Source organism: Vicia villosa, unplaced genomic scaffold (genome assembly GCF_029867415.1).
Source record: "Vicia villosa cultivar HV-30 ecotype Madison, WI unplaced genomic scaffold, Vvil1.0 ctg.001245F_1_1, whole genome shotgun sequence".
NCBI classification, from domain to species: Eukaryota; Viridiplantae; Streptophyta; class Magnoliopsida; order Fabales; family Fabaceae; genus Vicia; species Vicia villosa.
In genome coordinates, this window is record NW_026705548.1 from 354671 (window position 1) to 426759 (window position 72089).

The following is a 72089-nucleotide window of genomic DNA, read 5'->3' on the forward strand; positions in this document are numbered from 1 at the left end:
AACGAACCTCTTCGGGATTACCTCGAAAGGTTCAACAAGGAGGCCGTCCAAGTACAGACGGCCGACTACATGAAGAGATACCTCTTGGAACGGGGACTACTCCCCGGTAGTGACTTCAAGAAGGCCATTAAGATTGAGAAGGTGCACTCGATGAATGCCCTCCTCCGCAAAGCAAAGGCGTTCATCGACTTTGAGGAAGGCGAGGCAGCCGCGGTCAAAGCCTCGAGGGGCAGTGATGCCGCTCGCAGCTCAAACCTCGAGGATCCAGGGTCACGCCGAGGACAAGACAAAAGAAGGGACGACAAGTCCCGAGATGTCAAAGAACGGCGAGGACCGGCAGGGCGGTTCAACGACTACACTCCTTTGAACACCTCCCGGGAGAAAATCCTGGCCGACTGCCAGAACACCGAGTTCAAGAAATCCAACATCAGGCCCCCGAAGCCAAATCCTACAAGACCGGGGACGGACAAGTCCAAGTAATGCAAGTACCACAAGAGTCACGGGCATATGACCGACGAATGCATACATCTCAAAGATGCCATAGAGACCCTGATCAAAGAGGGCCACCTGGCAAAATACACCAAGAGGGGAGAACCCTCCAGAAGAGACGTCCCTCGAAACTCTGACGAGGGGAACTCACCAGACAGCAGACCGCTTCAAGTCGCGCTGTCCGTAACCCGACCGGAGGATTTCATCCCTTCAATCGGCGTGACGACCGCCCTCAGCACCTGGGAACATTTCCCCACCGCAATGGTCATCTCCAACGGCGGCGACCCCGACTCTCTCACCGTCAGTTCAGTCAAGAGAAAGTTCGACGAGCTACTCAGCGCCAATGCCGATCTCGGCCCTACTCTGCGGAAATTCCGAGGAAAGTCAGAGCCAATCACTTTCTACCTCGAGGAACTGCCCGGCGGAGCTCCAAACGCCACCATTCCCCTCCTCGTCCGAGCCAGAATGGCAAACTTCGATGTTCGACGGGTCCTGGTAGATGAAGGTAGTTCGGTCGACATCATGTACTCTCACCTCTTCCGAACACTTCAGCTGGACGACTCGCACCTCACTCCCTATGTGGGTTCCGACCTCCAGGGTTTTAACGGAGCCACCACCAAACCGTGGGGCTACGTCGAGCTGATTGTCACCTTCGGGAAAGGGGAAGCGTCCAGACAAGTCAAAACCAGGTTTTTGGTGATCGACTGCAAAACATTGTACAACTGCATCATCGGACGCCCAACACTGGCCGAGCTAACCGCCGTGCCCTCCACGGTCCATCTGAAGATGAAATTCTACACGAGGACAGGGAAAGTGGCCACCATCAACGCCGACATTGAAGCTGCGAGGAGGATCTTCGATGCCTCCGTCAAAGGACTAGAGCTGATCGCCCCTCCGACCAGCTCCAACAAAAAACCAAGAGCCGAAGACAAGCATCCTCGGGAAGACCAGGCTCCAACGACCAACGTCAGCTCAGTCGACCTCGATGCAAGGTTTACACAAGAAGAACTGAAGACCGGGGAAGAGACACAATCAAAGGCCCCTCATCCCGTCCGGCCTGTCCCCGACGGAGATTTCGATCTGATCCCCCTGGGAGACAACCCCGACAGAGCAGTGAAGATCGGCAAAGGCATCCCTGACCTGCCGACGAAGCAACTCGTAGCCTGCCTTCGAGCCAATGCCGACCTGTTCGCCTGGAGCGCCGCAGAGATGCCCGGACTCGACCCTGAGGTCGCCTGCCACCACCTCTCCATCAATCCAACCGCCAAGGCCGTAGTACAACGTAGGCGTCGGCAGTCTCCCGAGAAAGCGGAGGCTGCCGAGAAAGCTGTAAAAGACCTCCTAGAGGCAAATTTTATTTCCGAGGCCAAGTATTCAACTTGGCTCTCAAACGTTGTACTTGTTAAAAAATCTAATGGAAAATGGAGAATGTGTGTTGATTATACTGATGTTAACCGGGCATGTCCAAAAGACGCCTACCCTTTACCTAATATTGATAGACTGGTCGACAACTCGGCCGGCTATAAACTGTTGTCTTTCATGGACGCTTATTCTGGTTACAACCAGATTCCCATGGCGAAATGCGACAAGCAGTGCACGACTTTCATGACCGAATCGGGCAATTATTACTACAACGTAATGCCCTTCGGACTCAAGAACGCCGGGGCAACTTACCAGCGGATGATGAACAAGGTCTTCCGAGGAGAAATCGGCGACACGCTCGAGGTGTATATGGACGACATGATCGTCAAATCCCGAGAAGACTCCGACCACACGCTACATCTCGAGCGGGTCTTCAAGCGGGCCAGGTCCTGCAGGATGCGCTTCAATCCGGAGAAGTGTACCTTCGGAGTACGGGCAGGCAAATTCCTCGGCTTCTACTTAACAGAACGAGGAATAGAAGCCAACCCTGATAAGTGCCTAGCATTCTCAGACTTCCCTACCCCCACCAATAAAAAATCCATCCAAGTACTAAACGGAATGCTCACGGCATTATCCCGCTTCGTCGCGAAATCCGCCCAGCATGCACTTCCATTCTTTAAGCTTCTTCGGAAAGAAGCAGCTTTCGAGTGGTCCGAGGAATGCGAACAAGCATTATCCCACCTCAAACAAGTGCTCTCCAAACCCCCGGTGCTATCCCGACCAGACAACAACGAGGTTCTCTATCTCTACTTGGCCGTTTCAGGCGAGACGGCCAGCGCGGCCCTGATCCGAGAAACGGAAGACGGGCAGAAGCCAGTGTACTTCACTAGCAAAGCCCTACAAGGGCCCGAGGTCCGCTATCAACAGATAGAAAAAATCGCACTGGCCCTAATAACGGCCACCAGAAGACTGAGGTACTACTTCCTCGCCCACACTATCATCGTCCGGACAGACCAACCGATCAAGCAACTTCTCAGCCGACCAGACATGGCCGGGAGAATGCTGAGATGGTCCCTCGAACTGTCCGAGTTCGACATACAATACGAGGGCAGGAAAGCGTTAAAAGCCCAAGCACTCGCCGACTTCGTGGCCGAGATGACGACGATCTCCAACTCCCCAACACCCACCGAGAATAAGTGGACCATCTATGTTGATGGCGCCTCAAGCCACGCGGGCAGCGGAGCCGGTATCATCTTGGAGAACGACGAGGGGCTCGTCATCGAAGTATCCTTAGTCCTATCCTTCACCACATCGAACAACCAGGCCGAGTACGAAGCCCTCCTAGCGGGCCTACGCCTCGCCGAGGACGTGGGCGCTCGGGAAGTCATGATTTATACCGACTCTCAACTGGTCGCGTCCCAAGTTAGCGGCAATTACAAGGCCAAAAACGACACACTAGCCGAGTATCTATCGCTCGTCAAAGAAAAAATGAAAGGATTCACAAAGGCAGACGTCGCACACATCCCTCGGGAACACAACTCGCGGGCCGACCTTTTATCCAAGCTTGCGAGCACGAGAAAGAAGGGAGGGAACAAGTCGGTGATACAAGAAATCTTGTCCGATCCAAGCATAGGCAAAAACACGCAAGCCATACCAGTGTTTGCCATCGGAGACGACCATTGCTGGATGACCCCGGTGTATAAATACCTCACGAACGGCGAGCTCCCCGACGACCCGAAGGAAGCCTCAGCCATTAAGAGGAGAGCCTGCTCGTACACAGTCATCGAAAATAAACTCTATCGACGGGGCTTCTCCGTTCCCCTCCTTAAATGCATCGACGGCTCGCAAGCACTGGAAGTACTGCAAGAGCTTCACGAAGGGATCAACGGCCAGCATCTCGGCGGCCGGTCGCTGGCGAGGAAAGCCCTCAGAGCCGGCTATTATTGGCCGACTATGCAGCAGGACGCCAAAGAGCATGTTCAGAAATGCGACAGATGTCAGCGGCATGCTGACATGCACCTAGCTCCCCCCAACGAGCTTAAATCCCTCTCCTCTCCTTGGCCTTTCTCCACCTGGGGAATGGACCTCCTCGGCCCTTTCCCGGTCGGATCATACCAGAATAAGTACCTGGTGGTCGCCGTGGATTACTTCACGAAGTGGATAGAGGCCGAACCTCTCGCCAAGATCACGTCTCAAAACGTGCTACGCTTCTACAAACGAAACATACTCGCTCGGTTCGGGGTACCACAGGCTATAATCACCGACAATGGCACCCAATTCACTGACAGGAAGTTCCAAGAATTCGTGGCCAAGCTCGGCACAAAACAACACTTCACCTCAGTCGAACACCCTCAAACGAACGGGCAGGCGGAGGCAGCCAACCGAGTCATCCTCCGAGGACTGAAAAGGAGGCTCGGCGAAGCTAAAAAAGCTTGGGTCGAAGAACTACATAGTGTACTTTGGGCGTATAGAACGACGCCCCATTCGAGCACAGGCGAGACTCCTTTCAGATTAACCTACGGCACCGAAGCCGTAATCCCCGTGGAAATCCGAGAGCCTTCTCGGCGCACCGAATCCCCCCTCGAGGAAGAACTTAACGACGAGGCCATGAGGGAAGAGCTCGATATGGTAGAGGAGATCCGAGCAGGATCCTCCCTCCGAGAAGCTAAACTAAAACAGAAAATAGCTCTTCGCCATAACGCCAAAGTTATAAAGCGCGAATTTGAAATCGGCGCCCTAGTGCTCCGCAGAAACATGAAAGACTCGCGCGAGGGCAAACTAGCCCCGAACTGGGAAGGCCCATACCGGGTTTATGACAAAACCGAGAATGGCGCCTACTACCTCGAGAATCTTCTCGGCGAAAAACTTGCTCGACCCTGGAACGCTGAAAAACTCAGACGTTATTACAGTTAAACATAAACTAAAACGCCCGGCACCTGGCCCAAACTCAGGTAACAGACGGGCACGGATCCACGTCGTCGGTACGGACGTGAGTATTCCACGACAGCAACTGTCGATCCCCCTCGTTAGATGGACGGACCGACCCCTCGGCGGATTCTACACCTAGACCCTCCGTGGAAGTACCTGCATGGCAGAACCCCAGCTCGCGATGGGATCGTTCACGCCGCGAACGCTTGGCCACAACCGCGGTCTCGCGCTCGCTAATAGCGCACACCTGCTCTGCGCCCCCAGATCGTTCCCCACACCTCCGGGAAACCAACCAAGGCCGAGCACATTTCAATTGCTATCAATTATATTCCAAGTATTAGAATATACCCCCGGGATGTCCGAGCATAACCAACAGCCCTCAAATATTCTAAATATTGAGGCAGCTCTCCGGTATGCTCGACTGCGGCATATTGCTATCGAAACAATCAACTGTTGGAGCAAGTCCCCGGAAAACTCGAGCACAACCGAACGCCATAAAATACTCTGTATAAAACATACAATCGGAACAGACGATCATGTTCAAAACGCTGTAAAATATTCTAAGTATGGACTATATCCTCGGAGCATACGAGCATAGCCTACAATCAAAGACGATATACGGACATGCAGCAAAAATAATTTAAAGCATACAATGCTAAAACAAACATGGAAAAATTGATGGACATTAACTGCCGACCAAATTGGCCGACGATGTTCTAATATTACAACCAAAAACGGGCACGCAGGCCGCCAATATCCCGGGCTTCAGCCCCAACAAATCACCATAAAATTAATGGCACGCAGGCCGAGAAAACAAGGACGCGCAGGCCCTAAAAACTCAATCGTCTTCAGGTGTGCCGGGGATCAGCTGGCCATCCACAATCCTGCTCGACACTCCAACGTTGTCCATTTTTAGATTCGGATTCAAGAGCTTCAACTGTTGAACGGCGCACTTGAACCCCGCTTCAGCCATATCAGCAAGCTCGATCTTTAGGTCGTCGATCTTCTCGACGAACTCCACCCTTGATTTCAACACCGCCACGTCGGCAGATTCCTCCGGCGTCGGCTCCCAAACCTGCTCGATCTCGGCAACCTTCTTCTTCTCCCTTTCCAACTCCTCATCCTTCTCGGCAACCTTTCTCTTCTCACCCTCCAACTCATCATCCTTCAGCTTCAGCTGATCCTTCATCCTCTTCTTCGTCTTCTCCCGAAGAGCCTTTTGCCTGCCAACTTCTTCTTCGGCGATCCGCTTCTCGTCCTCCACCTTCTTCAAAACATCAGCAGAAACGCCGCCCCCCTGAGCAAACAGTTGGGCCATACCAATGACCCTCATGACGGCAGCGCTGTCGCCGACCAACTGTTTCTGACGAGCAGAAGAGGACATCCCCTCCACTCGACGGACCTCGTCCGGAGAGACAGACAAAGGGAACTTCTCGAAAAACAAGCCCTCGTTGAAGCAAGGGGGAAGAACAAACCCACGCTCAGGCTCCGGAGCCGACATTTCATCTCGTGGCGTCTCCGTTCGACGCAGCCTCTTCGGCGTCCCGCCTTCCGGGATTACCAGGGGAGAGGCTGCAGATCCGGAGTGGTCACCCGAGGTTGCTCCCCGGTTCTTGTTCTTCAACGCCCGGAGTCTTTTTCCATCCTGGGCCGCTTTCAGAACTTTGTCTTCCTTCAAGGGCATAGCATCTGAAACAAAACAAACAGGTTAGCGCCGAGCATCAACCAACAAAACAAAACAAACAGGTTAGCGTCGAGCAGCAATCAACAAACAAAATAAAGACTAAAAGTCCACCTAACAACGCTTTCGTTTCCGCCGTCGTCCGGCACATCAAAAGAGCCCGGGTGTTGATGGCTCTAGCTTCGGCCATCGGGACCCCATCCTCGTCACAAATAGGTTCCCCGGTCCTCGATACCCACGAACTAAGGGTGAAGCTGTCCACCCACTGGCAAAGACGAAGGTACGATGCTGCATCTTGCTCGTCCAAGTCCCCGTCTTCCCGAGCATAATGTTTGGGGGGAAAATTGAAGTGGGCCTTCCACCAGACAAAGGGGAACACACTGCAGAGTCTGGTCTGAACATTCCCTTCCTCGTCCCTCTCCGGGGCCCCGTCCTCGCCACGCACTGTCACCATTTTCGACAACGAGGTGTAGGCTGCCCGGCTGTGCAGACGGATGACATAATACCGGTCTTTGAAGTCCTTAACCGAGTCAACAAACATTTTGAAGAGCTTACGGTCGGCGTTCTTGAAGGAAACCCAGCCATACCGCCCGTCGGCCACCTTCCGTTGGACTCTGAAACACCGGCAGAACAGGTCGGTCGTGGCCCCGATGCCCAGATACTCACAGACAATTTCGAAGGCTCGCATAAAAGCAAAAGCGTTCGGATGTAGTTGAGACGGCGCCAGTGCAAGACGAGCCAGAAGCGAAACCTGGAAGCTGGTGAACGGCAGACGAAATCCGAGCTCCCGAAAAACATGCTCGTACATGGCGAAACTATCTCCATGAAAGTGAGAGCAAATGCGCTCGTCGGCGGACGGGCATACCACCTGAAAGTTCAGTTCATCGCTCGGCCCTCGTTCTTCAACTTCACGGAACGCACCGGACAGCGACTCGGTGTATCGCGATACCTCCAGTTGGGGCTCCTCGGCCACCCAATCTAGGTCCACTTCAAAGTCATACTCAAACAAGGGGGTCACGGGGACATCCTCGTCGGACCCGGCTTCCTCGTCAGACCCAACTTCCTCGTCGGACCCCGGGGACACCCCCTCATCGTCACCCTCTTCTATCACTGAGCTTGACTCCGAGCTTGACCCTGAACCTGATTCACCTGCACGCAGAAGGAAAAAATGAATTCGACCGGTCATCAAATCCACCCTTCCACCGCGAAGCAAGTGAAAGGGTGGAACAGCAAGCAATTAAGCCACCGACCAAACCCCTTCAATGAATCAACCAAGACAGCGGCCAGGACGCTCGGGTCCACCTCAGCAAAACTCAACGGGGCCTCAATAAGGCCGGCAACGTTGTGGAACAAACCGATTGGAAACTTAAACATGCCGTCCGTTCCATGAATACGACAAGTTGAGACATGAAAAAGCCGGGCGGAAAACAAATAGCATCTAACGTTTACATTGGTTCCCCCCGGGCATCGCATGAATAACCCGAGGAAGATACCCTACTCCGCAGCAATATGCCGACTTAGATGGCAAAAAACGGCATAAACTCATAGCTAAACTTATCATAAAAATGCAGGAAATCATTCAAAGTCCAGTAGGAACACAGTCGTACCTGATCCAGACATGATTTTGGGGAAACTCGATTGCTGGAAGAAATTCTTGAATGAGAGATTTGAAGATCGACCACAGACGCCGAGCACTTGAACAGAGGCGAAAAAATGCCCTAATGAGAAGCCTCGTTCCTTTTATAGGAGATTTTGCCCGGAATACGAAACGTCACGTCGGCTGACACAGATTCCCTAGGCGCCGCCTCCTACCCCTAGGCAATCATTACACTGCCACGTTAGCGCGTGCCCTCCACGCGCGACCTTCCGACTTTCTCCTCGAGGTGACGCTGCTCGGGGCTGCCGGTCAATAGAAGTAAAACTCGAAGCTCCTTCCTCGGAACTCCGACTTGGGGGGCTCCTGTTCTGGGCTGGGCCGAGATTCGGCCCACCTAGTTTCAGCCCATTAGGCTTAAAGGCCCAAACCAACCTAAGCTACTGGCGGACGATGCTTCATGTTCGTCTCGGCTTTGCCCGGCACTGCTCTCCGTCTTCTAGCTGGTGTTCGGCACAGTGCTCTCCACGAGCAGGTGGATGCTCGGCACACAGCTCCCCGCGAGCACCTAACTGCCGAGGACCCTGCTCCGCGCAGTGGTCCTTCACACCCAATCCTCCGAATACTACAGAGTCCACGTGGCTTCTATAAGACCGCGTCTCCCTGGGATTCCGGAGCGGTTAACCAGGACAGAGGGCATCACGCACCTCCGATATTTCCGCCTAGGAAACCTGGCAGTCTCCTAGTTGGGCCTGGAAATCCAGTCCACTAGCGTGATCATGGCCCAGCGCTGGGGGCTATAAATACCCTCTCTCAGTAGAGGGTCAGGTACACACTTCTTTCTAACCTTTAGCTAGTACTTGCGCTCCTTTGCTCGTCAACTTACTTTGGCATTGGAGTACCTTGCAGGTACACCCCCCCTCCTCCTTCCTAGAAGATCCAGTCCGAGCAGCCTACGACGATTCTTCTGATCAGGTACGATCAGTAAGTATATTACTTGTAGTTTTTGACATTATATTATTTGTGTGTATTAGTGTTACATAAATAAATCAAAATTATTTGTAGTGGGGAAAATAACCCGATAGCTATTCTTGTGGTTACTATGTTATGATATTTATGCTCCATATTGTCTCCGGATGGATGAAGAATATGGTATTAACTTAATCCATATATACACATATGTTCTTATAAGTTAATGTTGTTTTTTTAGCTTATCATATTTTTAATTTTATTCTAATTATAGGATCTTAGCAACCCTACACCATACTCAAAAGAAGAAATTGATGATATTTGATCACGTTGGGCTAGTGTATTTTTATGTTGTTATGAATCTCTACAACAACAATAGTTTTTTCTTGGTTGCTATAATTTTAATTTGTATATGAACAAATGTTTTGTCATTTTTTATGTGCAAATATGTAAATGTCAAATGTGTGTATTCTGTCTTGATGATGATAACATGTAAATTTGTACATTTTGTTTAAAATGATATGATATATTTCAATTCTGTTACATATTTTATAGTTTCTGTATAAAAAAATGATACATGCAAGTTAATAGACTTATAATGATATGATACAAGCCAGTGAAAATGATCAGGAAAAAAAACACGCCGGTAAAATTGGTACAAATACAGCAAAAAAATGAGATTAAACCCCTTAGTTATCACATAAAACTGAGGTAAAGGAATAACTTATTACCTCGAATTTTAAATAAAAATGAAAGGTTTATGACGTGCACTGTAACACCTGAGGCCGAAGAAGGCGAGGGTTGGTTGCACCGCATGTAACACCCGAGGCCGGAGAAGGCAAGGGTGGTCGCCACATCGGAATGAGAGGGATCCTGAGGCTGTGCTGGTATGGGACTGCATGGGTGAAGGAAAGCTTATAAGGATTGATGGGTACTACCTATACCAACACAATGCATCTTCTTTTCGGGAGCCCGTTCAATAAGAACTCCACAATTAAGTGTGCTTGACTTGGAGTAGTATTGGGATGGGTGACCTTCTGGGAAGTTTCTCAGAAAGCTTGTGAGTGAGGTCAAAGCATGCTGAAAAGACCCGTGTTGGTCTGTGGGGTCAGTCGATCATCCCGAAAGCAGTCTGGGGTGTTACAAATGGTATCAGAGCCTGGTTTCTCCCAGTACGATGTGGTTCGAGGACGAACCATGCGGAAGCTGGTGGGCATGTAACACCCGAGGCCGAAGAAGGCGAGGGTTGGTTGCACCGCATGTAACACCCGAGGCTGGAGAAGGCAAGGGTGGTCGCCACATCGGAATGAGAGGGATCCTGAGGCTGTGCTGGTATGGGACTACATGGGTGAAGGAAAGCTTATAAGGATTGATGGATACTACCTATACCAACAAGATGCATCTTCTTTTCGGGAGCCCGTTCAATAAGAACTCCACAGTTAAGCGTGCTTGACTTGGAGTAGTATTGGGATGGGTGACCTTTTGGGAAGTTTCTCAGAAAGCTTGTGAGTGAGGTCAAAGCATGCTGAAAAGACCCGTGTTGGTCTGTGGGGTCAGTCGATCATCCCGAAAGCAGTCTGGGGTGTTACATGCACAACCAAATTTAGAAAATTAAAATATGCAGATCCTTGGGATAGAACCCATGACCTTTTAACACTTTAACCTCGGTGTTTAAAACACCGAGGTGTTAAGTTATAGCTTTTCTTGACGCCCTTTGTTACCTCGCCTGGGTAGCCGAGATTAATATATTTTGCGATCAACGTTACAAGTGTTATTTGTAGTAGTGATTGTCATATCATTGCAATGCTGTTAATATTACGATAATAGAGGTTAGTTCTCAATCCAATTAGAAAGACTTCAAAGTTATCCATGTATACAATTAAACAAAACCAACAACATGCACCGATTAATATTTCACACGCAACAAAATTCACCTGAAATAAAATTATACAAGAAAAACATAAAAAATGCAACAATGTCCTATTATAGAGAAAACATAATTGAAATTAACAACGTGTAGAAGGATTATAAAGCAACACTAAAAATATAGTATCACAAAAAGAAAAGAAAAAATAAAGAGAAGTGACACACAAAATTAATTAATAAGACAAATATGAATCATACATTTCTTTAATTGGAAACAAAGTATAAAATAATATGCAGTTTGTAACAGAAACACTAACATATTAGTTGGGGTTCATTCAGTTTAAGAAAGCACATGAGTTGTAGAGAGAGGAAAAACAAGAATATTAATTTGTATATCAATTTGATGTTTGGATGACAATATTGAGTAAATATTATTTTTTGTAGAAAATATATTGCTAACATTGTAATATCACAAGGATGCATGTCTTTACTTAACACTCCATGTTTTCTTTTCATATCACATCAACAATCAAAAGAACTTGCACATGATAGAAACTCTAAATGTAGTTTTTGAAAAATTTGGTAGAATAATTAAAAGCACTTACTTGTAAATAATTATTTATAGTTAAAACACACTAAAAATTTTGATGTGTGGGGGACACAAAATTATGGTAGCCAAAATAAATGACATTCAGCAAAATTAACTCCATGTACAATAAGACACCAATTTAACTTGGAAGAAGAAGATAAAAATGAAGACAAAAAATACAACAACTTGCTTACCTAGTTTGATCAAACAATCTACTATAGACAAGAGGGCATCTATTAATTCACTATACTATATATAATTGTTACAAAATATTACAAATGAGTTACAAGAAAATAGTCACTCAAGTTCCCAATAACAAATCCTACTTTCTATCTAAGTATTTCTTAATATCTTCAACTCTCTATAGATGAATCCCACAAGTCTAAGATGTTTACAAGTATTTCTCAATTCTTCTTAGATATCTCCAAATATTTTCGAAATTCCAAGAACACATTCTTAAGAATTTTTTCTTTCCTCTCCATTATTGTACTTTGCCCAAGCAAGAGTATTAGATATCTTCTAAGAATACCCCTTTTGTACTACTTCTCTATGTTGTACTCAATGAACAAGTTTACTGTTGTTGTTTCTTTCAATTAATGATTTACTACCTTACTAATGACACTATGAAAAAGTAAAAAGAAGTCACCGGAAAAAATGAGCAAAATTTGATCAACATAGAAGTTTCAATTGCAGATTGACATTTGATGAAGAAAAAGGAAGCCAACTGAGTTGTACTCAATCTCCAGATACCTCAACTAGTAAGGTTTGAGCAAATAATTCCACTGTTCACTTTTCCTTTTTGTGAGAGTATCCGTACAGTAGTTATTTTCTTGAATTTGCTTTGTTTCTACTTAATTTATTGGTCTGATAAATTATACATTGAGGCACTTGTATGTGGAAACTTTAAACCTTTTTAAGTCAAATTGTATGAAATGTTTATATCCGTTGTTAACCACTATGAGTCTGAGTCCTTCTGTGTGTGACTTAGTCTATTATAAAGCTATTTGACTTGAAATATTAAATTTTTTAGTCCTCTTTGAAATTAGGTAGAAAATTTGTTTTTATTGTCACATGCTAAGGTATAACTTTAGGGTTGCTGTTGAAAGTGGGCAACATTTATGTTTGGGCTTGAGGTACTAGAGAAACTGGTCAAAAAAAAAGAAAAGAAAAAAAAGGAGATATATAGAAAATAAAGAAGTTAAAATGACTTCTTAAAAAAATTGTAAGAAAATAAATGAAAAAATCGATAAAAATTGCATTCTCTAGTACTAATTGAGCAGGCAGAGAATATTATGGAAGGAACATGGTAACATAAGGAAAATTCGGTACTTAACTCTAAAGGTTTAAGTCTACTATCCCAAAATATGTTACCTTGACATAAGTCACGTTACAACATTGAAAAGACCTCAAAAGTGTGTGTTTAAATATGACTTTACTTGACTTCGTTAGAAATTTTGCAAAATCATGGTAAAATCAGGTTAAATACTTATGACTTTAGAATTATTTGGATTAAAGCAGGGAACGAACATGTTAATAAGAAATAAAAAGGTGATCTTCATTGGTAAGGATAAGCATTTTGTTTTGTTGAAAATTTCCAGTTTACAAGCAAGTTACTTGAGGGCAAGTAACATAGTAAGTTTGGGGTTGTGATGACACTCTATCATTACTAATTGGTATGAGTGTTTTTTATGAAATCACTAAACTTTCGAGCAAAAAAGGAGCTAAAAAGACGAAGAAGTGAAAAAAATAGCCAAATGAAAAAATAATGAGGACATAGATGTATTTTAAAGAGAAGCAATAAAAAAGGAAGATTTATCCCTCATATTCTCGCGACGGCTATGCTCTCATCGTGGACAGGATGTAAAAGTATCGCGATCGCAATACACGCCACTATGGCCGCGATGGAACTAAAACCCGACACGCTTTTACAACTTTATATATAAAAGAAAGGCTACTTTTTGGGGGTTATGATTTTGATCCAAGAAAGTGACGACAAAGGATTTTCCAGTACGAATTTTAGGAGCTTCGTAGCCATTGGAGACATATTTCTTCATTGATTATTTAACTATGAGTAGCGATTTTTTTCTTGATTAGGTCTTAGGAGATGAACTTGATTGTACTCTATTGGATCATATGATTGTTCGATCTTATTTTAATGTTTTGAATTTATAATTATTATTCGATTGCTTTTATACCTAATGCTCAAAACATAACAAACCTAAAACACAACCCATAAGCGAATAAATCCATGAACTAAAACAACAAATTCCAATACACATGAATTGAGAAAACCTCGGCGAACCAAATCGCCTGCCATACCTAGACCCACTACCGTATTGTCGCCATCGGCTCATCAGTCAACCTCTCACCATGCTGACTCCAATGTAAGCCTCACATTATGCTATGTCATCTCCGTCGACTTCCAAGCACATTGTTACTTAAGATTTTAAGGTATAATTCAACATGCAGACAAAAAATAAATATAGCACCAAAAACAAATACTTATGCATAAAAACCCAACAATGGTACTAAAATTTGTAGCAAATAAATTAATTATAGTACTTGTATAATGAAATTAGATTAAAATAATCCATGGATTTCAAATTTTATTTTATAAAATAAATAATAATCTATTTGATCCTTAAAATCATTGAAAAATAGAGAATTACAAAGAAAAGGAAAAATAAATTGGAAAAGAAAACATACCGGAAAAAATACTTATTAAAACCAAACCAAATCAAACAGTAAATCAGGAACTCTATTAGTTTCCACCATTTCCAATATCACATTCATATCATGAAGGTGAAAAAAACAAAAGAAGGGGGGTTGAATTGTGTTAGTTTTTCGTTTCTTTTCTAAAACTCTCTTATCAGATTTTGAACACAAGGTCTATAATTTGATACAAATATGACTTTTTTCCGGCGGATAAAATAAGTTCAGAGTTAAAGAGTCAAGGAAATAGAGATACAAGCAATATATCCTGGTTCCTCCCACAAATAATGAGTAGTCCAGTCCTCTTGGACTTCCAAGGAATTTCACTATAATCGCAATAGATTACAAAGGCTCAAGCACACAAGCAAGAGACTTTCGATGCTCAAACACACAAGTAAGAGGCTTCTAATGCTCAAGCACACAAGCAAGATACTTCAGATGCTCAAGCACACAAGCAAGATACTTCTAACAATCTAAATATTAGATGAAAGATTGTTTTAATATTACACTTGATATACAATCAGAGGTGTAAGAAGAATGCAGCACAAAAGACTCCTAAGACTTAAGAATTTATAAGATAAACAAGTGTTAATAAATTATAAGTTAAACTTGTGTTTTTTATTTGACGGGATAACAACTCTTTGTTTGTCAATAGTTTGTTGTTTGTTTCTTTAAGTCTTTAGATCCTTATATATAGAGACACAAAATAGTTGTTGGAGATGACTTCTTGCATAAGTGAGTCTTTGAGAAGCTTGGATCATAGACATTGGGATGTTGCTTAATATGGTTAATGCCTGGCTAAGGACATTTGAAATATTTTGCTTTAAAATGAATTATTCATTCCATCCATGCTGTCTGTGCAATTTTTTGTTTGGTTCTACATGTGACCAAAAGAAGATAAAATGACCTTTGAGTCTGATAGTGATTTTCAGAGTCTTCTTGATCCTAGCGTTGACTAGCTTCAGAGTCTGAGTCTTTAAAGTCTGGATCTTTAGAACTTGAATTTCTTTAGAGCTCGTCTTCAGAAGTTAACCTCTTTCAGAGTCCGATGCTCGTGTTTTGATCCTTTAGATTCAAGATCTTCAAGCTTCTCTTTAATGTTTAATTTTTGGTTCTAGAACTTAGTTTCCACGCATAAATTTTAGTTTATGGTCCTGCACACTTGAACATAAGTTAGTATATCCAACTGTTCTTTAAATGCTTTGTTATCATCAAAATCTTAGGGATGTAGTAGAAACCAATTTTGTTCAAACATATCAGTCATCATTGCAACTTCACTATCCCCGCCCAACATCCCAAAGCATTACAACAAAAATTAATGAAATTGAAATAAAACATTATAAAATCACAATATAATAAAATCCTAAATTGTAAAACTAAAAAAAAAACCAAATACATACTTGAATTTTTTTATTAACAATCACACAAAAATATCTGATCATGTGCACAACATTAAGATACTCCAATTAAAAGATCTAAAACTTTGATTAAGAAGAGACAAAAAATCATGAATATTCCAAATGCCAAAATTCAAAATAAATCTAAATTGTAAATATTGAAAATGTTAGTTTATGGCTTAATGAAATGAAAACTTGAAGCTATTCACGATTCTGATTATCTTGTTGTGAATCAGAGATGAAAAGTTGCATGAAAGTTATGAAAAAGTAAAAAAGATGAATAAAGTAGTTTTTGAAAATTTAAAATTATATTAAAAAAAAGAGAGAGAAATAGAGGAAAAAATATCTCCAACTAAACACTCAAAATTGTCCAATTTCCAAATAAAATTAAAATATGATTTAAACTAAAGCATTAAGGTTGTCTCACCTAAACGCAGAAAAAAAATCATATATCATCCTCACATTCCCCGTCTCAACAATTTTTGTTCTCTTTTCATCTTTGATTGAACTCATATTTTCTCTATCTTCAATACATTCTAAAAAAACAAACTCAAATCAACAAAAGTACTTATTTAAAAATACAAAGAAAACAAAGTAACATTATTAAAAAAATAAAAAAAAAATTTATTGGAATAAAAAAAATTACCTTTTGAAGAAGTTGAGGGAAATGGACTTCCTTACAATGGGAAGAATATAAACTTTATACGAAGAAGAAAAGAGTCCAATTTACTCTAACATCATGACTCTCCATGCTATCAATATGCATGCGATGCTTTTCTCTCCTAACCATAAATTGCCGTTCACTACCCTATTTCTCCTTCTTTCTCCTCTTGTCTTCCCTTTTCCTTTTTTCGTTCTCCTTCTTTTTTATTTCTTTTCTCCTCTAATTATGTTTTCTTTTATCGATCTACCCATATCACTTCTCCCTCTTTCTTTTCTACCTTACTAACCTAATTATGCGAATGACCATGCTTTTCTTTTATTTGACTTGAATTAAAAAACAATACTGATAGAGACAGATAAATCATAAAAAACATGATTAATAATTGATAAAATATATATTATGTTAATTACCAAACATGTCAAATAATAGTGTAATATTGTAAAATTAAAAGTACATTTTAGAAAGATAGGAGACATTTTGGATCTTAAATAGTTAGTTGATGTAGTATTTTGTTTTTTAAATTTATCTCACTATTTCTCAATTTTAGTTAGTATAGTTCCTAATTTCCATAAAACTATTAAAAATAAATTTAAAAAATAATTTATTCACAAAAAAAATGGTGAGGAGAAACAAAGAATAAAATAAAAAAGAAAAAGAAGATGAAAAATGGAGCACAAGTAGAAAGAGAGGGAAGTTTAAAATTTTGAGATTTTTAAAATGGAGAGAAACATGAAAAAATTGGCGTGAGTTGAAATTTAAAAACAGAAGAAAGAAGAGAGAGAAAAGCAAAATCTAGAATTTTAAATTATAAAGAATCATCCTTATCATCCCAAAAATGATGATATGTCAAAACAAGAATATAAGTGTGATAGATTTAAATTTAAATTTAAAATAGAAATAATAAACAAAAGTTATTAAAAAAAAAAACCAATATTAATAACGATAACATAATAAATAAAACATTAAAACGTTTAGTTCGTGGTTGGCCTTCAACGACAGGGAACTAGTTCGTCTTCAATCCAATCTCCTTTTTTTCCTTCTTTCCTTTATTTATTGTTTCTTTTACTCTTCATTTCCCCGTTTATGAAATTACCCATTTACCCTTCGTCCCTACCCTTTCTACCTCCACTCTCCAACATAAACCAGATCCATTTTCTGACTCTCTCCACGTTCCCCCTTTTTATTTAACTCAAACACTCACTTCGCTTTTTCCGATTCAACTCTAATAACCCTTTTCAACAAAAACCCCAATTTCCACAAACCCTAAATTCTCAATCTCAATCTTAATTTCAATTTCCATAGATCCTCTTCTTCTTCTTCGTTTCTATCGAAATTTGTAATAGCTTCATCCGTTGACTACACTCGAGGTTTTTGGAATACCCATTTAAGAAAGTTCCGTTTTTGATTTCTGGGTCTTATTTTTTTCGCACCCTTAGGAATGTTGGGTACTAGCATCAACTTTTCGCGTGGTCGTGGTGAGGATCGGTTTTACAATCCGCCGCAAGCTCGCCGGTTGTTACACACGGCGGAGAATGAGAGGATTCGGAGAGCTCACAGCGATGTGACGGTTAGTCGGTCGGTGGTGAGAGAGAAATCGGTGGATTCGGTTGACAAGGAGAAGAAACGTGAGAGTAACCGGGTTGGGTCTGAAGAGACCAAGAAAGTAGCTGCTGTGAGTTCGTGTGAAACGGAGGTGAAGCGGTTGAGTAACTTGGAGAGGTTTTTGAAATCGGTTACGCCGTCTGTGCATGCTCAGCATCTTTCTAAGGTTGTTTTTTTTTTTTTTTTTTCTATTTTAGTTACTAGAGCTTATTTAATGCTTTCTTATTAAAACTGTTTTTAGTTGATTTAGTATGTTTAATTGTTGGAATAACTGAAGTTTTGTTTTAATGTCTGTGTTTTTGTTTGTGACCGATGCATTGAATGAGGGAGGGAAACACTAAGCACATGGATAATGAATTTTAATAAATTAATACTATGACATAAAGTTAAGCTTTCTGTTAGGGTGTAATGGCAACACATGGCTTTGAGAAATCAATGAATGGATAACTGTTATGGCTCTGGTTCATCATCTGGCAGCTCCTATATGTAGAGTCAAATCGGCTTTCATCGGTTGTAATGGTTATCTGTTTGATAAATCTTCGAGTCAGGCCGTGACTGGTCAGGCAAAGCTAGTTTTTACTTATGTGCGATAAATAGAAAGTATTATATAGTGCAGTTTTTATGGAAGATAATCATATTTAATACATTATTAAATGTTATATGTTAATTAAAAGTTTTAAAATGCTAGTGATATTTGTCTAAAGTTTTTTTTTTGCTTGTAAAATCAATCAAATTAAATACTATAACAATACAAATAAGCACTAGTTTACTTGATTATTATTGTGATGTTTTTGTCTGCATTTTAATAGGAGTCCAAAAGGCAATTTTTGATAGAGAATATTAATGACATTTATGAGTTTCTTTAATAGAAAATGTGATTAGGGAATTGTATGGTAAATAGATGTGAAGATTTGTTGTTCTTTTTTTGATTGTAAGTTGGATACTGCAGAGGAACACGAGAGGCTTTAGGACGTGCAGTGAGGAGGTTCCACCTTACTTTGTTCTTGGTGATTTATGGGAATCATTCAGGGAGTGGAGTGCTTATGGGGCTGGAGTGCCGCTTGTATTAAATGATAAAGATAGTGTTGTTCAATACTATGTTCCTTATCTTTCTGGGATTCAAATTTATGCCCAGACTGCCAAGCCACATGTAAAGTCTAGGTATATTGCTTACTCTGGCCCTGTTTGAAAGATTGATTTTGGTGAATATTCATTCTAAGGAGCAACCCATAATACCATATTAATATATTATTGTTTTGTTCTGTCACAGGCAACTAGGTGAGGATAGTGACAGTGATTTCAGGGACTCAAGTAGTGATGGTAGCAGTGATTGTGAACCTGCTAGAGGATATAGGGAACAAAGGAATCTTCCCCATCTCTCGGATGACTTATTATCTCATTGGATGGGTGGATTATCTGTGAGAAATCAGCATACTCTTCCGCAAGATGGCTTTTCTAGTGATGATGGTGAATCTGTCAATTCTCAGGGCTACTTGCTATTTGAGTATCTTGAACGGGACACTCCTTATGGCCGCGAACCTTTGGCTGATAAGGTGTGATAACTCACTGACTCTACATTGCCAAATCTATGGCTGTTTCTTATTTCCATAACTTTGTTTAGCTTTTGATTAATTTCCATTTTTTTTTGGTGGATAGATGATGGACCTTGCTTTTCGTTTCCCTCAACTGCTGACACTTAGAAGTTGTGATATACTATCATCAAGTTGGATATCTGTAGCATGGTATTTTTCTTTATTCATGTACTTTAACATTCTACTTAAACATATGCACATGGGACTGACCTGGTTCTATATTCGGTTTGTAGGTATCCTATATACCGAATCCCAATGGGTCAGACATTAAAAGATCTTGATGCGTGCTTTCTGACATACCATTCTCTTTCTACACCTGTGGGAGGTAGGATGGATTTTCCTTCGTTTTAGGTGTTTGATTTTGCTTTATAACATCGTTTGAGAAATGATGATAACAGAGCCGTCTATTACTTTACAATTTACACGAGTATTTTTTATTTAAATGAATGAATTTCTTACTTCGATTGGCATTTTGTATTAGGCTTTTAGCGATAAGGCTCAGTATGATAGACAACTTAATTAAGCACTTATAGCAGAAACACTTGTGTATAAGCTAGATCAACAACGATTAGCTTATTTTGATACTTACTTAATGTCACAATGTGTCATCTTTGCTTTCGGTAGCAAGTTATTGGCCAAGGTGACCTCTTTTTAATTTTGAATCATAAATGTTATCAAAAGTTTTGTAAATCGTGATGTTTTTTCCACATGTTTACAATTATGAAAATCAGAATTTCATTTTCCAATACCCCATTGTGTTGACTGTTCTTTCTCATCTACCATAAAGACTTGTTGTGTTCTATCATGGCTGATGTTTCTATTTAAGCTTACACTGCCAGCTATAAGTGCTTAATTTATTTCCATGGTTAAATCATTGCAAGATGCTACAATTGTATGTGATGATAACCAGTTGTCTAATTCATGTTTTGCTTCAATTGCCTTAATGGAACAAATATTGTTCTCCTTTTCAGGTTCACAAAGAGTGCAGCCTCCTGTACCATCACATCCAACTGAGATGGATGGTGTCCCAAAAATATCTTTACCTGTTTTTGGTCTCGCCTCATACAAGTTCAAGGGACCCCTGTGGACTCCAAGTGGTGGATACGAGCGCCAGTTATCCAACTCTCTTTTACAGAATGCTGATAAATGGTTAAGACTGCTTCAGGTCAGTCACCCAGATTTCCTGTTTTTCAGCCGTTGATTGCGTGAACACGGTTCACGCATGTAACTGCTTAAGAATTGGTCCTGCATCCTCCCCCGGCCCAATTCTTAGATGTTGTACTTTATGAAATCAGAATTAATCACCTTTTTGACATGAAGGAAAAAAGAAAAGGTATAAAAGATGTTAAGCTCTCTCCTCTGTAACTTTCTGCTGTAATAAGCAAAAGAATCAGAAAGAGTAAAAGTCGAAATAAAAGAAGCAAAGCTCTAGACAAGCAGCGGTTTGTAAGGGTGTTTCAGAATGTGTTGTTGATGGTGGATGTACAAATTTAAGAGAAGCTTCACGAGTGGTGGCTGATGTTTGTTGTGAGGTTGTTTTGTTTTGCTAACATCGACGAGCCCTACATCGATTGTTTCTTCTTTTCTAAATATATCTATGTCGGTATGGTTTTGTTGAACAGAACAGGCTGCTTTTTTATGTCCTGATGATCACCATTATAGGGAGGATCTTTAAATATGTTGGGGGTAATTTTACTCTAATGCATATGGTGTTGCTGTTAAGTGTTATGTAACTCATGCTTTGAATTGCCCCAAATTTGTATCTGAATTACCATAGTTATGTTTTGTTAGCTGCAATACTAGTAGAATTTTTTGGTTGAGTTTTGATATCAATTAAGGGAAAATAAATTCAAATTATAATTATAAAATGTTATAATAGACATACTATGTAATGATAAATTATTAAATGGATTTAGTGAAATTATTAAATGGATTTAATGCTGTCACAATATCTCGTGATGTAGTATTGGATTTTTGTATGATAAATCAAGTTTTTCCTCAATTATTTTCTATTCTGTCAACAAGGTCTAGATGGAGACTTTTCACCATATTCATGGCATATACCTCTAAATTCGTGATTCCTTTAGGCTATGTTTGGGAGTTTGGAGGGGAAGGGAGGGGAGGACTTTGGAAAATAGGAGGAATTGGGTGAAAAGAATAAATAGATTTTGGGTAGGAGGATTTTGGAGGGTTTGAGTTTATTCGTAACACCAAAAACCCCATAAAATGAGGGAACTCAAAAATTGTATTGAAGGAGGGTTTTGGAGGGTTTTGAAGGGCTTACATAAATTTTCGATATATCTTTTAGGTTGTTATACTATTTTGAAAATTAAAAATTTAGTAATGATAATAACTCTTTTATCATTCTAAACAAATTCATTTTTTCAAAAAATATCAAATATTTTTCTACATTTTTTTAAAATTGTTTTTGGAAGTCTTTCCCTCCCCTCCAAACTCCCAAACATAGCCTTTATTGACTTGTTTGACACATAATATCTACAATTGAGGGAGGCTGTGTTTCTCATATGCTTGAGGGAGGCTGCTATGAGTGTTTCTCATATGCTTGTGGTCATATTTTTTATTCTTGTGTGCAAGTTACTTATTTTTTTATTAATGGGAAGAGTACAAGAAAACAAAAGGAACTACAATCTTAAAAACCGACAACTCTTAGAACATACACCTCAAATAACTCCAAAAATTTATAAATTGAGAAGATAAATCTCCAACGGGGTATAAAGTCCACAGTGCATTTTAATGGATATAATGGTTTGCTTACAAACTTGAAAGTCTATTTCTAGTTAGAAAAGAAAAAAAAATTCAGTATTTCACTAACTGACTAATGTAAATAAAACAAAAACATAATAGTGTCCCTTTCAAATTTGAAATGGAGAAAAAACAAACCAAAAATGTATCAAAATTTTCTGCAGACTTATAATTCTACTACTTTACTGTCAACTTTCTTCTACAACTAGTTCATTCATACTTTCTTCTACAACTAGTTCATTCATCTTTCTGTCAATTGTCTCCGAACAAATCTGATGCATCAATCCATAAAAAGACACCAATTCTGTTAACTGTTCCACTGACATATTTGACATCATGTTCCTAGCAGCTTTCTCCCTCATCTGATTCATTTTCATTTTTTGTGCATAACTCGAACCGTTTCTATATGTTGCCCCAACCTGCTTTAGCCTATTCTCCTGCTGCAAACTCAGTGCTGTACTTGCCTGTAAAACCAAACATTATCACAAAGATAAATTGAGTTTATACTAGCTAGTCTCTAAAGTATATAAAATTTGGCAATACAGTCCGTGGTACTGGTAGTAAGATGTTACGAACCGACATGACGGGTTTTGTTATACTTTAGCGACATAATCCATGTAAAGAGTAGAGCTTTTGAGTAACCTGTAGAAAGTCTGCTCCTGGTTTAAGTTCAGAACTTTGGCTTACATCGACATGAGAATCGGACTTATACATGTCTCTAGCGACTGAAAAACTTTTCACAATCTGTTTTCTCTTTTGCTCAAGTTCCTCGTTTAGCTTCGGAGACTTGGGGACAAGTATTGAGCTGCTAAGTTTTTTCTCATAAGCTACTACAGCTTTTGCAAACTCCTATTTCACAAACAGCAACAGAAATCCTTCAATTTTATTTCTTATAGAAATTCCACATGCATTGCGAAAAGTGTAAGAACAAAAAGTGTATATACCTGATAAGCCATACTGCATCCAGGATAATCAAATTCATCACTGTCATGGTTCCTCATTCTCTCTGGATGAAACTGAAGTCCCATGATAAACTTTCCATCTTCAGGACTATAATTATCAGGATCGTAAAATCCTTCAATCAAACCATCTGGAGCAAATGCCATTGGAACAAATCTTTCTGCCAGTCGCTTAACACCTTGGTGGTGGTAACTATTCACCATGATCTCCATTTTCTCATCCACAAAAGAATCTTTAAACCAATCATGCAAAGGGGTGTTCTCGATAACATTTATCGAATGCCGATGTCCATCATAATTTAGATAGTCCATGTGAACCACTCTTTGAAACTCATGGTTTTTCTCCCCTATCTCTCTTTCTATATCTTGGTAAAGTGTGCCTCCACATGAAACATTCAGAATTTGAGAGCCTCTGCATATACCCAAATAAGGTATATTTCTTTCAAGACAGAGTTTTGCAAGCCTTAGCTCAATGGAGTCTTTCTCTTTATCAATGGCAGCATCACTGGGGTGAAGCTCCCTTATAGCTTCAAGCTCTTCAGGTGTAAGTCCACAAAGTTCAGGATCATCATAATGAGAGGGATCAATATCCTCACCTTCACAAAGAAGAACACCATGGATAGGCTCAAAGCTTTCTAAGAGAGTGTGAATTCCACTGACTCTAGGGACAATGATTGGAACAGCTCCATATCTTACAATCAGATCAAGATGATACTCACCTGTTCAATTCGGTGTACTATACTAGTTAGAATTTATTCAATACAATAGTTGTTTGCTTAACTAAAGAGAATAATCCCTCAAATTTAGAAGAGTTAAATATGTAAAGACGATGGTTAAGCCGAAATAAATCTCTTATATATTTTTTAAGAGGTAGTTACGTAATGTCTTTATGACACAAAAATGATGAACAAAGAATTAAAAGTATAGAGCGTTACATTTAACAAATTCAAATATTAGTAACAAGAAAGCACATGCATGACCTAACAGGTACAAATTGTAACAATAACTACAAATAAAGTGAGTAAGAAATCTTACCAACAAAATCTACAAATTTGTTCTTGCGAATAGTACGTCGAGAAACGATGAGAACCCTTGGCAAAAGCAATGAGAGATCAGAGGTAGCCATGGCAATTGAGTTTGAGATTCGATGCACAAAAACAACAACAACGTGGAAACTGTGATTTTTTTTATCAAATTAAGAGAAATCGGAAAATCTCATGTATATAGAAAAAGAGAAAAATCAGAAGGGAAATTTCAAATAAGGTAAAAAAAATAATGATATTAATTGCACAATATCTGAAAAATCAGTGATAGATAGAACATTTAGAATTGATTTTCTTTTTCAAAATTGATTTACGCGCAATTTGTTCTTAAGTATAACAACCCAAGAGGAGTAACGTTTGTGTGTTAATTGAGATTGAGGAATGCAATTGCTAATGGTTCATTGTTGTGTTTTTGTGATTGTGTATTCCTAAAATGTAAATGGATCTTAGCTGAATTAATTTTCTGTTTTTCAATTGCAATTGTTATGATTTGGTATGAAAATATTTCGTGTCAAGATACGAAAATGAAGGATCAGTCAATTACTAAATGACCACAAAGGATGGGATGATTAAACCTAAAGATTTATCTATTTTTTACAATATCAGTGTGCATCCTTAATTCTCATTTATTGTTTTTAATGTGTAAATGAATATTTACTATTTACTATAATATTTTATTTTCTTTCAATTTGATTTAATTTTAAAAAAAAAATTTAGATACAATTTCTAAGTGAGTTTCTTCCTATTTTCCAATTAAATATGACAAGTATATTTTCTTAATATCTATCATTTAAAAAGTGAAAATAGAAAAAAATTATACACTTAGGCTCTGTTTGGGAAGACCTCTTTTCGAGCTTATAGCTTATGTCTTATGTCTTATAAGCTCGTATGATAATTTAGACCCGTTTGGTAACGATCTTTTCATCACGAGCTTATAGCTTATTTTACTAACTTATAGTTTATTTTCCAGACGCTATTTCAAATAGCGTTTTAGCTTATGTCTTATAGCTTATTATTTTTTCTTCCTTTTTTATCTTTATTATTTTAAATAAAATCCATTTTTAACCCTTAAAATTTATTTTAATTTAAAATAAAATAATTATATATTAAATATCTTTTATGTCATTTTACATTTATAAGTTAATTTAACCGCTAATTTTACCAAACACTTCAGTTAACTTATAAGCTATCAGTCTCAACCATCCGCTATAAGCTATAAGTCATCAGTCATCAGCCATCAGTCATAAGCTATAAGCTGTCAGCTAACTTATCAGTCAACTGCTATTTTTACCAAACAGACCCTTATAATATTTTCATTGAAAAATAATAAGAATCTCACTTAAAATTGTATCTAAATTTTTTTCTTTACAAAAAAGAAATTAGTTCCCATAATTTTTTTTGGTTATTTTCCTTATTTTAAAAAGCACTTATGAAATACCTACAAGAAATAACATCATGGTTACATTTTATTGAACAACTGTGTAAATGCAATGTGGATATTCATTAATTCTTAATTTTAATTTTTAAAATAAAAAAATCATATTTATGAGTTCATTCGGGGTGTGTTTGTTTCAATTTAAAAATAACATTTCTTAAAATTCTATTCCATTTCCATTATTATTATTATTATTATTATTATTTAAAATAATATTTCTATTCAAGTGTTTGATAACAACTAAAAAGTTTATAATCTTTATTTAAAAGAATAAATTAAATAAATATGTGAGTAGTTGTGGGGAGTTATAATTATAATTATTCTCGTGAAAATATTTGATTCTTACCCTTTAAATTTTGGAATAAAAATAAAAGAATTATATATAAATAAAGTTTATGAGGATAAAATATGCCTCGAAATAATTCTTTTAAAGTTAAATCAAACATGAGAATGTTGTATTTCGATGACCATATTTCCAAAAATATTTTTCACAACCTTGAAACAAACACATTCTCATTCATTTCTTAAATTTATTCAATTTTTTTGTAGTTCAAAATAATAAAGAATTAAGAATGAAAAAATTCTATTCATTTTTACGATAAAGATGAAAAATGTTCTATTATATTTACAAAGGGATAAAGATGAAAAATGTTCTAGTATATTTAAAAAGGCCCCCTGAAAGGCCTTGCAGGGAGTTGTCCAATGATAGGCGGTGTGATATATCATCCTCGTTAGTTTCTTATTTGCCTTTTTATTGAAACACCTGTTGATTTATTAAAACAACGGGAGTGGCATATCTCTACCTATAACGGTACAAGAGAGGAAGTCAAGAAAAGAGAGTCATGTTCTTTAGAGTAATAAGATAAATAACTATAAATTTTCTATGCTCCTATGAGAGAAAATGTTATTACTGCTTTTTTGGAGCCTAAGATTCAGCCTCAAGAGATTCTTATAAATACTTCAACCCTAAGGTTCAGAAGGAATTCAATTTACTCTGAAAACATCATATACAAAATTTCTCATCATTGTTATGAGAGCTTGCTCTAACATCACAATAACCTTAAAGTCCTCTAGCAACCATACACAATTGTGTATTGTCGCTCATTGTATTATTAACAATACAATTAGCGTCTGTCATGGAGTCTGGTAAAACGAATTTGGGCCACCAGTACATTAGACAGTCATAATGCTAGTCACATCTTCCACCCATATTCAACATGGTAAACAAGAAAGTAGCAACTCTGACCAACACTAGTACAATGAAAGAATATGGCAGAGTTGCCCTACCATGGACGACTTACGTCATTAGAGTAAAATATTGAAGGACAATGTCCTTCACTTCCAGCAGCGTCAGCAGGAGGCTGAACCTCTTGAGAAGACTGAAATCCTAGACCCAACCTCTCTCTAATGTGATTTGGGAACGCCAGTACTAGAGAATTTCAAGTCGCCTTCATTGGTCAAGTTTGATGGGCACAACAACCCATATGAGTATGTCATATCTGTCAACACACAGATGGAAATTGATGGAGCTTCTTGTGGATTAAGAATGCGCAGCGAGACTTGGGTCGAGGAAGAGGAAGGGGTCAGTAATGGCATTTTCGATCAGTTCAGCGAGATGGAAGGGGTTACCATTGGCGTTAGCTTCATTGTTGTTGTTGGCCATGATGATCGGTAAATTGATTGAAATTGCTTTGGTCTTGTGCTAAGAGAAGACGAGGGAGCAAATAGTTTCCCATTGACGACACCACTAATCTTACCTAATTAGAATGGATTGTCTTGGCCTGCAACTTGTTAAACTTCAGAAAATGGAGGATGTATCTATAAGGTACTCCGATGCCAAAGTGAGAACGATATAAAAATGAACGATATAATAAATAAAATATGAAAAAATTAAGCTCTAAAATTTACATAAATAAATATAGAGAGATGAATGAATTTTTGTATTATTTGAACTTTAGTTATGTTGCTATACCTGTTTTCATCTTTCTCTTGATTGTTTTATTTTCCATTATTCAACCACTAGCTTCTAGACGAGCACTCACGTGCTTGTATGTCCGATTTTTCAATGCTCGTCTGAGAAAATATAAACAATATTTTTGTTTAAATTTAATTTTAAAAAACATATCAAGTGGAAGTTATTAGTAGGAAATTATGAGGAAGTTAATAATAGTAGTTAAAATGAAAGTTATTATGTAAATTACACAATAAAGTAAGGGTAAAAATGATAGAAAAATAGATTACACCGGAACAAAGTATTTCTTTTATATATATATATATATATATATATATATATATATATATATATATATATATATATATATATATATATATATATATATATATATATATATATATAATGAATGAAGAGAGAGAATTTTTTATTTATTTAAAGTTTTTAGCAAAAATATTAAAATTTTTATTATTACACTTTAAAAAGAAATAAATAAATTTATAAATAATCAATTACGGATATTTTTTTATTTGTTGCTTAATATATACATATATCCCATTGTGAGAAGTTTTTTATTTTATTTTATGCTACAATATTTTGGCAGTATAAAGAAAAAGAAGGAAAAAGAAAAAGCTAACGGATAGAAAGAAAAAAAAGAGGACAAAGAACACAGAAGTGGGAATAGAAACTAAAAAGGAAAAAAATAAATAAAATAAAATTTGACTGATATTTTTACTTAACAAAACCGAAAGCCAGCGGACAGTACACACACTAGTCCGTAGTAGTCACCGCTAGACAGTGAAGTGAGTGACTCTGAAAGAAAAAGAAAAGGATTACTTTACTTGGTTGTTGAATTGAATCAAATTGAAGACCAAAATCATGGCCGTTTCAATTACCCTCATAGTAGCCATCATTTCTCTCCATCTCTTAGCTTTCGTTTTCGCCATCGGCGCCGAACGACGTCGTAGTCTGGTAATCCCTATCTCCCGTTAATTCACACCACTGCTTTTGATTTTTTTTTTTTTTTTGTATTTCTTTCTCGAATCTCGTTATTCTTTTTCAGGCCAAAGTGGTTCCCGATGAGTACGACGACCGATCTTTCTGTGTTTACACCACCGACGCTTCCACCATCTACGGTCTCGCCGCCTGCTCTCTAATTCTCCTCAGTCAAGCTATCCTTTATGTTGTTACTAGATGTCTATGCTGCGGTAAAGGTCTTGTTTCCGGTTGTTCCACTACTTGTGCGGTTATCTTCTTCGTTCTCTCATGGTAACTTTCCAATTATCACAACTTTTGTTTAAAAAACCCTATCTCTTTTATTTGTTCGAGTTTTTAGTGTGAGTTAGTGAATACAAAAGTTAAAAAAAAAAAAAATTTAGTAAACAAATTAACTTGAGCTATATTTCACTTTGTTTTGATTGTTTACTTTGCAATTAAAAATGGATTGTCCAGTTAAGACAGCTCAATTGGTAGTTATGCAGAGATATCAGACTGCTGGGGCGCGGTTCAAATCTGCAAGATCCCATTTATGCACCTTTAATATTGGCGGTCGTTAGATTGAGATCAGATACTATATATTCCAAGAGTTAGAGATAAAATTTCTTAGTTAGTTGATACTAGAGACAAAGTTAGTCGGTTAAGCTATGTTTGGATTGACGGAATGAAATAACGTTATGGGTAAAAAGATGAAGGAATGAAGCACGACATGATGAAATGTATTTCATCCAATTCCATAACTTACTCGAATTTTTCTTCCTTCTGACTTGGATGGAATAACATTTTTGTTACATTCCATCCTAAAATATCCAAACAATAGAATGAGATATACATGTCACTCTATTTCACTCCATTCCACTCCGGTAGTTAATGTTAATTTGTCTCTAATATGGTGTTGTCGATGGCGGAGAGCCAAAATCCCGCCATACAGGCCGCTTTGCGACGCTGTTATTGCGTATTATGGCGGAAAAACCCGCAATAGCGCCGATATTTACCATTGCGGCGAGCCCAAAAACCGCCATGTATATCCGCCATAGCGGCCATGGCAGGGCAATTTGATAACATTGCTCTAATGTCAAATAACTAATTAACCTTGTCCATAAGTAACTTACTATTTTCATCTCTAGTATCAAGTTTGAAGTTTTAGTTTATAAAAGATATGAAAATCTGTTTTGAACTCAGTTCATAAGGCCTAGATATGTGTCCATAACGATGATTTTTATTATTGTTGCGGTAAAATCAGGCTTGGTTTTTTGGGAGCAGAGGCGTGCTTGTTAGCAGGATCTGCGCGGAATGCATACCACACAAAATACCAAGGGTATTTTACAAAGCATGACTTGTCTTGCGCCACTCTTCGCAAGGGTGTGTTTGCTGCTGGGGCTGCCTTGACCTTGTTCTCTATGGTGGTTTCCATTTTGTACTATTGGGCACACTCTAAGGCTGATACTGGCTTCTGGGAGAAGCACCGAAATGAAGGTATTGGATTGGCCACACAGAATCATGGTCCTGAATCTGATAAGCCCTGAAGATTTACCACTTTCAATGCTACGGGTTGTTAATTTACACAGTTTTGGGGGGTTTATTTTGTTGGATAAGGTATTTTGGATGTAAAGGAAGGAACAATGTGATATTTATGCTGTAATAGCAGAATGCTTGAAACAATATATATATATAGATAAATAGATGGTAATGGTATGGTGGAGGTTCAGTATATTCTAGTTTCCACAATGAAAGTGTTGCTTTTGATGAAACAAAATCATTTGCATTAGTGCATAGAATGCTTGCATTATTGTGATAAAAATGTGCTTGATACCTTTAGTAAAATTACAATACTAGCCTTATTTCTAGCTGAGTTTTCTCCTTTCCAGAAAGAATGATCAATTTACTAGTCTCTTGATGCAACAGCATTGTTCATTATTTTGTTGTGTGGCTGTAGCTGGATACTTGTAATTAATCTTTCTCTTCAATACTATCTTGTTATTTGTATTTTGTGCTACCTGTCCCCCATCAAATTATCTTGGATTATATGATTTTTCGATTGCTAAAATTTAAATATTTCGGAATTGGGGCCATTTGATTTTTTTTCTTAAAAATTGGTGCTTATCATGGGGTCATATTTAATTTTAAATGTTTTCAGTTCTTTTCATGTATTAACTTCTTGAAATTCATGATTTTTTTTCCTTCTGTTGATAAGGATGGTTGTGAGATTACTCAAGTTAATTCACCCAAGTTAATTAAATTCCATTTTTATTTAATAATTGTTAGGAGTATGTTTGAGTATTTTCTGCTATCATTATCATGGTCACTACTCACTACTCACTAGTACTACTTTGCTATTTACTCATATCCTATTCCCGCAATTGAAAGATATTACATAAAGCAACGTGATAATTGATCGAACATACAATTTTTATTTTTGATGTTGATATAAACCTACCCTTTAATGAAATAGATGGATAGCTACTGGCATGATACAAGTGACGAATAAACTTCAACAATGGTTTGAAAAAGGTGGTGGACATTATAAAAACTCAATATAGAGACTCTAAAATGTCCTTATTTAAAAGAGCTTATTATACACAAAATCATTTTATTAGAGACATTTCATTTTAATCTCTGGATAAATCATACGCATTGTCAGTGTATGTAAATGTGTTTCTTTACAATAGGGTGAGTTCAGATTTTAAAATTCAAACAAATTTTTGGACAGATTTTTCACACTTAGACAATAAATTTAAATAAATTTTATATTATGAGTCATTTATCAATCAATCTCAATCATACATATTTGTCATTCAATAATAAAATCAAATATTTGAACAAGACGTTGATAAACCATACATCACTGTTCATAAAATATAACAAATCTTAATACAAAATTTCAAAATGTTAATATCAAAATACAAAGTAAAAGACAACTACTACGTATATCTGACACTCATGTTCATCCTATGTCTCATGTACAAAATACATGTCGTGCATGTGCTAAGATGTCTAGTAGAGTGACCATATAGAAACTACATTCATGAAACTCGCATCTAGCTATGACCTCTTTCCCTATAGCCACAATACAATGATATATCAACAACACATCCACGACATGGTCCACCCTAGCCTGCTCACCTTATAGTATATCTTGATGTGCTGACATCGGGGGATCTCTTTTTGCATCTAATGTAATCTAAGGATACGAAACTCTATAAAATCATTGGATATAAACGTATTCCATATTTCATGGACGAGGAATTGGCATACGACACACATCCTCTTGAATCAGATGCTCATAGTACTCAATAAATATCTCATCAATATCTTTATGAAGGATAGTGGCATGAGCAGCAACTGCGATGTCTCTAAGTATACGCTGCAGATACCCGAACTACCGCATTACTTGCCCAAGTATATGAGGGTACATAAGTCAAGACCCACAAGTCAACCATAAAGAGTAAAAGATTTCTCCTTCAAGGATCGTGCCTCACAGTGTTCACCGTACGACGTGAAACATATATCATCCTGCACGATGCAGTCATGAGAAACTTAGAACGACTCGATCATTGGATTCTCCTTGAGTGGGATAATCGAATAGGCACATGACAATTCCTCAGAGTAGTCTTCAACATAATCCCAATCGGAGAGACATGAAAAATACTGGTGGATCCGTGTTTGAAAATGGTTAAGATGAAATACCAGTAAGAGTGTAACACAGGTATAATGCTATTAATATCAGTAAGGATGTAAAAATATTATTGTAAATAGACAATTGTTTGTTGTCATCTGTCTCATATTCCATAAACTAGCTTCAACTAACTTGGAGTAGAGGTAAACCAAACAAGTTGTCCTTAGCTGTACTCATGAATCTCTTCAAGTTAGGGATGGCAAACAGACCCAAACCCGCGGGGCCCACCCGCACCCGAACCCGAGTCAACGGGTGAAAACCCTAGTTGACTGGGTTTGGGTGCCACCCGATATTTCGGGTGTGGGTTTGGGTAGTGTGAAACCCGCGCCCGAAACCCGAAATCACACCCGAATATATATATATATATATATATATATATATATATATATATATATTAAATATAATATATTATATAATATATATATATATATATTATATATATATATATATATTATATAATATATTATATATAATATATATATATAATATTATATAATATATATATATATATATATATATATATATATATATTATGGAAAGTTGTAAGAAAATTGTAGGAAAAATATATTTTATGTATTTTGTTGCGGGTTTGGGTTTGGGTGAAAAAACTCGAACCCAACGGGTGTGGGCGTGGGTGTTATTTTGTCACCCGAATAGCTTTTGGGTTTGGGTTTGGGTTCGGGTTCGGGTGGTAATTTCGGGTGCGGGTTTGGGTAGTATAAAACCCGCACCCGCGGGCACCCGTTGCCATCCCTACTTCAAGTCAATGAAGTATTTAATGTAAACAATATCGACATAAGTCACACTTTTGTCCACAAATATGCACATTTTGATCAAAACCATGAAGTGTGACCTCGATGCACATGCTCTATGATATACAACCTGTGTATCATCACCTACAACATCCATAACTACAATCAGGTGGTTTTCATACAGCTTCATCAGGAATGAAAATCTAGCATGACATTCTCTAGTGTCATATCACCGATCAGAAGATGAAATAATGAGGTCTGTGCGTGCTATCACTTACAACAAACTATGGTTAATATAACTGATCGTACCTGATCAGAAGAATCGTCAAGGCAGCAGAATCTGGCTTGGAGAGCAAGATGGGGAGGGGGTACCTGCAAGGTTCTCCGATGCTTAAGTTAGTAGCTATCAGAGAATGAGGGTTGAGAGTGAATAGAATAGAATACCTGACCCTCTGGTGAGAGAGGGTATTTATAGCCCCCAGCGCTGGGCCAAGGTTTCCTAATTGGGCCAAATCTAATTGGAGGCCCACGTGCTAGGAAACTGCCAGAACGTCCTTGTGCTAGGGCTGAGTCAGCAGGTGACCCACGTTCTGGATGATCATAGCGTAGGGTTCGAAGGTGGTTGACCGAATCTCCCGCTGCGTGACGCGTGGTCTTCGCGCGTGGATAGCTCCTTGACGGTTACCCAGTAAATGGGCCCAATGAATTGGGCCTGCTCGGCTAGTGAGAGAAGCTGGGCCTGCTCGGCCCAAGCCAGAACAGGAGCCCCCCAAGTCATTAGTCTTGTGAGAGTGATGACTTTAGCCAAGAGGCTGGCCGAGCAAGAGTACGGATGTTGGTCGTTGTCGCGGGCGAAAAATCGTTTTGTTCCTCTTTTTTGTGGATGAGACACCTGATGCCTTCTTTGGGCTCGAGTGCTCAAAAAAATGATTTTTCTTTTGTACGGACCAAACTTTTTATTATTTCCAAAGGAGGAAAAGGAAAAAAGCTGCAATAACCTAAAAGTGGGGGGAGAGATCTTTGGGTAAGAGGGTTGGTTATACGAAGGGAAGGTATTAGCACCCAACGTATCTATAGTACTCTATAGGTTTCTTTGCTTTGTTTTTCATTCCATTCTTGTTGAGAGGTTCTTGTGAAATAGGTGGGACCTAAGGTGTTTGTTTGATTATGCTCGCAAAGATCATCGCGATCCTCTGCATACATATCCCTTAGAGGGAATCAGAGCATCTGTAGCTCGGGGTCTACGGGTGCTAAGGTTTGAATGGTTTTTTTTGTTTTGTTTTGCTCGCCAAGGATCGACCTTGTGCCTACGTATTCTCAAAGGGATGTTGAGAAAGTCAGAGCAATCGTAGTTCCCACTTATGCTAGTGGAAGCAAAGGAAAATAGACAAATGTCGTCTAAATGCTAGATGTATTTAATCTATATCATCACATACATCTGTTTGTTTTTGTTTAAAAATCTTTTCATTATAAGCCCGGGGCCATGCCACTTAGGGTGCTTAGAATGATAAAGATGTTTTTGTTTGTTTAACCAGCCTTGTGGCAAAAGTTTCAATGAAGTCAGCCTTGTGACAAAAACTTTGATTAATCAGCCAGCCTTGTGGCAAAAGTTTCAATGAAGTCAGCCTTGTGACAAAAACTTTGATTAATCATCCAGTACGGTGGTAAAACAGTTTGATTGATTAGCCAGCCTTGTGGCAAAAAAGTTTGATTGATTAGCCAGCCTTGTGGCAAAAAAAGTTTGATTGATTAGCCAGCCTTGTGGCAAAAAAGTTTGATTTTGATTGATTGATTGTTTGTGATGATATAGAAGAGATACTCCTAGCATAGAGATGAAAAATGTCTAATCTCCTAGGGTATTTGTGTTTTGGATATTGGGGATGCTTATAAGAAGCCCGTGGGTCCTTGTACGAAGCCCAAGAGGAGGCTATCCGAGGGTCCTTGCATTGTAAGCCCAAGAGGAGGCTATGGGAGGGACAATCCAGGGTCCTTGCATTGTAAGCCCAAGAGGAGGCTATGGGAGGGTCACTCGTTTGTACAAAGCCCAAGGGGAGGCATGGTATAGTTGGTTTGAGCTCTTAGAGCGATTTCACCGGGAAACCATACTCTATGTCCTAACCTAAACTAGGGAGATTCTTTGCACAAAGCCCAATAGGAGGCTATGGGGAACCTAGTGTTGTACTAAGTTGAATAAGCATATAACACAATCACAAGTATGAACAAGTACGAACAAATATGAACAGTTATACATATATGACAAAGTGTGTGTATATAATGGAGTTTATGAAGGAAATATACCTGTAAGCATGATCCATTTGCATACACGGGGCTCGGGACTTATACTCGGGGAGAGGTCCACTTGAGTTTATTCAAAGCTATGTAAACAGGTATTTACAAAGGGGCTTGGGACTTATACCTACATGGAGGCCCATGGTATATTTTTGGGAAGATTTAAAGAAACCTTCATTTTTGGTTTGTTATTCAAAGTTAAAAAAAAACAGATTGAGATATGTACAAAAGGCGTACAATGAAATACCTAATTTCATGTACTTGAGTGGGTATGTATAAAAGGGCTTGGGGCTTATACCTACATGGAGGCCCATGGTATTTTTGAAAAGTTTTGTTTCTTTGGAGTTTCGTTGTTTTGAAAATGATTTGAAAATTGTTTGAAAAAGTTTTGTTTTGAAGAAGTTTTTTTTTTAAAAACTGTACAAAAAGGAAAAGAAATGGGACTTACACTCTCTAATATTCGAGAGGCCCCACTTCGTTTTGAAAATCAATTGATCAATTAAAAAGATTTAATCAAAGAAGTGGTTTATCGTTTTGAAAGAGAATCGCGATCGCTTGTTTTAAAACGATTTAAATTTTGAAAGAAGTTAATTTAATCAAGATAAACAAAAGATTATCCTCAATTAACACTTAGATGATTAGGGTTTGCTTCAAAAAATATTTACAAGTGATTAAGTTTGAAAATCAAATGAAAAATAATATTTAAAAGTATTAAAAATACTTAAAAACAAGTCATTTTAAACTTAATTAAAAATATATTAAATGAATCTTTTTTTGTGATTTTTTTTTAATATTATCAAAATATGTATATTAAATAAAGAGTGTAAAAAAAATGAAGTGAAAATAATGAATTTTGATTGGTTAAATTAATTGGTGAAGTTTGTTAAAAATGAAAGAAAATAGGTTGCAAAAAAAATGGTTTTGTCTCCACTAGGGCTTGAACTCACGCCCTTATGTTCACCAGCCAAAACACTTGCCAACCCAGCTGCGCGCGCAGCTTGTTATTATAACTACCCCCTTTAGTTATATTTAAAAACGAACATTTGAAATTTCTGAACAGAAAAAGGCGCCAAGAACACATCCCCAATTTGATTTTGAAATTTCTGAAAACTGAACCAAATTGATCAAGTGAAGGGTCTATCTCACTCGGTTTTTTACAAGGATCATGATGGTGCCCTCATAATTCATTTATTTTTGCTCTAAGGTGATCAATTTTGTGATGAACACGAAGAACCCTAATATGACAAATCATTGTGAAATCGTGTATGATCATGATATGATGCAATTGATTGAGGGTTAATGATCCTCATAGGTGCAGAAACAAGATGGTATATCAATATTTCATTTATGATGCGTGCATGATAGAGTTTGAAGTTCATGAGCACTTACCTCAAAAACGGCCAAACTGAGAATTGAATTCTGCAAATGAGGAGTTCCAGTTGTTGTTTCTTGATCTGGACAGCATCAGTGGACCTTATGGAAGGTGTTTGAATGCCTGGAATGAATTGAAAACCCCTGGACCAGTTGGTGATGCTCGATCTGCAGTAGGACTCAAGTGAGGATCAAGCTTGATGATTTTGGAGTTACAGGTCAGGGAGGATGATTGGGATAACTCACATATGGTATATAGGATGTGTTAGAAGCATTAGTTTGGACAGAAATGAGCTTGTGTGAATTTTGGCATGATAAGGCTCATTTCATGTTCATATGGAGGTTGAAAAGTGAATCTGAGTTTTGGGGTGATTTGGGGTGTGTGAGTGGATCAAACACATCACATTTGATGTTTATGAGATGTTAGAACCCTCACTTTGGCCAGAACTTCAAAGATTTAGAGGTTGAGAATTTTACCTCTTTGAAACTTAAGAAACTTGCATTCTAAGAAAGAAGAGAGAAAACCTATAATTGTGAGGTTTTGGTGTGAATTGAAGAGTGATTTAAACCTCTATTTATAGGCCAAGGATTCTGAACTCCAAGCTTTGCAACTTTCTTCAAGAAGTGATGATTTGGCTTAAGGGATAAAGTGGAATCTTTCACATTAAATGCAAATGGTTAAAGTAACTAAACCATGGTTATTTTGGCCAAGCTTCTTATCCCTTTCCTATCTGATCTTAAACCAGAAAATATCATTCAATCATTGCTTTGGTGTGTCATTACTTGCATTATTTGGCAAATTGGTTCATAACTTTGCAAAAATGGCTTGAAATTTCAAGTGAAATGGTCACTAATGTCAAAATTCAAAACCATAGCTACACTCCATATTTTTTGATGCTCTTGGACATTTTGGAAAGCTCATATTACACACTTCAAAACCCTAGTTGAAAGTTTCTTCAAGATCCTTAAGGAAGTGGGTGAAAAAGTTCCATGAACTTTGAAGAAAATGAAGTTTTAAGTGAAATTTTCATAAGATACCAACTTTGAAGCTCCATATCTCTTAAATGGTTGATCTTATGGAAAAACATTATATGTGTCAAAGTTGTTTATTGGATCAAAATCTACAACTTTCATGTTGGAAGTTTTTTTCAGTTTGTAGGTGAAATTTTGAGTTATTCCCCTCCAAAGTTTGGAAAAAACCATGAAAAACACTTAGAAAAATTTCTAAGTATGAAAAGTCAAACTTTTGACTTTTTGATTCTTGATTGATTTTCTTGATTTCTCTTGATCAAATGACTTCATATATCATATATTAATGATTTAAAACTTCAAAAGTCATGGTTGACCCAATTTCCCCAAAAGTCAATGGTGATCTTGTACAGTTGACTTTTTCAGACGAATCGCGTTTCTGGAGTTTTCAATGAAACAGGCTATCCTCATCAAATGAATGGTATGAATGGATCACATTGAAGCATTATAGGATATTGAGCCATGGTTTGAGTTGTGGCACCATGTCCTGATTAAAAAGTCAGTTGTTCAGTGAATTAGGTCAAAAACCCTAATTGTCGACCAGATGAAATTGATGACTGTAGGTCTTGAATTGAGATGTAATTTCCATTGGATTTTGTCATAGGGATTATTTGAGGATGATTGAAACCTTTGATTGACTCCCTGGGGATTTTTAGGGTTTCCCAAATGTGATCCCTGATTTCAGTCCCTGATAGTTCAAAACCCTGATCTGAGGATTTGTCTGATCAATCTTTGTGTAGGAGATGTTATGAGCCAATGGATTAGGTCAAAATGATGCACTTGAGGTCTTGATATCATGTCCCAAGCCATTAGGTCAAATTCTGAGCAAAAGTCAGGAGTATGCTATCTTCAGGCAAAACCCTAATTCAGTCGATTCAAAGCTGTTGAGCTTGTTGAAGTGAATCTCTGAGGACCAAATGTTGATTGTTGATGAAGATGATTCATTTGAGATGAAGGGAGAACAAAACCCTAATTGATTGTTGCTTGTACTGATGAGTGATCTCTTGTTTAAACCCTGCTGAGCACAAGTAGCAAACACAGCTATGCAATTTGTTAGAGATGCAAATGATGCATATGCAATGATATGAGGTGGTATCTTAGGTCAAAAATTGGGGTATGACAGATGCCCCTATTTAAGTTTCTTCAACCTGAGACATGAAGATTGAAAATCTTCGTTTTGATAGGGTGGAAGAGACTTAAATATCAGAAGACGCGAATTTTGGACCTAAGATACCAAAATTGCGAATGATGCAAGGATATCTTTACCAAGGGAATATCAAGAACTGACTCCGCTGGGAAAAAGAGATCGGGAAGGATGTCTCAATCCGTTCTAGGAAGAGAATCCGTTTTATTGGGAAAGCAAGTGTATGCTTCACCTGGGAATGATAGCTTTGTAAGAAAAGCTTACCTATCGACATTATCGACTATCAGCATGGGGATAGACTTGTTTAATAATGCGAAGGTGAAAGGTATGAAACTGTGTTACCGACTACCAGCATGGTGATAGACTTGACAAGGTAAAAAGAGTTTCAAAGGTTCGTGTAATATTATCGACTATCAGCATGGTGATAGACATGTTTAATAATATAACCAGAACAAAAAGGTTACCGACTACCAGCCTTGTGATAGCGGTTTTGAAGACATGATCAATTATCAGCCAAGTGATAAAATGATTCTGGAGACTTTGCTAGGGAAATTACTGGTTATTCAGCCTTGTGAACAGTAATAAGGCCCTGATCGTCAAATGGTCTTCATGATTGATTTCCTTGAGAGGAAATGCTTTTGAAAGAGACATAAGCTGCTCGGATGATGAGGCTATTGCTTATTGTCTATTTTTTCACGACTCTGTTTGAGGAATCGGAATTTGAATTTTTGGTAAAGACAGGGTTCTAACCATGAATGAATTGGAAAGAAACAGTCAAACAAGACTTTGTACCCAATGAGGAATGAACTTAACTGGGGATTTTCTCCTTTGTTTTGAGAGGAGAAACTAAAGCAACCTTCTTCCACGAGGAATGATCTTAGTGGGGAACTGGAGAAAGAAAGGATGTTATTTCTGCTTATGGGTGACAACCTACTGGAGAGATGACACGCCCATACTTGTTTCTTTTTTTCTTTTCTTTCTTCTTTTTTTCTTTTTTTTTGGGATAGATATATCCTGAACAAGTGAATATTGAAAAATGCAAGAATGCATAAATGATGCAAATATGTATGAATGATGAATGTCATGAATGTAGCATGCATACTGACAATACTGACAGACAATGGAGTATATACTGGAGATGGACCAACGCCGCAATACAACCAGATACTTGGCAAATGTTCTTCAACACGGTGTAGATAACACAGGTGATGAATGGTGTTGCATGTTTTAAACTTCTCTGGGGAAGATAAACATCTTTTCTCATTGAGATGGAAGAACCTCCTCACTGGAGATGGAAAATCTTCGTCACTGGGGATAAAAGACCTTCTTCACTGGGGATAGAAGAGCTTCTTTACTGGGGATAGAAGAGCTTCTTTACTGGGGATAGAAGAGCTTCTTTACCTCGAGGGATAATTGCTTCAAGAATTCTTTTCTGGGACAAGAATACCGTTGTCTCAACAATTTTTCAGGGAGAATCCTTTTGTTCATCCTGTGGAGACGACTGCTGATGTTCCTTCCGTTGTTCACAACTCAAAGGAAAATTTCGCTTTTATTTTGAAAAAGAAAAGTGAAGTAAATTCATTTAAAACTTATTTTTTTCTTTTTTTTTGTTTCAAAAGCGAATAACATAATTAAAGCGTCATTTTGCAAGCTGAAAGAAATTAAGAATTGCAAACAAATGGGCACAAGGCTCAAATTTATTTAATAGGATGGTAATCAGCTAAAGGCGTGATTCCATGGAGTTTTTTACAAAAGTTGGAAATGGTAATTATGCGGAAAAGGCTACATTGAAAGCAATAACCACTATTCCCTTAACAACTTTGAGTTACAACTGTGCTTGTTGCTTCAGATTTGGCGATAATTTGATTGAAGATCCTTTGATGAGAAAGACTCCTCAGGTGACGAAGTACGGACTGATGCAGTTACTTTGTCATAAATCCCTAATTTTTGCCTAGATTGCCTTTTCAGGTTTTCAATCTACCAGGATGAATTTTTTTCTGTTTATTGTCTCTAATTTTTGCCTGGACCGCCCTTTCAGGTTTTCAGTCCACCGAGACGCTCATTTTTGCCTAAGTCGCCCTTTGCGGGTTTTCGACTTACCGAGCTGTTCTTTCCTTTTTTAGACAAAGTATTTCTTGACTGCATCAGCATTTACAGGATGTGGGAGTTCATCACCATCCATGGTTGCAAGAGTCATGGCGCCGCCATAAAATGTTCTTTTGACAACATACGGGCCTTCGTAATTAGGAGAACATTTGCCCCTAGAATCTGGCTGAAAAGACAAGATCTTTTTAAGCACGAGGTCACCTTCTTGAAATTCACGAGGTCGAACCTTTTTGTTGAAGGCTTGTTTCATCCTTGCTTGGTATAACTGTCCATGGCATAGAGCAGTCATACGTTTCTCTTCGATTAAGTTCAACTGATCGTATCTGCTTTGACACCATTCAGCCTCTGATAACTTAGTCTCCATGAGGACTCTCATTGATGGGATTTCAACTTCTACGGGAAGCACAGCTTCCATGCCGTATACTAGAGAAAAGGGAGTTGCCCCTGTTGAAGTACGCACTGAAGTACGGTACCCGTGCAAAGCAAATGGCAGCATTTCATGCCAGTCTTTGTAAGTGACGACCATTTTCTGGACGATCTTCTTAATGTTCTTGTTGGCGGCTTCCACGGCGCCGTTCATTTTTGGTCTGTAAGGAGAAGAGTTATGATGCTCAATCTTGAATTCCTCACACAATTCTTTCATCATTTTGTTGTTCAAGTTTGAACCATTATCAGTAATGATCTTGCTGGGAATACCATATCGGCAAATGATGTTGTTCTTGATGAACCTCACAACCACTTGTCTTGTAACATTGGCGTAAGATGCTGCTTCGACCCATTTGGTGAAGTAATCAATTGCTACCAAGATGAAACGATGACCGTTTGAAGCTTTTGGTTCGATCATTCCAATCATGTCGATCCCCCACATGGAAAAAGGCCATGGAGATGAGAGAACGTTGAGTAGAGTCGGTGGCACATGGATCTTATCTGCGTAGATCTGGCACTTGTGACATCTCTTCACGTGTTTATAACAGTCTGATTCCATTGTCAACCAATAGTAACCTGCTCTTAAGATCTTTTTGGACATTGCATGCCCGTTTGAATGAGTTCCAAAGGACCCTTCATGCACTTCATGCATTAACATGTCTGCTTCGTGTCTATCCACGCATCTGAGCAAAACCATGTCGAAATTTCTTTTGTATAGCACATCTCCATTCAGGAAGAAACTGCCAGAAAGCCTTCTTAGAGTTTTCTTATCTTTGTTTGATGCCCCAAGTGGGTATTCTTGAGTTTGAAGGAAGCGTTTGATGTCGTGGAACCACGGTTTATCATCGATGACTGCTTCAGTTGCAAACACATAGGCAGGCCTTTCAAGGCGCGTAATTCTGACTGTAGGCATATCGTTCCAATGATTGACTTTGAACATGGAAGATAGAGTAGCCAAGGCGTCTGCCATTCGATTCTGATCTCGAGGTATATGATGCAATTCAACCTTGTTGAAGAAAGTCAATAGACGTCTTGCATAATCTCTGTAAGGAATCAAGCCAGGGTGGTAAGTTTCCCATTTGTCTTTGATTTGGTTGATCACGAGAGCGGAATCTCCATATATGTCTAGGATCTTGATCCTTAAATCAATGGCTTCTTCGAGACCCATGATACAAGCTTCATATTCTGCGATGTTGTTGGTACAATCAAATAGCAGTCTGGCGGAGAATGGGATATGAGTACCCTTGGGAGTGATGATGATTGCCCCAATTCCATTGCCAAAAGCGTTTACTGCTCCATCGAAAATTAGGCCCCATCTTGATCCGGGCTCAGGACCTTCTTCTGGTAACGGTTCGTCACAATCTTTCATCTTCAAGTACAAGACATCTTCGTCAGGAAAGTCAAACTTGAGAGATTGATATTCATTAATTGGTTGATGCGCCAAGTGATCGGCGAGAATGCTTCCTTTGACCGCTTTTTGGGCACGGTACTCAATGTCATACTCAGATAACAGCATTTGCCATCGGGCAATCCTTCCTGTTAAGGCAGGCTTTTCAAAGACGTACTTGATCGGATCCATTTTGGAGATTAACCAAGTAGTATTGTTGATCATGTATTGGCGGAGACGTTTTGAAGCCCAAGCCAAAGCACAACATGTTTTTTCGAGCATGGAGTAACGAGACTCACAGTCTGTGAATTTCTTACTCAAGTAATAGATGGCATGTTCCTTCTTACCGGTTTCATCTTGTTGTCCAAGCATACAACCCATGGATTCTTCTAACACAGTAAGGTACATGATTAGTGGTCTTCCTTCAACTGGAGGAATCAATATCGGTGGTTCTAACAGGTATTCCTTGATACTGTCGAACGCTTTCTGGCAATCTTCAGTCCATACAACCCCTTGATCTTTACGGAGAAGCTTGAAAATTGGCCCACAAGTAGCAGTCATTTGAGAGATAAATCTGGAGATATAGTTCAATCGTCCGAGAAATCCTCTTACTTACTTTTCAGTTTTTGGTGCAGGCATCTCTTGAATAGCTCTGACTTTGTCGGGATCTACTTCAATACCTCTTTGGCTGACAATGAAACCCAAGAGTTTTCCAGATCTAACCCCAAAAGTACATTTGTTAGGATTCAAGCGAAGCTGATATTTCCTTAGTCGTTGAAACAACTTCAAAAGGTATTCAATATGTTCTTCTTCTGTGCTGGACTTGGCTATCATGTCGTCCACATAAACTTCAATTTCTTTATGCATCATGTCATGAAAGAGAGTAGTCATTGCCCTTTGGTAAGTTGCGCCTGCATTCTTCAATCCAAACGGCATTACTTTGTAGCAAAAGGTACCCCATGGGGTGATGAAAGATGTCTTCTCCATGTCTTCGGGAGCCATCTTGATCTGATTATAACCGGAGAACCCGTCCATGAAAGAAAAGACGTTGAACTTAGCGGTGTTATCAACCAGCATGTCAATATGTGGTAATGGAAAGTCATCTTTTGGACTGGCTTTGTTCAGGTCACGGTAGTCAACACACATTCTGACTTTGCCATCTTTCTTCGGAACTGGCACTATGTTAGCCAACCATTGAGGATACTCAGAGGTGACAAGAAAACCTGCGTCGAGTTGCTTTTGAACTTCTACTTTGATCTTGTTAGCCATATCAGGGTGAGTCCTTCGCAATTTCTGCTTAACTGGCGGACATTCTGGCTTCAATGGCAAGTAATGCTGAACAATATTGGTATCCAACCCAGGCATGTCTTGGTAGGACCAGGCAAACACGTCAACATATTCTTTGAGAAGGTCTGTCAACTTACTCTTGATATCAGTATCAAGCAGCGATCCAATGGTCACTTCTTTTTTGTCTTCTTCAGAACCCAAGTTGATCTTTTCTAAAGGCTCTTTGTGAGGCAGAATGGCTCTTTCCTCGTGCTTAAGTAATCGAGAGATCTCGTCCGGGATCTCCTCTTCTTCCTCTTCTTCGGCTTCGAACACAGGAAACTCAAAGTTGGGAGAGGGCATAGGGTTATTGCATTCAATGGGTTTATCAATAGTTAATCTGCACATATGATTTATATTTATTTCAGAAAATTTATGAATGCAGGAGTGTATGCAGATTTTTTTTGAAAAAGTTTTTTTTTTTTATTTATTATTATTTTTTTATTTTGGTTTTTTAGGATTACCATTTCCAGAAAAAAAAGAAAAAATAAAACATATAATGTAGGGAATTCAAAATGACACTTTATTTATGATTCATCTTTGAAACAAAGCCCTAAACATAAACTCATTTGTCTTGGGCAGGACAAAGAGGGAAACTTTTAAAACAAAGCCCTATACACAAAGTTATTTGGGCGGAATATCTAAAAGCAAAGCCCTATAAAACATCTCTCTGCTTTGGGCAAGGCAGGAGGTCAAAATAACAGCGAGGTGATTACTTTGAGCGGCGAACAACATTCGGAACGTCGACAGCCTTCCAGTAGCAACGAACTCCTCTGTGCATTATGTATTCAGGAAACTTCTCCCCAGAATTATCTTAAGCAATGACATTGATCGCTGGTCGAGCAGGATTTGAAGGTCCTGGTTTGTCAACCTTGTTCTTTGTAGAGTTGAAACGGTCTTCTTCTACTTCTTGAAGAGCATAAGACGAGTCACAATCTTCAGAATTTTCAGGATGTATTTCCCAGTCTTCAGGATGAAGAGACTCATTGTCAGCGACACTTTCTGAGTCAGTTGTGGGGCCATCTTCCCCTTCATCTTCAAAAATGGCATTTATGTGATAATAACCATCTTCAGGATTATAAACCTTGGCAGGTGCGTTGAATCCGAAATCTTCAGTAATTTCAGGCTGCTGAGAAAATTGACAGGGCTGATAAGCCTCTTCTGGTTGACTGTTATATTCAAAGGAATCTCCCCATCCAGTTGGTTGGATATCCTCAATCGCAACCTTGTAACTTTCAGGTGCAGTGTATTTCACCATATAATCAAATTTTCCACTTGGTTGTCCCAAGGTGTCCCAGATCTCTGCAGGAACAGGCTCAGTTTCTTTGCCTTTGGATTTCTCTAAAGGAGGATATGGTTCTTCCTGAGATATGTATCCCGAGTCATTGAGATAACATTTCCATTCTTCTTCAGGATCAGGTAGACCTTCTTCAATGCATTCTTCGATAAGGACATTAACCTCTTGAGGAATTGGGTTAAGGAATCCTCCACTAATGAATGTTTCTTTGATCGGACGAAGGGTTTCATCCTTCTTGGTGCAGTTTGAGAATGTTGGTGAACATCCGAGACCTGCTCTAGTTTCATTCTTGGTCGGGATCACAACTTGCCCCCAGCCAGTGGTAGTTCCATCCTTTACTACTTTTACCGCCTCTTTGTAAGAAGAGATCGATGCTTTCTTCTTGGAAGATTCGTCTTCTAAAGAGAGACCTTGGAACGGAGTTCCTTCCACATCATCAGCACTGATAAAAGAGAAATTGGATAAATGGCTCACCATCAAGGCTTGCTCTCCACTTATTGTTACCAATTTTCCATTCGTTACAAATTTTAACTTTTGGTGGAGCGTAGAAGTTACTGCCCCTGCTTCGTGGATCCATGGTCGTCCTAACAGACAGCTATAAGCAGCTTGTATGTCCATGACCTGGAAGGTGATTTGAAATGTATGTGGACCAATTGTCATGGGAAGGTTGACTTCGCCGATAACAGATTTTCGCGATCCATCAAATGCTTTGACTACTACACCACTGAACTTCATAGGCATTCCTTGGTAAGACAAGCGAACAAGAGTCGTCTTTGGCATCACATTCAAGGAAGATCCGGCGTCTACCAACACATTGGACAAAGAATCTGATTGACAGTTCATAGAAATGTGCAAAGCAAGATTGTGATTTCTGCCCTCCTCGGGGAGTTCTTCATCACAGAAGCTTAAACTGTTACAAGCTGTTATGTTGGCTATTATCCCATCAAAGTGATCAACAGTCACATCATGATCTACAAAAGCTTGATCTAAGACCTTCATCAGGGCTTCCCTGTGGGCTTCTGAATTCAACAGCAATGAAAGTATTGAGATTTTTGAAGGAGTCTGCATAAGCTGATCCACAATCTTGTATTCACTTCTTTTGATAAGCTTCAAAATTTCATCAAAATCTGGATTGACATTGGTTCCACTGGACTGACCAACATCAGTGTTTGTATTACTAACAGGAGTTTCCACAGGATTTCCCACTGGAACATTGACAGGATTTTGTCCGGTTGTAGGAGCAACAGGCTGCTTTGAAGGTAGTGGAGTATACACACGTCCACTTCTTGTTACTCGACTCACATCAGCAATGTTTACAACGGATGAGAGAGTTGGTAAAGGAACTTCTTGTCCATCCTTTATCATTGTTGCATTGTAGTTGTATGGAACTGCCTTGTCAGAGTCATAAGGAACAGGTCCAGGTAGACAAATGATCAAAGGAGCAATTGGAACCTTCGGCTTGTTGTAAGTAACTTCCATGCGCTCAGGCATGTTAAAATGAGGAATGATGACGTTAACTGTAGGCATTTCCGAGTTGATATCTGAGACTAAAAGCTCATGCGGATAACATCCTATCATGTTAACTTCATTTTCATCCCTATTTCTGTAGATCTCAATAGTACCATTATCTAGCAAAACTTGGAGATCTCTTCTCACAATCGAACACCCGTGAGGATCCACACAACATATTCTACAGGAACCATATTGATGCTGGCGAAAATTCGGCCCTCGACAAAGAGTAGCGTGCATTTGTACCAAATCTGCTCTTGAGAAGTTGATATTATAGACTCGGTATTGGCCAGGACATCCATATACCATGTTTACCACATGCCCTCCATGATTGGGCAGCGGATTTGCTTGTACATTTGGATTCAAATTTCTGAAAGAGAGGAGATTAGATCTAATCAACCTCTGAACTTCATATTTCAAAGCTATGCAATGCTCAAGATCATGGCCAGGTGCTCCTTGATGATAAGGGCATGAGACCTCAGCTTTGTACCACCATGGGAGTCTCTCAGGTACTGGTGGTGGTGCTCTAGTTTGAACGAGACCTTTTTCAATCAAAGCAGGGTACAATTCTGTATAGGTCATTGGAATCGGATCAAACTGTGGAGCTCTTTGCACACGATTCTGATTGTTGTTAAGTTGTTGAGCCTGTTGTCGAGGCTGTTGTTGTTGAAACTGAGGAGTGAATCCCGGATTCGGTGTTGTATTAACGACTGGTGTGATAGCAGCAACCTGTCGTTGACGATTGATATTTCCTCTTGGCTTTCCTTGGGATACCATGTCAACACTTTGTTCTTTCTTCTTTTGGAAACCACTTCCGAACTTTTTGGTTCCGCTTGAAGATCCACCTTCTTTAGTTAGACGTCCGGTTCGGACTCCTTCTTCTAGACGCATCCCCATGTTTACCATTTCGGTGAAATCACTTGGAGCACTAGCAATCATGCGTTCATAATAAAACGGACTGAGAGTATTCAAAAAGATCTTTGTCATCTCTTTCTCTTTTAACGGTGGATTAATTTGAGCAGCAGTTTCTCTCCATCGTTGGGCATATTCTTTGAAAGCTTCATGGTCTTTCTGAGCCATGGACCGAAGCTGATCTCTGTCTGGAGCCATATCCGAGTTATACTTGTATTGTCGGACAAAGGCCTCACCTAGGTCATTGAATGTTCGAATATTAGTGCTATCCAAGCTTGTGTACCACTTCAGTGCGGCACCAGTCAAACTGTCTTGAAAGTAATGGATAAGCAACTGATGATTATCTGCATAAGTAGACATCTTTCTGGCATACATCACAAGATGGCTTTGTGGACAAGAACTACCTTTGTACTTCTCAAAGTCAGGGACCTTGAATTTAGCTGGTATTTGTACACTGGGAACTAAGCATAGCTCCTGGGCATTCTTTCCAAACAAATCTTTGCCACGAATAGCTTTGACTTCCAGTTGAATTTTGTTGAACTGTTCTTGGAGATCTTCCACAAGGTTACGCTGATTTGTGCTATCACCTTGATCATGATAAATCTCATTGCCATCATAAGGAACAGTGTGAACCGTAGGGGTCGGAACTGTCATAATGGGTTGAGAAAGTGCCATAGTGACTTGAGAAAAAGTTACCCCTGAATGTGGAATAAACGCCGAACCTTGTGCAGCAGGCGCTTCAGTTGTAGCTGTTTGAACCCCAGAGAAATTATGGCGGAAACCTGTACCAAAACTGAAAGGCGGGCCCCAACCTTCTGGCATGGAGAAAGATGGAATGTTGAATGCAATTGTAGAAACTGGAGTAGTGACTTCAGATGTTACCGTTGCTTGACTGTTGGGTGGTGGCGGCTGATTCTGTGCGGCCATCAAGGAGTCAACCAGAATAGTGAGATTTTCCAACTTTTCCTGAAGGGTGGTCACTGTACCACGGAGCTCAATATTCTCTTGTTCAGAGTGTCCCATTACTCTTCTTCTGCTTGAACGAGTATTGTATCTGTGATCTGATTGCGAGCGCGGTCGAGAAACTTTGAGACGCGACAGCTTGACGATCTAATGGAGAAAGATCCAAAAGATGAGACTCTATACAACAGACTCGATATGCAGAATGATGTATGCAAAAAGAAAATTTATGATTTTTCCAAACATTTTAAAGATTATTTCCTTGCAAACATTTGAACACAAACAATTCTTTTATTGAAATAATGGGAAATGTTACAACATTGGAGCATAGCTCCTTACAGAATCAAATGATACATGAAAATCTAAACAAATCCTAAACATCTTCATCAGACGAAGAACCAAATGCGTTGTGCAGCTTGAGCTTCATGATTTCTTTCCCATAGTAAGCTTTCAACTCGGCCTTTTCAGCTTTCAGCTTGTCAACCACATTCTTCCAATCATCAGGAGTTGGAGCGTTGCTTGTTGAGCCTTCCAGCTTTTTCTTGCTTTCTTTGATGTATCTTCTGATTGCGGCATCTTTCCGACGGATCTTCTCATCTTTGTTCATGAGCCATCCATCCTGATAATAGAGAGTTTCTTCATGTTCTTTCACTTGTTTCTTCAACTTTCTGTTTTCCACATCAGTTTTTCGAAATTTTTCTTTCCAAGCGTCTTTTTCTATCCTCATCTTGGTCAGAGTGTCTTGGTATTCCTCCATAGCAGGAATGTTGGGTCGTTGAGGTACCACAGGGAACATGGGTTTTTCATAATCATAAGGCATTTGAAACTCCCTTGCTCTTTTCTTCACCCAACAGGTATAGGCGTTCGTAGCGATACAGTTCTTTATCTCACCTTTTTCTTTCCATCGGATGTCGTACCAGGCTTTCACCATTTTTGTCTTCAACCCTTGAGGATCATTTCCTTCCTGATAGAAGTAGCTTTCCACTGTAGGGCCAGTGGGTTTAGTTGAATTTGCATATCCGAGTTGTCGTCGGGCTAGGACCGGATTGTAGTTAATTCCTCCTTGTGTACCAATGAGGGGTACGTTGGCGAATTCTCCACAACTTTCAATGGTTTCTGTACCACAGGGAGCCAAGGTATACCACTGAATATCATTATTAGTAAGAGACATAAGTCTTTGAGACCAACGTAAACCTTCTCGGTTTTCCGTGAAAATGGGAGACTTAGGTAAGTGTGAAACAATCCATTTGAATAACAGAGGTGCACAACATACAATATTTCCACCACCTTGGTGATTCCTATGATGGACAGAGAAATACATGTCAGCAAGCAGAGTCGGAACGGGATTTCCATTCAAAAAGACCTTTATGGCATTGATATCAACAAAGTCGTCGATATTGGGAAACAGAACCAACCCATAGATGAGCAAGGCTAGTACAGCTTCAAAAGCTATCATGCTACCAGTCTCAATGAAATCAAAGGCTCTCTTTATTAGAAACTGTGAAGGCAAACCTGGAAGGTTTCCTTTGGTAGTCCAATTACTCTCTATTTCAGATTTCTTCAAGTGGGTACCTGTTGCAATGACTGGTGACTTAGGAATGGCTTCCAAACCATTGAAAGGTATTTTGTCAGACACAGGAATACCCAAAAGATTGGCATATTCCTCCAAGGTTGGTACCAACTGATAGTCTGGAAAGGTAAAACACCGGTAGACGGGATCATAAAACTGAACCAGAGTTTTGAGAAGTCCTTTATCAACATGAGTGTTCAAGATAGGCAAAAGCTTTCCATGGCTTTTCCTAAAATCAGAAGGATCTTGTACAAAAGACGCTAACTCTTTCAGTCTTTCCACATTAGGCTCTTTGAAACCGTACCTCTTGGTATGCCTTTTTACCCACTCCATAACCTAATCCTATAATGTTTGCAAAGAAAATTCTCTAATTGTTTGGAAAAAATCATGTTTTTATGGAAAAAGATTTCTTTTATTTTTTATGGATGTATGAATGCATGGATGCATGGATGCCACATATTCAAACATGGTAAAGCGAACATGGTAACGCAAACATGGTAGTGTAAACATGGCAACACAAACATGGTAACACAAACATGGTACACACAGGTTCAAAGGTCCAGCGTCACGAGCATGAGGTCAGAGAACCAAACATGGGATAGTTCTAGTTAATCACCTGCAAAACATGTTCTACTGATACGTCAGAGTCTACATTTTTCTTTCGGATATTACCGGCTTTCCACAATTAAACTCATGAGCCAGCAATATTCTCAAGAAAAACTCGTCTGAGTGTGGTTCTCCGCATGACAACTAATCCAAGTCTTCACCTGAATAGTTTCTGCACCACAACCTAATAAGGCCAGGATGGGTTGGGGTTCTACAGTCTCTCAGCTTCTACAGTTCAATGAAAGCAACAATGTCTTCGCAATTAACTCGCTAAACATATATTACAAACAAGGAACCTCCACTGAGCGGAAGGATTCTCACGTGCGCCTGCACATGACTATACCCTCCACCTAATTCTTATGTGTACTTAATCCGGGTTAGGATTTGTCCATAATGTATCACTTGTAACAGAACCACACAAGTAACAGAACCAAAGAACCACACATATAACAAAAAAAAAAAATGAAATGAAAAATAAAGAAAATAGAATTAACCCTTCCTTTGGAAACAATAAAAAGATGGTCCCCAGTGAAGTCGCCATTTTTCTGTCGCGGGCGAAAAATCGTTTTGTTCCTCTTTTTTGTGGATGAGACACCTGATGCCTTCTTTGGGCTCGAGTGCTCAAAAAAATGATTTTTCTTTTGTACGGACCAAACTTTTTATTATTTCCAAAGGAGGAAAAGGAAAAAAGCTGCAATAACCTAAAAGTGGGGGGAGAGATCTTTGGGTAAGAGGGTTGGTTATACGAAGGGAAGGTATTAGCACCCAACGTATCTATAGTACTCTATAGGTTTCTTTGCTTTGTTTTTCATTCCATTCTTGTTGAGAGGTTCTTGTGAAATAGGTGGGACCTAAGGTGTTTGTTTGATTATGCTCGCAAAGATCATCGCGATCCTCTGCATACATATCCCTTAGAGGGAATCAGAGCATCTGTAGCTCGGGGTCTACGGGTGCTAAGGTTTGAATGGTTTTTTTTGTTTTGTTTTGCTCGCCAAGGATCGACCTTGTGCCTACGTATTCTCAAAGGGATGTTGAGAAAGTCAGAGCAATCGTAGTTCCCACTTATGCTAGTGGAAGCAAAGGAAAATAGACAAATGTCGTCTAAATGCTAGATGTATTTAATCTATATCATCACATACATCTGTTTGTTTTTGTTTGAAAATCTTTTCATTATAAGCCCGGGGCCATGCCACTTAGGGTGCTTAGAATGATAAAGATGTTTTTGTTTGTTTAACCAGCCTTGTGGCAAAAGTTTCAATGAAGTCAGCCTTGTGACAAAAACTTTGATTAATCAGCCAGCCTTGTGGCAAAAGTTTCAATGAAGTCAGCCTTGTGACAAAAACTTTGATTAATCATCCAGTACGGTGGTAAAACAGTTTGATTGATTAGCCAGCCTTGTGGCAAAAAAGTTTGATTGATTAGCCAGCCTTGTGGCAAAAAAAGTTTGATTGATTAGCCAGCCTTGTGGCAAAAAGTTTGATTTTGATTGATTGATTGTTTGTGATGATATAGAAGAGATACTCCTAGCATAGAGATGAAAAATGTCTAATCTCCTAGGGTATTTGTGTTTTGGATATTGGGGATGCTTATAAGAAGCCCGTGGGTCCTTGTACGAAGCCCAAGAGGAGGCTATCCGAGGGTCCTTGCATTGTAAGCCCAAGAGGAGGCTATGGGAGGGACAATCCAGGGTCCTTGCATTGTAAGCCCAAGAGGAGGCTATGGGAGGGTCACTCGTTTGTACAAAGCCCAAGGGGAGGCATGGTATAGTTGGTTTGAGCTCTTAGAGCGATTTCACCGGGAAACCATACTCTATGTCCTAACCTAAACTAGGGAGATTCTTTGCACAAAGCCCAATAGGAGGCTATGGGGAACCTAGTGTTGTACTAAGTTGAATAAGCATATAACACAATCACAAGTATGAACAAGTACGAACAAATATGAACAGTTATACATATATGACAAAGTGTGTGTATATAATGGAGTTTATGAAGGAAATATACCTGTAAGCATGATCCATTTGCATACACGGGGCTCGGGACTTATACTCGGGGAGAGGTCCACTTGAGTTTATTCAAAGCTATGTAAACAGGTATTTACAAAGGGGCTTGGGACTTATACCTACATGGAGGCCCATGGTATATTTTTGGGAAGATTTAAAGAAACCTTCATTTTTGGTTTGTTATTCAAAGTTAAAAAAAAACAGATTGAGATATGTACAAAAGGCGTACAATGAAATACCTAATTTCATGTACTTGAGTGGGTATGTACAAAAGGGCTTGGGGCTTATACCTACATGGAGGCCCATGGTATTTTTGAAAAGTTTTGTTTCTTTGGAGTTTCGTTGTTTTGAAAATGATTTGAAAATTGTTTGAAAAAGTTTTGTTTTGAAGAAGTTTTTTTTTTAAAAACTGTACAAAAAGGAAAAGAAATGGGACTTACACTCTCTAATATTCGAGAGGCCCCACTTCGTTTTGAAAATCAATTGATCAATTAAAAAGATTTAATCAAAGAAGTGGTTTATCGTTTTGAAAGAGAATCGCGATCGCTTGTTTTAAAACGATTTAAATTTTGAAAGAAGTTAATTTAATCAAGATAAACAAAAGATTATCCTCAATTAACACTTAGATGATTAGGGTTTGCTTCAAAAAATATTTACAAGTGATTAAGTTTGAAAATCAAATGAAAAATAATATTTAAAAGTATTAAAAATACTTAAAAACAAGTCATTTTAAACTTAATTAAAAATATATTAAATGAATCTTTTTTTGTGATTTTTTTTTAATATTATCAAAATATGTATATTAAATAAAGAGTGTAAAAAAAATGAAGTGAAAATAATGAATTTTGATTGGTTAAATTAATTGGTGAAGTTTGTTAAAAATGAAAGAAAATAGGTTGCAAAAAAAATGGTTTTGTCTCCACTAGGGCTTGAACTCACGCCCTTATGTTCACCAGCCAAAACACTTGCCAACCCAGCTGCGCGCGCAGCTTGTTATTATAACTACCCCCTTTAGTTATATTTAAAAACGAACATTTGAAATTTCTGAACAGAAAAAGGCGCCAAGAACACATCCCCAATTTGATTTTGAAATTTCTGAAAACTGAACCAAATTGATCAAGTGAAGGGTCTATCTCACTCGGTTTTTTACAAGGATCATGATGGTGCCCTCATAATTCATTTATTTTTGCTCTAAGGTGATCAATTTTGTGATGAACACGAAGAACCCTAATATGACAAATCATTGTGAAATCGTGTATGATCATGATATGATGCAATTGATTGAGGGTTAATGATCCTCATAGGTGCAGAAACAAGATGGTATATCAATATTTCATTTATGATGCGTGCATGATAGAGTTTGAAGTTCATGAGCACTTACCTCAAAAACGGCCAAACTGAGAATTGAATTCTGCAAATGAGGAGTTCCAGTTGTTGTTTCTTGATCTGGACAGCATCAGTGGACCTTATGGAAGGTGTTTGAATGCCTGGAATGAATTGAAAACCCCTGGACCAGTTGGTGATGCTCGATCTGCAGTAGGACTCAAGTGAGGATCAAGCTTGATGATTTTGGAGTTACAGGTCAGGGAGGATGATTGGGATAGCTCACATATGGTATATAGGATGTGTTAGAAGCATTAGTTTGGACAGAAATGAGCTTGTGTGAATTTTGGCATGATAAGGCTCATTTCATGTTCATATGGAGGTTGAAAAGTGAATCTGAGTTTTGGGGTGATTTGGGGTGTGTGAGTGGATCAAACACATCACATTTGATGTTTATGAGATGTTAGAACCCTCACTTTGGCCAGAACTTCAAAGATTTAGAGGTTGAGAATTTTACCTCTTTGAAACTTAAGAAACTTGCATTCTAAGAAAGAAGAGAGAAAACCTATAATTGTGAGGTTTTGGTGTGAATTGAAGAGTGATTTAAACCTCTATTTATAGGCCAAGGATTCTGAACTCCAAGCTTTGCAACTTGCTTCAAGAAGTGATGATTTGGCTTAAGGGATAAAGTGGAATCTTTCACATTAAATGCAAATGGTTAAAGTAACTAAACCATGGTTATTTTGGCCAAGCTTCTTATCCCTTTCCTATCTGATCTTAAACCAGAAAATATCATTCAATCATTGCTTTGGTGTGTCATTACTTGCATTATTTGGCAAATTGGTTCATAACTTTGCAAAAATGGCTTGAAATTTCAAGTGAAATGGTCACTAATGTCAAAATTCAAAACCATAGCTACACTCCATATTTTTTCATGCTCTTGGACATTTTGGAAAGCTCATATTACACACTTCAAAACCCTAGTTGAAAGTTTCTTCAAGATCCTTAAGGAAGTGGGTGAAAAAGTTCCATGAACTTTGAAGAAAATGAAGTTTTAAGTGAAATTTTCATAAGATACCAACTTTGAAGCTCCATATCTCTTAAATGGTTGATCTTATGGAAAAACATTATATGTGTCAAAGTTGTTTATTGGATCAAAATCTACAACTTTCATGTTGGAAGTTTTTTTCAGTTTGTAGGTGAAATTTTGAGTTATTCCCCTCCAAAGTTTGGAAAAAACCATGAAAAACACTTAGAAAAATTTCTAAGTATGAAAAGTCAAACTTTTGACTTTTTGATTCTTGATTGATTTTCTTGATTTCTCTTGATCAAATGACTTCATATATCATATATTAATGATTTAAAACTTCAAAAGTCATGGTTGACCCAATTTCCCCAAAAGTCAATGGTGATCTTGTACAGTTGACTTTTTCAGACGAATCGCGTTTCTGGAGTTTTCAATGAAACAGGCTATCCTCATCAAATGAATGGTATGAATGGATCACATTGAAGCATTAGAGGATATTGAGCCATGGTTTGAGTTGTGGCACCATGTCCTGATTAAAAAGTCAGTTGTTCAGTGAATTAGGTCAAAAACCCTAATTGTCGACCAGATGAAATTGATGACTGTAGGTCTTGAATTGAGATGTAATTTCCATTGGATTTTGTCATAGGGATTATTTGAGGATGATTGAAACCTTTGATTGACTCCCTGGGGATTTTTAGGGTTTCCCAAATGTGATCCCTGATTTCAGTCCCTGATAGTTCAAAACCCTGATCTGAGGATTTGTCTGATCAATCTTTGTGTAGGAGATGTTATGAGCCAATGGATTAGGTCAAAATGATGCACTTGAGGTCTTGATATCATGTCCCAAGCCATTAGGTCAAATTCTGAGCAAAAGTCAGGAGTATGCTATCTTCAGGCAAAACCCTAATTCAGTCGATTCAAAGCTGTTGAGCTTGTTGAAGTGAATCTCTGAGGACCAAATGTTGATTGTTGATGAAGATGATTCATTTGAGATGAAGGGAGAACAAAACCCTAATTGATTGTTGCTTGTACTGATGAGTGATCTCTTGTTTAAACCCTGCTGAGCACAAGTAGCAAACACAGCTATGCAATTTGTTAGAGATGCAAATGATGCATATGCAATGATATGAGGTGGTATCTTAGGTCAAAAATTGGGGTATGACAGTCGTCAACTGGGATCTCGTCGTACGACTAAGTCTGCGGGGGAATAGGTTGCTGCTGGGTATAAGAGCCAAGGGTGGTCGGATGGTGTCCTCGAAGACTAGTCGAGGAGGTGGCTGTCCCTTGGTTTCCTCTTTATATGCTTGGTTGCTTCTTGTCAGAGTGTGGCTGACAGGTGGCAGTTGTGGAGACTGTCATCATTGCAGCGCCGTTTTTAGGCATAAATGTAGACTGCGCCGTTTGGGTTTCCAAAGTTGTTTCGTGACGTGGCATCTTTTCGTGGATGGAGCTGCCTTGGGGGTGTAATCAATGATGGCGTCTCCTAGGCTTCCTAGGCTATCATGACACCCTTTGGCCTCCTTTCCCTATATAAAGAGCGAGAAGACCATTCATTCGTCACTTAACATTTTGCAAACTTACAAGACTCGCTCACAACTCTCCTCTTCGTCTCGCACATCTTTCCTCCGCTACTTCAAGTAAGTTCCTCGTCTCCTCCTTGCTTTTATTTAAGTTTTATGTTTTAGCTTCGAGTGCGGCGGGCAGGATTGATGAGTGTGTCGAGCAAGCTTCATGAGTTTGCCGAGTAGTCATAGGAGATCGTTATTTCTTTCATGCGTTTGCCGAGTAAGATTTGAGTGAGCGGGACAGGAATAGTTGAATTAGACGTCCAGGCTTTAGATTTAGTAAAGAATAATTTGCATGAGACGAGCGAAGGAGACGGCATGCCTCAGTTAGGGTGTGAGTTTGCCGGAGAGCTAGATGCACCTGCCGTCCATCGCTATACGTGGCGACTTTACTCTGCGGGTGCTTCTAATTTGGTTCGTCGGTATCCGAGGGGGGTAGAATTCTTTCCTCGTCTCTTTTCCTCGCCCTTTCACTTGACTTGCGGTGGAAGGGTGGATTTGACCAGTCGAATTCACTATTTCCTCTGCTTTTCAGGTAAATGGCCGACGAGAACAAAGACGATGTCGTCTTCGACATATCAGACGGGGATGAAGCTGTTGGTTGCTCGCAGGACGAGGGTGTTCCCGTCGTCGAGACTTCCCCGAGGAAACTTGAGGAATGGGTGGCCGTTGCTCCGAGGACGATTGCGTCGCGCTTCTCGAGTCGTCCTAAAGAAGCCTTTAACGTCATCGAGGACCTTGACCAGGACGAGGAGCCTTCTTGGGGCGCCTTCGTGCCTAAATCTCATCAGAGGATCTGCTCGCAATTCCCTGGTCCCCGTTTCGCAATGTATGAGTTCGTCTTTAAGGAGGCTGGTCTCCGTCTTCCCTTCACTCATTTGCAACGGAGTGTCTTCAGTTGGTTGCGCCTGTGCCCGTCTCAGCTTCATCCCAACGCTTTAGCGTTCTTAAGAGCCTTCAAAGTCGTATGTGGGTACTTGGAGGTCGAAGCGACCCTGCCTCTTTTCTTCAGAGTGTTTCATTTGCAGAGGTTGCGCGATCCGGACGGCAAGTGGAGTTGGGTGTCCTTTAAGCAGCCGAAGAAGCTGTTCGCCATTTACCAGGACTCTATCAAGCATTTCAAGAGTCGGTATTTTATAATTAAGCCGCTCACTCCTGAGGCCGAGAATCATTTGTTCGAGGAACGCGAGTATATTGAGGATGGGGTGAGGAGAGTGGGCCCAGCTGCTCGGTTCCCGTTGGAGTGGCAGCCTGACCATTTCGAGCATGGGACCGACTATTACATCTTCCGGGACGAGGATCTCAATGAGCGCGATACGGGGGGGTATCAGCGGCTCGCTTCTTTCGTGGACGGGTTTAGACCGGCAGTATGTACATATCCCAACGGGGATCCCTTAGTCGAGGAAGATGGAGGTCCTATGCTGGAGCCTCGGCATATCAACACAAAAGCCATCCTCGAGTGTGGGAGTTACGGGGATGCGATAATTTTGTTAGGTGAGATAACTATTTCTTGTTCGAATAATATCCTTTCGGTTCTAACTCTTTATTTTGCAGGAAAAATGGCCGACCTGCATGACAAGATTGTGAAGATGAGGGCAAAGACCAAGGGGCCCGTCAAGCTGACCGTGAAGCGATCGCGGGTCGAGGAGGTCAAGGCGGCTGCTGCGGGTGCGCCTGACGGTGGCTCCCCTTCGTCGGTTGGGACGACTTCGGGAAGTTCTCCGGCCGGGAAAAAACAAAAGAACGAGGGGACTCCCGAACTTCGCCCCCTTATCAATGACAACCCGTCCGAGGAGGACATTGTGCTTCCCTCATGTACTCTGCTGGAGCGCGAGGAGGTGAGGCATATAGTCAGGCGTGATCGGGCGGCCCGGGATAAGGACTTGTCCGAGGATCTTGAAGGGATGATGGGGGTGGCCGCCCTGGCCTTGGCCCTCAATGCCCAAAGGGTCTGCCCTCAGAAGGACTATGATGCTCTGCAGACCAAATATGATGAGCTGGAGCACGAGTTTGAACAGTACAAGGATAAGTATGAGGTTCAGAGCGGCATCGTCGAAGACCTCTGCAAAGAGCGGAACAAAGTCAGGGCTTTGGAGGCTGAGGGAGAAAGGCTCCGTGAGCGAATTGCTGAGTTAGAGAGGTCTCATCTCCCTGCTGCCGAGGAGGATGAAGACGAGAAAGCCTTGGTGACCCGCTCCCAGCTTCAGGGCAAGGTGAGGGACGACGGTGCCGAGGAGGAGGATGGTGATGTCTAACCAGTTTCTTGATAGTGGCCTGCGTGCCCACCGTTTTGTGGCCTGCGTGCCAATGTTTTGTGGCCTGCGTGCCAAAGTAGTTAGTTGGGCGATGCCCGGATAATTTTTGTAATATTTAGATATCCCCGGCCAGTTTGGTCGGTTTTTAATATTGTTCTGCGTTTTATGCTCCAATGTTTATTTGTGCTTATCTGATTTTATCGTTGAATATTTATGCTTGTGCTCGGCCGAGGTTTATGGCCCGGGCGTGTGGGGAACGGTCCGGGTGCGCAGAGCAGGTGTGCGCTATAAGCGAGCTCGAGGCCGCGGTCGGGGCCTGGTGTTCGCGGCGTGAACGATCCCATCGCGAGCTGGGGTTCTGCCGTGCAGGTACTTCCGCGGAGGGTCTGTGTGTAAGGCCCGCCGCGTAGTCGACTTTGCCTCCTGATAGGGGTTATCTGACTGAAGCTGTCGTGGAGCATACGCGCTTGTACCATGGCGCGAGTCCTTGCCCAGTCTTTCCTCGCGTTCGCTACGAGCGGCCGGGTAGCGTTAGGTTGTTTCTAACTGTAGTAGCGTCTGAGTTTTTCAGCGTTCCAAGGTCGAGCAAGTTTTTCGCCGAGAAGGTTTTCGAGGTAATATGCACCGTTTTCGGTTTTATCGTAGACTCGGTACGGACCTTCCCAGTTCGGGGCTAGTTTGCCCTCGCGCGAATCTTTCATGTTTCTGCGGAGAACCAAGTCTCCGATTTCGAATCCGCGTTTGATAACTTTAGTGCTATGGCGTAAGGCTATCTGTTGTTTCAGTTTCGCTTCTCGGAGGGAGGATCCTGTTCGGATTTCCTCGACCATGTCGAGCTCTTCTCTCATAGCTTCGTCATTGAGTTCCTCCTCGAGAGGTGACTCAGTTCGACGAGATGGTTCTCGGATCTCCACGGGGATCACGGCTTCGGTGCCATAGGTTAACCTGAACGGTGTTTCGCCTGTGGTCGAGTGTGGGGTCGTCCTGTACGCCCAGAGGACGCTGTGTAACTCTTCGACCCAAGCCTTTTTCGCCTCGCCCAACCTTTTCTTTAGTCCACGGAGAATGACCCGGTTGGCGGCTTCAGCTTGTCCGTTTGTTTGAGGGTGTTCGACTGAAGTGAAGTGCTGTTTCGTCCCGAGTTTGGTTACGAACTCTTGGAATTTTTTGTCCGTGAACTGGGTGCCGTTATCGGTTATGATCGCCTGTGGAACCCCAAACCGAGCGAGTATGTTCCGCTTATAAAAGCGGAGTACGTTTTGGGACGTGATTTTGGTGAGCGCTTCGGCTTCTATCCATTTCGTAAAGTAATCCACAGCGACCACTAGGTATTTATTTTGGTAAGACCCGACCGGGAAAGGTCCGAGGAGGTCCATTCCCCATGTGGAGAAAGGCCAAGGCGAGGAGAGAGATTTGAGCTCGTTCGGGGGCGCCAGGTGCATGTCGGCGTGTCGCTGACATTTATCGCATTTCTGGACGTATTCTTTGGCATCTTGCTGCATGGTCGGCCAATAGTAGCCGGCTCTGAGGGCTTTCCTCGCCAGTGATCGTCCGCCGAGGTGTTGGCCGTTGATTCCTTCGTGAAGCTCTTGGAGTACCTCAAGTGCTTGCGAAGCGTCGACGCATTTGAGGAGAGGAATGGAGAAGCCTCGTCGGTACAGTTTGTTTTCGATGATAGTATACGAACAGGCTCGTCTTTTAATCGCTGAAGCTTCCTTTGCCTCAGCGGGAAGTTCGTCTTTTGTGAGGAAGTTATACACTGGGGTCATCCAGCAATGGTCGTCCCCGATAGTGAATATTTGTAGAGCCCGCGCGTTTTCGCCTATGCTTGGCCTGGGTAGGATTTCTTGGATGACCGACTTGTTTCCTCCTTTCTTTCTTGTCCTCGCAAGTTTGGATAATATGTCGGCGCGCGAGTTGTGTTCTCGGGGGATATGCTCGACTTCTGCTTTGATGATTTTTTTCATCTTATCCTTGACGAGCGTGAGGTACTCGGCGAGTACGTCGTTTTTGGCTTGGTAATCGCCGCTGATGTGGGATGCGACGAGTTGGGAGTCTGTGTAGATCTTGACCTCACGTGCGCCCACATCCTCGGCAAGTCTCAGGCCTGCAAGGAGGGCTTCGTATTCGGCCTGGTTGTTCGACGTGTTGAAAGATAGGACTAAAGATACTTCGATGATGAGTCCTTCGTCGTTTTCTAAGATAATTCCTGCCCCGCTTCCCGAATTGCTTGAGGCGCCATCTACGTAAATGGTCCATTTGTTCCTGGTCGGATCCGGGGAGTCGGCCATCGAGGTCATCTCTGCTACGAAGTCTGCTAAGGCCTGAGCTTTCAATGCCTTCCTGTTTTTGTACTGTATGTCGAACTCCGATAGCTCGAGGGACCACCTCAGCATTCTGCCGGCCATATCTGGTCGGCTAAGGAGCTGCTTGATGGGTTGATCTGTTCGGACGAAGATGGTGTGGGCGAGGAAATAGTACCGCAGCCTTCTGGCCGCTATTACTAGGGCCATGGCGACTTTCTCGATCTGTTGGTATCGCACCTCGGGCCCTTGCAGGGCTTTGCTGGTGAAATATACGGGTTTTTGCCCGTTTTCGTTTTCTCGGATCAGAGCCGCGTTGACTGCCTCGTTTGAAACGGCTAAATACAGATATAGAGGCTCGTTGTTATCGGGTCGAGAAAGGACGGGCGGTTTGGAGAGCACTTGTTTGAGGTGTGAAAGTGCTCGTTCGCATTCTTCGGACCATTCAAAGGTCGCTTCTTTTCGTAGCAGTTTAAAGAAAGGGAGTGCGTGTTGGGCGGATTTCGCGACGAAACGCGATAGTGCGGTGAGCATCCCGTTCAAGACTTGGATGGATTTTTTATTGTTAGGAGTGGGTAGTTCGGAGAATGCTCGGCATTTATCCGGGTTGGCTTCTATTCCTCGTTCGGTCAAATAGAAACCGAGGAATTTGCCTGCTCGGACGCCGAAGGTGCACTTCTCCGGGTTGAAGCGCATCTTGCAGGATCTGGCCCGCTCGAACACCCGCTCGAGATGGGAGGTGTGGTTGGCGTCCTCTCGGGATTTGACGATCATGTCGTCCATATATACCTCGAGGGTGTCGCCGATCTCTCCTCGGAACACTTTGTTCATCATCCGTTGATACGTGGACCCAGCGTTTTTGAGGCCGAAGGGCATTACGTTGTAGTAATAGTTGCCCGACTCTGTCATAAACGTTGTGCACTGCTTGTCGCTCCTCGCCATGGGGATCTGGTTGTAACCTGAATAAGCATCCATAAAAGACAATAGTTTATAGCCGACCGAGTTGTCGACCAGTCTATCAATGTTAGGTAAAGAATAGGCGTCTTTTGGACATGCCCGGTTAAGATCGGTATAATCAACACACATTCTCCATTTTCCATTAGATTTCTTAACAAGTACAACGTTTGAGAGCCAAGTTGAATATTTGACCTCGGAAATAAAATTTGCCTCTAGGAGGTCTTTTACAGCTTTCTCGGCAGCCTCCGCTTTCTCGGGAGACTGCCGACGCCTACGTTGAACTACGGCCTTCGCGGCTGGATTGATGGAGAGGTGGTGGCAGGCGACCTCGGGGTCGAGTCCGGGCATTTCTGCGGCGCTCCAGGCGAACAAGTCTGCATTGGCTCGAAGGCAGGCCATGAGCTGCTTCCTTGGTAGATCTGGGATGCCCTTGCCGATCTTTACTGCTTTATCGGGGTTGTCGCCCAAGGGGACCAGCTCGAAATCTCCGTCGGGGATAGGTCGGACGGGATGAGTTGCCTTTGATTGCGTTTCTTCCCCGATCTTCAGTTCTTCCTCTGTAAACCGTGCATCAAGGTCGACTGAGCTGACGTTGGTTGTCTGATGCTGGTCTTCTCGAGGATGTTTGTCTTCGGCTCTTGGCTTTTTGTTGGAGTTGGTCGGAGGGGCGATCAGTTCTAGTCCCTTGACGGAGGCGTCAAAGATTCTCCTGGCAGCTTCGATATCGGCGTTGATGGTGGCCACTCGTCCTGTCCTCGTGTAAAACTTCATCTTTAGGTGGACAGTGGAGGGCACGGCGGTTAGCTCGGCTAGAGTAGGGCGCCCGATAATGCAATTGTACAGGGTTTTGCAGTCGATCACCAAGAATCTGGTTTTGACTTGCCTGGAGGCTTCCCCTTCTCCGAAGGTGACAATCAGCTCGACGTAACCCCATGGTTTGGTGGTAGCTCCGTTGAAACCTTGGAGGTCCGAACCCACATAGGGATTGAGATGTGAGTCGTCCAGCTGGAGTGTCTGGAAGAGGTGGGAGTACATGATGTCGACCGAGCTGCCTTCGTCGACCAAGACCCGTCGGACGTCGAAATTAGCCATTCTAGCTCGGACGAGCAGGGGGATTGTGGCGTTTGGAGCTCCGCCGGGCAGTTCTTCCAGGTAGAAAGTGATTGGTTCTGACTTTCCCCGGAACTTCCGCAGCGTAGGGCCGAGGTCCGCGTTGGCGCTGATCAACTCATCGAACTTTCTCTTGACTGAACTGATGGTGAGGGAGCCTGGATCCCCGCCGTTGGAGACGACCATGGTGAATGGGAAATTTTCCCATTTGCTGAGTGCGGTGAGGATCCCGGCTGATGGCATGAAATCCTCTGGGCGAGTGACGGACAATGCTACTTGTAGGGGCCTGTTATCCGGTGAATTCCCTTCGTCAGAGTTTCTGTGGTCGTCCCTTCGGGAAGGTTCCCCTTTCTTTGTGTATCTCGAAAGGCGACCCTCCTTGATCAGTGTTTCAATGGCATCTTTGAGATGGATGCATTCCTCGGTCAGATGGCCGTGACTTTTATGGTATTTGCAATACTTTGATTTGTCGGTTCCCAGCCTTGCGGGGTTCGACTTAGGGGGCCTGATGTTTGATTTCTTGAAGTCGGTGTTTTGGCATTCGGCCAGGATCCTCTCCCGCGAGGTGTTCAGAGGGGTGTAGTCATTGAAGCGACCAGATGGTCCTCGACGCTCTTTGATGTCGAGAGATCTATCGTCTTTCCTTTTTTATGCCCTCTCTTCGAGCCTGGGTGCTCATAATTTGAACTGCGAGCGGCGTCACTGCCTCGCGAGGCTTTGATGGCAGCAGCCTCTCCTTCCTCGAACGCGATGAAAGCTTGAGCTTTGCGAAGGAGGGCGTTCATGGAGTGGACCTTTTCAATGTTGACGGCCTTTTTAAAGTCACTACCGGGGAGAAGTCCTCGTTCTAAGAGGTATCTCTTCATGTAGTCTTCTGTTTGTACTTGGACGGCCTCCTTGTTGAACTTGTCGAGGTAATCCCGAAGAGGTTCGTTGGGTCCTTGTATCACGGCCTCGAGATTGGCCTCTGATTTCGGTTGTCGTCGGGAGGCTGTGAAATGGCTCAAGAAGAGTTCCTTGAGGTCGGTCCAGGAATGGATGGAGTTGGGGCGGAGGTTTCTGTACCAAGTCATTGCTCCCTTCCTGAGGGTGGTCGGGAAGATGCGGCACTTGATAGAGCCCTTGACGACGTGGTAGTCCATGACCGCTTCGATGCTCCGAATATGGTCGTCGGGGTCAGTGGTTCCATCATACTGGTCCAAGCCGGGGGTTTTTTCATCCCTCGAGGAAGGCGGGCTCTTCGGATGTTCTCGGACAAAGGGCTGCGGAAGTCCTCTTCGTCGCTCGGTCTTGGTGAAGTTGAATGTCTGCCTCGCCGGGGTCTTCCCTGTTCATTGTTGGGGCTGACGCGATTATCCCGAGGAGAGGGACACTCGCGGGGTTTCAGCACAGCCTTGGAGGGGCCCCGATGACCCTGCTCGGGGGAGAGGCTTCTTGCTTCAGTGGCCTCTGGTCTCTAATTCTTCCTGCTCTTTCTTGGTGGAGAGCGGGAATATGATCTCCGACGGCGGTGTCTTCTAGGTGGCGAGCGTGAAGAAGATGGGGAACGCCGACGGTGCCTCCTCGGAGGTGAGCGCGAGGAGGAATAGGAGCGCGACCGGTAATGTCTCCGCGGAGGGGAGCGGTACCGTCGCTTCCTTTCCAGCTCGTGGATACGGTCGTCCTGAAGTCGGAGGAGGCTGTTCGTCTTTTGCAGTTCTTTGAGCAGGCGGACAGTGATGGGGTCAGTATCCTCGGGGATGTTGAGCGGTTCCTCCTCTTCTACATGACGGGCTCTCTTCCTGTCGGAGGTGTGGGTGAATGAGGAAGCAGCGTGCCCGTCTCTGGCGTCGGTCTCATTCTCATTCTGGGGGTGTTCAGGCCCATTGTGGGTTCGGGCCTGCTCGTCTTCCCCGTTCTGAACGTGTCCCTCGGGAGGGTTTTGTTCGACATTCTGAACCTGTTGGAGGCCCTGCAGCTGCTGGATGTTCTGGACCCGCTGCCTCCTAGGTTGCGAGGTCTCATGTCTCGGCCTTCTCTGTCCGGCAAGGGCATGTTGTGGTTCTTCTTGCCGACGACGATTCGTCACCTCGCGGTGGAATCTTCGATCAGATGTTCCAGGAGGAAGGGATCGGAGCTTGGGATGTTGTTGTTAGCCATGACGATCGTGAAAGGTTATGCTTTGATCTTTGTTAAAGAAGGGGGAGCAAGATTCCCACAGACGACGCCACTGATCGTACCTGATCAGAAGAATCGTCAAGGCAACAGAATCTGGCTTGGAGAGCAAGATGGGGGGGGGTACCTGCAAGGTTCTCCGATGCTTAAGTTAGTAGCTATCAGAGAATGAGGGTTGAGAGTGAATAGAATAGAATACCTGACCCTCTGGTGAGAGAGGGTATTTATAGCCCCTAGCGCTGGGCCAAGGTTTCCTAATTGGGCCAAATCTAATTGGAGGCCCACGTGCTAGGAAACTGCCAGAACGTCCTTGTGCTAGGGCTGAGTCAGCAGGTGACCCACGTTCTGGATGATCATAGCGTAGGGTTCGGAGGTGGTTGACCGAATCTCCCGCTGCGTGACGCGTGGTCTTCGCGCGTGGATAACTCCTTGACGGTTACCCAGTAAATGGGCCCAATGAATTGGGCCTGCTCGGCCCAGGCCAGAACAATAACCATATCTAGTCCTACATAATCCTTTAACCCAGATAGTTGTAAGTCATCTTGAAACCATAGTTCATCACCCTGCGATAAATTTACAACCTTCCTATCGTGGTTAATGCATTTCAACATATCATAGTACTGAAAAAATATATACATCATTGTCAGATATTTCAATTATTATAACACATATGTTTTAAGTAGTAACTAAAAATTTACGCTACCTCTCTATCCCATATGTGCCTTGCATTATAATGTGTATATAAATATAGTAGAGAAAGGTCTGATAGGTCTCCTAGAAAACTATCTGACACGACAGGGGCTTCTAGAGTAGCCAGAGACACATGAATCTGGGAAGACAATGACAGAGACAAATGAGTCCAGAAAGACGATGCTTCAACATCAAATAAAGTTTCTCCAACTGCAGTTCATGAGAGACAAATTAGTAGTATTTAAGTAGGATCCTTAATTATAATAAATTGGTTGGACTTTATTAACTATTAAAATTCTAGTTCTATTGGGATTCCTTTCCCTTCAGAAATGTAACAAACATAAAAAAGGATTTTTTCTCAATAGTATTATTTAGGGTTCTTTTTATAAGAAACATTTCACCTTTCTAAATTTATTAAATAATTAATGTATCTAATCAGTATTGTAGACCAAATATATTAATTATTCAATGAATTTAAAAAGATGAAGTGTCTCTTATAAAAACTATCTTTATTTACGCCCCTTTTACATGCATAAATTTCAAAACTTCTTAGTTGAAATTTATTTAACTTTGTTTTTGGACTACAATTCATTTATATTTTAATCACATAACCTAAATTTCAGTATTTTTCATCTCAATACTAGATAAATTTAACCATGTTACTTCAACTTGCCCCTTTTAACCAAATGAAATCTAGAGTAGCCATAACAACAGCAAACTGCATTCATTAACAGATACATAGGTGAAACAAGATCAAATCCTACAACAACAGAGCAAGGGACGTACAACAGTATTCCGAGGAACTTTCCTACTTGAAGAGAGAAACATATCAGAATACAACACAAACAAAAAACATAGTAGTATTATATAGTTGGTTTGACTTAAAAACAATGACATGATTGATGTGGTGAGTCACATGTTACATCTAGCAAATTGGGAATGGGGAGTTACATATGTCAGCAACCTTGATGGCATTAGGAGAGTTAACAAATTTCTTAAGGTTAGGATCTTTCAAATATTGGCAAAGACAAGGCTTTTGTTCCTTCAATTTACTGCAACATGTTGCAGATGGAGGGTTTGAGGTAGTGATTGCATTTGCACATGCACTCAGCTGTAATGCGTTACATGTTACTTCTCCCATTGATAACTCTGTCTTTGCAAGGAGCAATGTAAGCATAATGCACAACGTTACATATGAAATCTTCATTCTCAAAGATTGAAAAAATATAAAACAAATAAAATTGAAAGGTGATTGATGGTATGGTTCTCCTCACTATTTGTATACGAGGAGAGGGGCACTAATTTGTATAGATTATTATATTATGTTATGAGACCTTAGGAAAAGGGTGGTGTCTACTATAAAAGGTTATCCAACAAATGAACAAGTATTTCGTGGATGGGGAATAGTGCTACTAATAAAGTTGGTCGCTGCATTGTTTGATTATGATTATGAATTTGCGGAGGTCTTTTGCTTTATAGTGTAGTTATTGCTCAATTGCATACTCATAGTCATTCTATTGGTCATTTGACTAAGATTGTGCTAAAAGATTACAGGTTTTTGGCACAACTTTCTTTTAAGGGCGTCCTAGGAGCATCTTTAAGAATTTTATCTTCGATATTACGTAAGCAAAAATTAAAAGAGTTTTTTTGTCATGAATATTAAAAAAATCAGATGAGAAATCACATGAAAGATGATAGTTTAGTTACTAATATAGAAAGAGATTATTTTCTTGATATTGAAAATAAATATTCAATGTTTTTATTATATAAAAAAAAGTTTATAAAGATGCACCATAAAAAAAATTATACTTTCAATTAATAAGAATGTATCACTATTATATCAAATAAGTGATTTAAGATTTTCAGTTTGATTAGGTGGAATATATGGTCGTCTCTGATTGCGATGTAAAATTAGTTTATATTGTCGGTCAATGTTTTAAAAATTGAATCGGTCACCAAACTGATTTGGGTACTGGGTCAGTAGTTTATTGGTCGAACCACTGTGACACTGATCGAACTGCATGACTAAATCAGATTAAATAGAATAATTCGGTTGAATAAACTGATTTCTATAACAATAATATATTGAGTGAAGGTCCATTTTAGTCCCTCACAAAAACTGCAGAGGTTAGATTAATCCCTGAGAAAAAAAAGTCCCTATTAAATCCCTTACAAAATTTAACCGAGCAATGTTAGTCCCTCTACTAATATTTTTGTCAAACCGGTTTTTTTCTTACTTTTGAACCGTGACTGGACTGCCAATGAAGACCCACTTTAGTCCCTAACAAAAAAAAAAGAGTCCAAATTAGTCCCTAAGAAAAAAATATCTCTATTTAATCCCTTACAAAATTTAAGTGAGTCATGTTAATCTCTCTTTTAATATTTTTTTAAATGATTTTTTTCCTATTTTTAAATCGTGACTGGACTTAACAAGATAGTCCTGCTTTCAGAAATTGAGTACGAGTCAGAGGTTAAGTTCCTTTGCACATGGTCTTCAGAGTCTGAGTTTTCACCAGAAGCCGGGTTACAAAAGTAAAAGATAGCCTAAATCACCCCAGCAGAACTAAACCTTCCTAAAAGATCATTAACAACAGAAACAATAACAACACATAATACACAATAATACATAACAAGAAAAACCGTAGTCACCCACCCATAAGCCTGATAATAAACCCAACAAAAAAACATCGTGTTACTGCGATGATTTATCTACAATCCCTTCACAAATAATTTTAAATCAACCGTCGTAAAATAGGAGTCCAGTCATGGTTTAAAAATAGGAAAAAATCGTTTGAGAAAATATTAAAAGAGGGACTAACATGGCTCAGTTAAATTTTGTAAGGAATTAAATAGAGACTTTTTTTCTCAGGGACTAATTTGGACTCTCCTTTTTTTGTGAGGGACTGAAGTGGGTCTTCGCTGGCAGTCCGGTCACGGTTCAAAAATAAAAAAAAAACGGTTTGAAAAAAATATTAGTAGAAGGACTAATATGACTCGATTATATTTTATAAGAGATTTAATAGGGACTTTTTTTTCCTCAGGGACTAATCTGACCTCTATAGTTTTTGTGAGGGACTAAAATGGACCTTCACTCTAATATATTTATTAAATCAGTTAAACCATATGACTCGGATTCTAAAAAATATCACAACACGTGCAAAAGTTCAAAATATTATAATTTCATATGTTTATCTTTAAATTCAAATTTTAAATATAATTATCATACAAAACAAAATATCACAAGATACAAATTTAAATAAATTTTGAACAAGTCTAATTACAAATATAAAAAAATTGTTTCACATAAGTTTTGAAAAAAGGCTAAATATAATTTATTAAAAAAATTATCAAAACAGTCGAAAACGGCGTCGTTATGCAAGAAAAAAAACATGTATTTAATCCGTCAATTTTTTAAAACTGCCGATTCATCTGTTTTAACCGATTCTCACTGATTGAATATTATATTCGGTCTAATAATTAGATCAGACCAGTAACTCATCTTATTCTCAATTTAATTGATGGATTCAATCCAAATTTTAAAACCCTTTGGATAAGTGCATCTTCTCTTTTCTATAACTCTATTAAAAAAAAAGGAACATTCCTAATGAAAAACTCAAATGTTGACCGTCAACCTTGTACCCATTTCACATCGCCGAAAGTCTTCCGGCTTTGAGCGTGACATGCAAAAGAACGCTGCTTATACACTTTGAACTAGTGAAGTCTATATCTCTTTATTGATATATTTATTTTGACACTAAATAATTGTTTTAAGTTTTCACCCAATTTCAGACAAGTAAAATTGAGACATTTCTTTTGCAAAACGAGGAGGAGTTTGAAGCCATATCTGCTTCATGGTGATTAGTGATGAATCTGTCGTGGTTTAAAATCATCTTGTTTTACACACCCATGTTGATAACGCCGATCTTTACTAAAAGATTAAGTTATTATAATTTATTCTCTAGCTTAACTATTATTATTTTTAACTATTAATTTAAAAAAAATTAATGGTTAAGATGTGAAGTAAATTTTAATAATTTATATTTTGAATAAGAATATCTCTTTTTATATATATATATATATATATATATATATATATATATATATATATATATATATATATATATATATATATATATATATATATATATATATATATATATATTTTGGAGTTTAACTTACTCCAAGAATAATTTTTTTCCTTACTTTAAATCATTACTTTTAAATTAGATTTAATCGAATGATTATAAGTAAAAATGCTAATTTTACCAATATATTATATTCAATTTAAAGACTATGATTTAAAGAAAGTTATTCATCGAATGATTATAAGTAAAAATGCTAATTTTACCAATATATTATATTCAATTTAAAGACTATGATTTAAAGAAAGTTAGAAAAACTTACTCTTTGAATAAGTTGATCCCCACTTATATAATGCATGTTGGTAACAAAGAAAGTTTGAATGCAAGTCAAAGATTCCCTCAAGTTCACCAAAACCTGCCCAAGAAATATTGTTTTTGTCTCCCGCAAAAATCGAACCACGTTCCTAGGGGTTAAGTACATTATTCACTCAATTGTATTAATTTCAAATAAAATATACAAATTAAAAAATATATACTTATTTGTGGTTGTATTTCATAAATGCATGGCACAGTTGGTTCATATAACAGAAAAATATTTTCATGTGGACTGATAAATATGTTTCTTTCACATAGTCAACGGAACATATAATGTCAATACAAACTAACTCAAAATATTACAAGTTTTACTCATACACATCCACACAGTATTAGAAAAAGAAAATATTCCTTCATAATTTCATTATTGATTCTTTCATATTCATCAAAATATATTGTTTTCATTTTTTTTCCTATTTTTATCAATATTAACGCAACATAACAAGTTAACTACGTAAAATAAAAACTTCAATTGCATTAATCAAGGCAACGTCTTTATCAATCACAATGACTTCAAAAATTAACTTTTGTGATGTGAACAAAAGTATTACCTTGTCTAATGCCTAGATCAAAATGGATTGTTGTTCATGTTTCAAATAAGTAAAACCTACCGAAAATATCAACTAAGTCGACATTAAATCAAACATTTGTATGTGATGTCCAAGACTCACATCAAATGAAACATGTTCAGAAGCTTCATAGGATCAACACATATCTAAAATATGTTGTTGCACTTATGTATATAAACCTCTCAAAGATGATCAATAGGTAATTTGTGCTTAATATACTTGTGTGATGTATGTTAAATTATATCTATTTTGATCTTTCAATACACTCAATGTGAATCTCAGTTCTATATTGTAATTGGTCATATCATTCACAAATATTTTAAATCTATATTGTAATTGGTCATGTCATTCACAAATATTTTAAATCATGGTTATGAATATCACACTGAACTTTAACAATCCATATCACACCATTTATATTAGCAACATATCTCAACCTAGATACACATTTGTGTTTTTTTTAGAAAGTAATTGTTAAATTTTGTATTGAATTTATAGTTTTGACCTCTGTCACGCCTCGATATTATATTGTCTTTCTTTTCTCTTTGCCATATAGAAGAGTCAAACCTAATAATGATGATAAATCCACATTAATTTTCCATTGTCTGAACCCATAACAACACCTCTTCACGAATAAAAGGAATCTGCATAAAAAATTTAAATATTAGATCAACAAATTTTCAAACTACAAATTAACAGTTTATTATATCGTTTAATCTTAAACATAT

The 72089-nt window shown here is 39.8% G+C and overlaps 3 protein-coding genes across 3 annotated transcripts; 2 read left to right on the plus strand and 1 right to left on the minus strand.

The window, feature by feature from the left end:
* Nucleotides 1-17253: 17253 nt before the first annotated feature.
* On the plus strand, nucleotides 17254-21265 carry LOC131634169 (uncharacterized). Its single transcript, XM_058904824.1, has 6 exons — nucleotides 17254-18019; nucleotides 18803-19014; nucleotides 19124-19406; nucleotides 19510-19595; nucleotides 19679-19770; nucleotides 20417-21265. Exons 1-6 carry the CDS (start codon nucleotides 17690-17692, stop codon nucleotides 20644-20646), a joined length of 1233 nt encoding a protein of 410 aa, XP_058760807.1. The 5' UTR covers nucleotides 17254-17689; the 3' UTR covers nucleotides 20647-21265.
* Nucleotides 21266-22396: 1131 nt separating this feature from the next.
* LOC131634174 (putative glutamine amidotransferase GAT1_2.1) lies at nucleotides 22397-24293 on the minus strand. The gene is made up of 4 exons (XM_058904830.1): nucleotides 24203-24293; nucleotides 23153-23886; nucleotides 22851-23057; nucleotides 22397-22672 (listed from the first exon to the last, which is right to left on the minus strand). Exons 1-4 carry the CDS (start codon nucleotides 24291-24293, stop codon nucleotides 22397-22399), a joined length of 1308 nt encoding a protein of 435 aa, XP_058760813.1.
* Nucleotides 24294-28329: 4036 nt separating this feature from the next.
* LOC131634156 (uncharacterized) lies at nucleotides 28330-30416 on the plus strand. The gene is made up of 3 exons (XM_058904811.1): nucleotides 28330-28568; nucleotides 28660-28865; nucleotides 29836-30416. Exons 1-3 carry the CDS (start codon nucleotides 28476-28478, stop codon nucleotides 30116-30118), a joined length of 582 nt encoding a protein of 193 aa, XP_058760794.1. The 5' UTR covers nucleotides 28330-28475; the 3' UTR covers nucleotides 30119-30416.
* The last annotated feature ends 41673 nt before the right edge of the window (nucleotides 30417-72089 follow it).

What these genes read in the sequence shown, in the direction of transcription:
- LOC131634156 (XM_058904811.1), top strand. Translation starts at nt 28,476, where the DNA reads ATGGCCGTTTCAATTACCCTCATAGTAGCCATCATTTCTCTCCATCTC. An exon ending in CCGAACGACGTCGTAGTCTG is followed by an intron (nt 28,569 to 28,659) that starts GTAATCCCTATC and finishes ATTCTTTTTCAG; the next exon opens with GCCAAAGTGGTTCCCGATGA. An exon ending in ATCTTCTTCGTTCTCTCATG is followed by an intron (nt 28,866 to 29,835) that starts GTAACTTTCCAA and finishes CGGTAAAATCAG; the next exon opens with GCTTGGTTTTTTGGGAGCAG.
- LOC131634174 (XM_058904830.1), bottom strand. Translation starts at nt 24,293, where the DNA reads ATGGCTACCTCTGATCTCTCATTGCTTTTGCCAAGGGTTCTCATCGTT. An exon ending in GATGCAGTATGGCTTATCAG is followed by an intron (nt 23,058 to 23,152) that starts GTATATACACTT and finishes TTTGTGAAATAG; the next exon opens with GAGTTTGCAAAAGCTGTAGT. An exon ending in CAGGAGCAGACTTTCTACAG is followed by an intron (nt 22,673 to 22,850) that starts GTTACTCAAAAG and finishes TTGGTTTTACAG; the next exon opens with GCAAGTACAGCACTGAGTTT.
- LOC131634169 (XM_058904824.1), top strand. Translation starts at nt 17,690, where the DNA reads ATGTTGGGTACTAGCATCAACTTTTCGCGTGGTCGTGGTGAGGATCGG. An exon ending in ATGCTCAGCATCTTTCTAAG is followed by an intron (nt 18,020 to 18,802) that starts GTTGTTTTTTTT and finishes TGGATACTGCAG; the next exon opens with AGGAACACGAGAGGCTTTAG. An exon ending in AGTTGGATATCTGTAGCATG is followed by an intron (nt 19,596 to 19,678) that starts GTATTTTTCTTT and finishes TTCGGTTTGTAG; the next exon opens with GTATCCTATATACCGAATCC.